General features: G+C 47.2%; 2 pseudogenes; both read right to left on the bottom strand.

Moving 5' to 3' along the window:
• Positions 1-20,525: 20,525 nt before the first annotated feature.
• On the bottom strand, positions 20,526-59,563 carry LOC144769549 (sacsin-like; annotated as a pseudogene).
• A 6,453-nt stretch (positions 59,564-66,016) lies between these two features.
• LOC144767492 (rho GDP-dissociation inhibitor 1-like) lies at positions 66,017-68,319 on the bottom strand (annotated as a pseudogene).
• Positions 68,320-72,089: the final 3,770 nt, after the last annotated feature.

Genomic DNA, 72,089 nt, shown 5'->3' with positions numbered 1-72,089 from the left:
ACATGGCCATATGCAATTCAGTCTGACCCTGTGCCTCATGGGAACAGTCCAGCCCGAACTGCCAAGCCATGTCTTCCCTGTACCGGAAGCAAGCATCCTAGGACCCAGTTTCTGGCATTTCAGCCGTCATCAGCCAGGCTTGCTTGAATACAGTGGCAAAGTGAGCAAGGGACTCACGTCTGAGCATAGCCTGCCAACTTATGACGTGGGTCCCGTGCTCACTAAGCCACTGGAGTCAAGCTATCTTGGCTGAAGACGGCTGATAGCCAGAAACTGGTCCTAGGATGCTTGATTCCGGTCCAGGGGAGACATGGCTTGGCAGTTCGGGCTGGACTGTTCCCATGAGGCACAGGGTCAAGACTCATTTGCATATGGCCATGTCTGAACTGGGGTGGCTTGGTGAGAAAAATAACGATGGATTAAACCCAGATCTGTGACTGGGGGTGAATGTTTTGCCATTGTAAAACATTCCGTCCATCATCTTGTGTGTTTTGCTGTTCACCCTATGTGGGAAGGGTATGCCCAGATGTGGGTCCCGTGCTCACTAAGCCACTGGAGTCAAGCTATCCTGGCTGAAGACGGCTGATAGCCAGAAACCGGTCCTAGGATGCTTGATTCCAGTCCAGGGAAGACATGGCTTGGCAGTTCGGGCTGGACTGATCCCATGAGGCACAGGGTCAAGACTGATTTGCTTATGGCCATGTCTGAACTGGGGTGGCCTGGTTAGCAAAATAACGATGGATTAAACCCAGATCTGTGACTGGGGGTGAATGATTTGCCATTGTGCAACATTCCGTCCATCATCTTGTGTATTTTGCAGTTCACCCTATGTGGGAAGGGTATGCCCAGACATGGGTCCCGTGCTCACTAAGCCACTGGAGTCAAGTTATCCTGGCTGAAGACGGCTGATAGCCAGAAACCGGTCCTAGGATGCTTGATTCCGGTCCAGGGAAGACATGACTTGGCAGTTCGGGCTGGACTGTTCCCATGAGGCACAGGGTCAAGACTGATATGCATATGGCCATGTCTGAACTGGGGTGGCTTGGTGAGCAAAATAACGATGGATTAAACCCAGATCTGTGACTGGGGGTGAATGTTTTGCCATTGTTCAACATTCCGTCCATCATCTTGTGTATTTTGCTGTTCACCCTAGGGGGGAAGGGTATGCCCAGACGTGGGTCCCGTGCTCACTAAGCCACTGGAGTCAAGCTATCCTGGCTGAAGACGGCTGATAGCCAGAAACTGGTCCTAGGATGCTTGATTCCGGTCCAGGGAAGACATGGCTTGGCAGTTCGGGCTGGACTGTTCCCATGAGGCACAGGGTCAAGAGTGATTTGCATATGGCCATGTCTGAACTGGGGTGGCTTGGTGAGCAAAATAACGATGGATTAAACCGAGAACTGTGACTCGGGGTGAATGTTTTGCCATTGTGCAACATTCCGTACATCATCTTGTGTGTTTTGCTGTTCATCCTATGTGGGAAGGGTATGCCCAGACGTCGGTCCCGTGCTCACTAAGCCACTGGGGTCAAGCTATCCTGGCTGAAGATGGCTGATAGCCAGAAACCGGTCCTAGGATGCTTGATTCCGGTCCAGGGAAGACATGGCTTGGCAGTTCGGGCTGGACTGTTCCCATGAGGCACAGGGTCAAGACTGATTTGCATATGGCCATGTCTGAACTAGGGTGGCTTGGTGAGCAAAATAACGATGGATTAAACCCAGATCTGTGACTGGGGAGAATGTTTTGCCATTGTAAAACATTCCGTCCATCATCTTGTGTGTTTTGCTGTTCACCCTATGTGGGAAGGGTATGCCCAGACGTGGGTCCCGTGCTCACTAAGCCACTGGAGTCAAGCTATCCTGGCTGAAGACGGCTGATAGCCAGACACCGGTCCTAGGATGCTTGATTCCGGTCCAGAGAAGACATGGCTTGGCAGTTCGGGCTGGACTGTTCCCATGAGGCACAGGGTCAAGACTGATTTGCATATGGCCATGTCTGAACTGGGGTGGCCTGGTTAGCAAAATAATGATGGATTAAACCCAGATCTGTGACTGGGGGTGAATGTTTTGCCATTGTGCAACATTCCGTCCATCATCTTGTGTATTTTGCTGTTCACCATATGTGGGAAGGGTATGCCCAGACATGGGTCCCATGCTCACTAAGCCACTGGAGTCAAGTTATCCTGGCTGAAGACGGCTGATAGCCAGAAACCGGTCCTAGGATGCTTGATTCCGGTCCAGGGAAGACATGACTTGGCAGTTCGGGCTGGACTGTTCCCATGAGGCAGAGGGTCAAGACTGATTTGCTTATGGCCATGTCTGAACTGGGGTGGCCTGGTTAGCAAAATAACGATGGATTAAACCCAGATCTGTGACTGGGGGTGAATGTTTTGCCATTGTGCAACATTCCGTCCATCATCTTGTGTATTTTGCTGTTCACCCTATGTGGGAAGGGTATGCCCAGACATGGGTCCCGTGCTCACTAAGCCACTGGAGTCAAGTTATCCTGGCTGAAGATGGCTGATAGCCAGAAACAGGTCCTAGGATGCTTGATTCCGGTCCAGGGAAGACATGGCTTGGCAGTTCAGGCTGGACTGTTCCCATGAGGCACAGGGTCAAGAGTGATTTGCATATGGCCATGTCTGAACTGGGGTGGCTTGGTGAGCAAAATAACGATGGATTAAACCAAGAACTGTGACTCGGGGTGAATGTTTTGCCATTTTGCAACATTCCGTCCATCATCTTGTGTGTTTTGCTGTTCATCCTGTGTGGGAAGGGTATGCCCAGACGTCGGTCCCGTGCTCACTAAGCCACTGGGGTCAAGCTATCCTGGCTGAAGATGGCTGATAGCCAGAAACCGGTCCTAGGATGCTTGATTACGGTCCAGGGAAGACATGGCTTGGCAGTTCGGGCTGGACTGTTCCCATGAGGCACAGGGTCAAGACTGATTTGCATATGGCCATGTCTAAACTGGGGTGGCTTGGTGAGCAAAATAACGATGGATTAAACCCAGATCTGTGACTGGGGGTGAATGTTTTGCCATTGTGCAACATTCCGTCCATCATCTTGTGTGTTTTGCTGTTCACCCTATGTGGGAAGGGTATGCCCAGACGTGGGTCCCGTGCTCACTAAGCCACTGGAGTCAAGCTATCCTGGCTGAAGACGGCTGATAGCCAGAAACTGGTCCTAGGATGCTTGATTCCGGTCCAGGGAAGACATGGCTTGGCAGTTCGGGCTGGACTGTTCCCATGAGGCACAGGGTCAAGAGTGATTTGCATATGGCCATGTCTGAACTGGGGTGGCTTGGTGAGCAAAATAACGATGGATTAAACCGAGAACTGTGACTCTGGGTTAATGTTTTGCCATTGTGCAACATTCCGTCCATCATCTTGTGTGTTTTGCTGTTCATCCTATATGGGAAGGGTATGCCCAGACGTCGGTCCCGTGCTCACTAAGCCACTGGGGTCAAGCTATCCTGGCTGAAGATGGCTGATAGCCAGAAACCGGTCCTAGGATGCTTGATTCCGGTCCAGGGAAGACATGGCTTGGCAGTTCAGGCTGGACTGTTCCCATGAGGCACAGGGTCAAGACTGAGTTGCATATGGCCATGTCTAAACTGGGGTGGCTTGGTGAGCAAAATAACGATGGATTAAACCCAGATCTGTGACTGGGGGTGAATGTTTTGCCATTGTGCAACATTCCGTCCATCATCTTGTGTGTTTTGCTGTTCACCCTATGTGGGAAGGGTATGCCCAGACGTGGGTCCCGTGCTCACTAAGCCACTGGAGTCAAGCTATCCTGGCTGAAGACGGCTGATAGCCAGACACCGGTCCTAGGATGCTTGATTCCGGTCCAGAGAAGACATGGCTTGACAGTTCGGGCTGGACTGTTCCCATGAGGCACAGGGTCAAGACTGATTTGCATATGGCCATGTCGAAACTGGGGTGGCCTGGTTAGCAAAATAACGATGGATTAAACCCAGATCTGTGACTGGGGGTGAATGTTTTGCCATTGTGCAACATTCCGTCCATCATCTTGTGTATTTTGCTGTTCACCATATGTGGGAAGGGTATGCCCAGACATGGGTCCCGTGCTCACTAAGCCACTGGAGTCAAGTTATCCTGGCTGAAGACGGCTGATAGCCAGAAACCGGTCCTAGGATGCTTGATTCCAGTCCAGGGAAGACATGACTTGGCAGTTCGGGCTGGACTGTTCCCATGAGGCACTAGGTCAAGACTGATTTGCTTATGGCCATGTCTGAACTGGGGTGGCCTGGTTAGCAAAATAACGATGGATTAATCCCAGATCTGTGACTGGGGGTGAATGTTTTGCCATTGTGCAACATTCCGTCCATCATCTTGTGTATTTTGCTGTTCACCCAATGTGGGAAGGGTATGCCCAGACATGGGTCCCGTGCTCACTAAGCCACTGGAGTCAAGTTATCCTGGCTGAAGACAGCTGATAGCCAGAAACTGGTCCTAGGATGCTTGATTCCGGTCCAGGGAAGACATGGCTTGGCAGTTCGGGCTGGACTGTTCCCATGAGGCACAGGGTCAAGAGTGATTTGCATATGGCCATGTCTGAACTGGGGTGGCTTGGTGAGCAAAATAACGATGGATTAAACCGAGAACTGTGACTCGGGTGAATGTTTTGCCATTGTGCAACATTCCGTCCATCATCTTGTGTGTTTTGCTGTTCATCCTGTGTGGGAAGGGTATGCCCAGACATGGGTCCCGTGCTCACTAAGCCACTGGAGTCAAGTTATCCTGGCTGAAGACGGCTGATAGCCAGAAACCGGTCCTAGGATGCTTGATTACGGTCCTGGGAAGACATGGCTTGGCAGTTCGGGCTGGACTGTTCCCATGAGGCACAGGGTCAAGACTGATTTGCATATGGCCATGTCTGAACTGGGGTGGCTTGGTGAGCAAGATAACGATGGATTAATCCCTGATCTGTGACTGGGGTGAATGTTTTGCCATTGTGCAACATTCCGTCCATCATCTTGTGTGTTTTGCTGTTCACCCTATGTGGGAAGGGTATGCCCAGACGTGGGTCCCGTGATCACTAAGCCACTGGAGTCAAGCTATCCTGGCTGAAGACGGCTGATAGCCAGACACCGGTCCTAGGATGCTTGATTCCGGTCCAGAGAAGACATGGCTTGGCAGTTCGGGCTGGACTGTTCCCATGAGGCACAGGGTCAAGACTGATTTGCATATGGCCATGTCTGAACTGGGTTGGCCTGGTTAGCAAAATAACGATGGATTAAACCCAGATCTATGACTGGGGGTGAATGTTTTGCCATTGTGCAACATTCCGTCCATCATCTTGTGTATTTTGCTGTTCACCATATGTGGGAAGGGTATGCGCAGACATGGGTCCCGTGCTCACTAAGCCACTGGAGTCAAGTTATCCTGGCTGAAGACGGCTGATAGCCAGAAACCGGTCCTAGGATGCTTGATTCCGGTCCAGCGAAGACATGGCTTGGCAGTTCGGGCTGGACTGTTCCCATGAGGCACAGGGTCAAGGCTGATATGCATATGGCCATGTCTGAACTGGGGTGGCTTGGTGAGCAAAATAACGATGGAATGAACCCAGATCTGTGACTGGGGGTGAATATTTTGCCATTGTGCAACATTCCGTCCATCATCTTGTGTATTTTGCTGTTCACCCTATGTGGGAAGGGTATGCCCAGACGTGGGTCCCGTGCTCACTAAGCCACTGGAGTCAAGCTATCCTGGCTGAAGACGGCTGATAGCCAGACACCAGTCCTAGGATGCTTGATTCCGGTCCAGAGAAGACATGGCTTGGCAGTTCGGGCTGGACTGTTCCCATGAGGCACAGGGTCAAAACTGATTTGCATATGGCCATGTCTGAACTGGGGTGGCCTGGTTAGCAAAATAACGATGGATTAAACCCAGATCTGTGACTGGGGGTGAATGTTTTGCCATTGTGCAACATTCCGTCCATCATCTTGTGTGTTTTGCTGTTCACCCTATGTGGGAAGGGTATGCCCAGACGTGGGTCCTGTGCTCACTAAGCCACTGGAGTCAAGGTATCCTGGCTGAAGACGGCTGATAGCCAGAAACCAGTCCTAGGATGCTTGATTCCGTTCCAGGGAAGACATGGCTTGGCAGTTCGGGCTGGACTATTCCCATGAGGCACATGGTCAAGACTGATTTGCATATGGCCATGTCTGAACTGGGGTGGCTTGGTGAGCAAAATAACGATGGATTAAACCCAGATCTGTGACTGGGGGTGAATGTTTTGCCATTATGCAACATTCCATCCATCATCTTGTGTGTTTTGCTGTTCACCCTATGTGGGAAGGGTATGCCCAGACGTGGGTCCCCTGCTCACTAAATCACTGGAGTCAAACTATCCTGGCTGAAGACGGCGGATAGCCAGAAACCGGTCCTAGGATGCTTGATTTCGGTCCAATGAAGACTCGGCTTGGCAGTTCGGACTGGACTGTTCCCATGAGGCACAGGGTCAAGACTGCTTTGCATATGGCCATGTCTGAACTGGGGTGGCTTGGTGAGCAAAATAACGATGGATTAAACCCAGATCTGTGACTGGGGGTGAATGTTTTCCATTGTGCAACATTCCGTCCATCATCTTGTGTGTTTTGCTGTTCACCCTATGTGGGAAGGGTATGCCCAGACGTGGGTCCCGTGCTCACTAAGCCACTGGAGTCAAGCTATCCTGGCTGAAGACGGCTGATAGCCAGAAACCGGTCCTGGGATGCTTGATTCCGGTCCAGGGAAGACATGGCTTGGCAGTTCGGGCTGGACTGCTCCCATGAGGCACAGGGTCAAGACTGATATGCATATGGCAATGTCTGAACTGGGTCGCTTGGTGAGCAAAATAACGATGGATTAAACCCAGATCTGTGACTGGGGGTGAATGTTTTGCCATTGTGCAACATTCCGTCCATCATCTTGTGTGTTTTGCTGTTCACCCTATGTGGGAAGGGTATGCCCAGACGTGGGTCCCGTGCTCACTAAGCCACTGGAGTCAAGCTATCCTGGCTGAAGACGACTGATAGCCAGAAACCGGTCCTAGGATGCTTGATTCCGGTCCAGGGAAGACATGGCTTGGCAGTTCGGGCTGGACTGTTCCCATGAGGCACAGGGTCAAGAGTGATTTGCATACGGCCATGTCTAAACTTGGGTGGCCTGGTTAGCAAAATAACGATGAATTAAACCCAGATCTGTGACTGGGGGTGAATGTTTTGCCATTGTGCAACATTCTGTCCATCATCTTGAGTGTTTTGCTGTTCACCCTAATAGGGAAGGGTATGCCCAGACGTGGGTCCTGTGTTCACTAGGCTACTGGAGTCAAGCTATCCTGGCTGAAGACGGCTGATAGCCAGAAACCGGTCCTAGGATGCTTGATTCCAGTCCAGGGAAGACATGGCTTGGCAGTTCGGGCTGCACTGTTCCCATGAGGCACAGGGTCAAGACTGATTTGCATATGGCCATGTCTGAACTGGGGTGGCTTGGTGAGCAAAATAACGATGGATTAAACCCAGATCTGTGACTGGGGGTGAATGTTTTGCCATTATAAAACATTCCGTCCATCATCTTGTGTGTTTTGCTGTTCACCCTATGTGGGAAGGGTATGCCCAGACGTGGGTCCCGTGCTCACTAAGCCACTGGAGTCAAGCTATCCTGGCTGAAGACGGCTGACAGCCAGAAACCGGTCCTAGGAGGCTTGATTCCGGTCCAGGGAAGACATGGCTTGGCAGTTCAGGCTGGACTGTTCCCATGAGGCACAGGGTCAAGATTGATTTGCATATGGCCATGTCTGAACTGGGGTGGCTTATTGAGCAAAATGACGATGGATTAAACCCAGATCTGGGACTGGGGGTGAATGTTTTGCCATTGTGCAACACACCGTCCATCATCTTGTGTGTTTTTTTGTTGGGATGTTTGCCTGTGGCACCTTCCAATCTGACCAAGGTCCAGCGTCCGCATCTAAGGCGTACAAGGATGCGATCAAGTCAATGGGAGTGCTGGTGCAGTTCTCATCTCCATACAGGCCTGTGGGCAATTCTATTGTGGCGCAAATGAACCGTGACTTTGAGCTATCCTTGACAACTACAGTCTTAGGTACTGGCAGGAACTGGCTGGCCCATTTGTATGGTGTAAAATTTGCACTCAATAATCTCCCTTGAAGATCTCTGGGTGGGCGGACCCCATCCGAAATGCTATTTGACATTAAAAAGTTTGTGCCAGACCTTGATGGTCTAGACGTTGTGACGGCTGCCGCAACCTTTGACGTAGATAATCATTCTACTGTGTTACAGGATCTACAAAAGACCCATGACAGCTGAACATTTACCCTCTTCCAATGATTCAGCAATGCTGATTCTGGTTGACGGTTGCCTTCCCTAGATTGGAAATCTGGTACGAGGAAAGCTGGAGAACAAAAAAGAATTTGGTCCCTCTTATCGTGCACAGGTTCAGGTACTTGGATTGAAGGGTACTCGTACAGTCATTTTACCACCTTTACCTGGTTGCAAAGACAGCAGATACATCTCAGTGAACAATGTCTGGCTGATTCTGAATAGTGTAACACCTGCTGTTTCCTGCGATGCTATTTCTCTGAATCCGGTAACCTCAACCTCTACGACTAATGCCGCTACCGGTAAGGATGAGATGGCAACTACTGTTGACCTTTTGCCTGTTCTGCCTCCATCCTCTTCCACCGCTTATGTCGAGTATACATATCCCACAGATGAGCCCCAGAGGGAAGAGCCGAGCGGTCCTCAACAACATCACGCTCATACATTCCACCCACCGCTAATATCAATGGTTGCAAGCGGTTATTTTCGGGGCCATGCCAGATTCTCTTATGACTCATCCTTTTCGTCTTCCAGTTTGGCAGTTCCACCGACTAAAATAAGTGTTTTCATCTCTTGGTTCAAAAAGACTTACCTGGTCCCCCCATGGACCTACATCTGGTTGGTGCTTATCCTAATTTTCCTCTTCATGTCGATTGGATTTGTAACCGCATTCTTTTTACTCATCAATGGTCATTATTTCCCAGAACGCTCTGCTGTGAACTTGGTCGATGGTATTCTGGCCCCTCACACATCGTCCCATATCATGAAACGTGATCAGACACTTGTGAACATTTCAGCATTCCTGGTTGCAGATGGCATCATTTTGGACAAAGTAGCTTTTGAAATTCATGGTCTGACTGAGGTGCTCAGGGAGCCATACGTGTTTTGCGTTTCATTAGGAGATGTGGTAACACGGGACATACATTCTGACGATTGGGATGTGCAAGCAGTACATGCATTGTTTTCAGGTTTGAAATATTATGCTGCTTCTGATGCTGAAGATTTGTATTTAAATTCTGCCAATTATGCTGACCTCTTCTGTTAGAAACACTATGGGCATCATTTATTGCATAAAACAAACACTTTAAGACCAGTTTTATATCACACACAATGGGAACATTGTCCTACTCCCATACGGGGTAGTTAGGAAAACTCTTAGAGATAAATTCACATATTTTACAGATTATAACACGTCTAATTCAGAATCGTATTTCTTTAAACTACAATTGTCATCTCAATCTTAATGTATCTGACCCACACTAAATTGATTTATTCCAACTCTTTTAGGACTAAATTGGCCACATAGGGTTATGATCACTGGAAAGAGACCATTGATTTAAAAACAGTCTGTGGCACGAAGCATTGGAAGGTTCAGGCAACCGAGGCTCTGCATCATGCCTGCCTAATCCCAACCCACATTTTATTTTTAGATGATGCAGTGTACCAAACCACTTGCTTGGGCTTGGCAAGTGTAAACAATTTGAATATCCCATCCATTTCATCCTTGTCGGAATATGACAATTTGGGTGCTCAAATGAATTATACTATTGATGCTTTGCAGGCTTCATTTCAAAATGACACTTTTAATGTCTCTGAAATTGCTTCATCTGGTTGGTTGGTGTGGCAAACAAATTCAAATGCATGTCAATTGCGTTTGTATAATGTAACACCTGGTTACACACAGACTAGACCGGACCCTCGTTATCTACGTTCACATTCGGTCACCACATACTCGGTGGGTAAATTATGCCAACAATGATTGGAGCATTCCAACTTATCATCCGTGAAACACCACCTCACGCTGATATCATCTTAGGACCTAGGATTCCTAGGCGTAGGAGGTTTATATATGCCACGTATAATGAAATTTGAAAGCTTTTGCAGATTGACTCAGCTCTTCGTCAGCACCAAATTGATCAAGCCAATTTAGAAAAAGTCCATGCCGTGGTCGACAATAGCATCAATACACTTTCATCACACATCTATACATTGGATAATATTGTTTCTTCTGTTATTGAGATTGTTCAGGTTGATGCATCTGTGTTATATTATGGTCAAAATCAGTTACGATCAGTTATGCAGTTTGCATGGACATTACAGACCCTTAAAATGGGAAAAGTCCCTTGGTATTATTTGAATGTTTCTGCTTTTTTTCTAACATTTGATCTTACTGATAAACAGAGATTTATGTCCATGAAAGATGCCGTATACACGATGTTACATATTGAAAAATTGGAGCCCTTACCGTTCTCTCTGGCGGAAACCGATTCTGCTGTTTGGTTAATTCATGTTTGGTTAACCCATTTTCGCTGTTTCTATTTGAATGGTGCATGCAAAATTTTCCGATTGCCCATTTTGAACCTCTGGGCAGTGCATTTCTCCACAAATTATGGTCCCTACCTTTCATTTATAGATGTCAGTGGGAGGATAAAGACGTTTTCCTAACAGGGGAGGACTGCGAATCTACAGTAGGACATTTCCTGGTTTGGAAACACATTAAGTTGCATAGCGCTTGTAATGTATCCACACCTAATCTTGCTTTTTTTTTAAAGGAACTTCAGTCCCATCAATAAATTCCACTTTTACCTTGCGTACTAACAGCAGTTATCTTATTTTGACCAACCAAGACTGCTGTGGTTTACGGGCTGGAATCCCATATTTAGTAAGTGTTTCACAGCGCGTAATTTGTTGTAGCAATGTGCTTTTTCCGCCCCCGCATGGGAGTGTAGATAGTTCCAATTGGCCTTCCATCTGACTTTGAAAACAGATTTCAACAAATTAAGCAGGCTCAAAGCGCTATTGTTCCAACAAGAAGTGGCTCTCACTTCAGCTCGAGAGACCTTCGAGTTACAGGTGGCTAGACCATCGAGCGAGATTCAGTCACTTTTTAACACTAACCTCCCACTTCACTTTGGGGAGCTTATACATCAAATATTTAATGCGTATGACACTAAAGGCCTTGCACATTTTTTTTAACTTGTGACTTCTTTTCAGACGATATTTGGAATAATACCGGCTTTTAGTAATTCTATTTTTTCCAGCATCTTCGGAGGATTCCTGTTATTACCAGCGTTAGCTGGTGGAATCCTGCTTCTTCTGTTCCTGCTGCCCAATGGCTGCTAAACTTGTGGTAATGCACAGACCAGGCCAATTGCAACTGTATTGTGATCGAATGCAACAGGTTTTTGGAAGCTTGCCATTAGCAACACTTGATGTGAGTTATGGATTAACTTTTCGCTTTGCCTACTTTACTTGCATGCAACCAGTGTTCTACTGTCGACGGTGCTCCTACTACTGAACTATGGATTTATGCCTCTCCAATACGTCATGTCCAGTCCCAGATTTTAACCAGTTGATGGGTCCCTTAGAGGCTCATGACCAGGCTTGTTCTGGAGATGGCCGTTTGGCACGTGTGGCAGCACTTGGAGTATTGGCTGAATGGGATATCTGTGCGGCTGTGCAGAACCTCTTGCATCAGAGTTTCATCGAATATCACACAAGTTGCCTGATTATGCTTTGGGAAACATCAGACTACGAAGAGCATGTATTCCTTCAACCTACTCGAGTGGAAGGGATCTCTTTTTTCTACTAACGATAGTGATGATCTTTTGGAGGGAATTGCATTCTTAAGTTCACGTAATTTGATGGATTTACCACCTCCTCCATAATAACATTATCCCGGAGACAACACTCTTTAAATAGTCGTAAAAAAGATATTGATTTTTTAAAAATGTTTTTTTATTTTTATTTTTGAATTTTTCCAATTTGTTTTTTTCAAATGTTTTTGAACTCTGCTTGGCTTTTGAACTCTGTTTTGGTCGTTTGTCTATATACCATGACCTTACAGAGGGAAGGGTGTTATATGGCTCTTAGGGTCATTGTCGACATTGCTAAGTTAGCATGGATACTAAGGTGGTAGGTTGGTACACCCCGATACACTGAGGTCCTGTTTTCCTGCGCATAGTTCTGTGTAGGTGCAGAATCCCCGCAACAGAAGAGGTAGAAACAGCCATGGCTTAGTCATTGCTGCCATGGCAACCACTAGGCACTCATCAAGGGCTAAAGATAAGGACCCCAAGCCGTCCCGTCAGAGTTGCCTGGACCACTTTGCCAGAGTGGTTACCACCCAGCCGGCAGGGTCTGCTCCGCAGAAGTTGCCCAATATGGCTGCCCTCATGATGGCAATCCAAACTTCAGAGAGTGGCTAGAGAGGTGGGGTAGATGAAGTGCGCACTGAGGTCACCTTCCTAAGACAGGACATCCATTAACTAGCTGAGAGAGTTACTTCCGCAGAATCACGGATCTCGGAGCTGTAGGATACAGTGGCGACTCTTCAAAAGGAAGTTACTGAGACCTGGAAAACTGGTGGCCCTACACCCTTTGGAGTGCTCCTTCCACCAAGGTGGTGGTGGTGAAGAACGTAGGGGTATGGATGCATTCAACCCTCAGTTTTCAGGACCATACCAAGAAAATTGCTGGCACCTGTTTCGGTCTATTACGAGGACTGAAACCCCTTTTAGGTTATTTTGATCCATCTACTAGATAACTGATTGTTCAGGCGGCCATTTTGTCTAGGCTTGATTATGCCAACTCGCTTTTTTGGGGGGCAAATAAAACCGAGCTCATGCGCCTACAAAGGGTCCAAAATGCTGCGGCCAGAGCCCTGTTAGGTATTCGGCGAAGACGCCCCATTTCAGGTGCAATCCGGCACCTACATTGGCTGCCTGTAGCCAGGCGTATAGAATTTAAAGCTCTTTGCCTGGCTTTTAAAATCTTAAAACTTTCTTCCCCGTGTATTCTGACCAATGTGCTGGTACCATTCACACCTACCCGCCATTTGCGCTCTCTGGGGTCATGCCTTGCTGTTTGGCGGCCAAGCTGTGGAATTCCCTCTCCATGCACATCCGCAGCTTGGAGAATTATCTGACGTTTAGGAAGGCAATAAAAACTCATCTCTTCCCTGCGGTTTAGGCTCTCGTATTTTTTGGTCTGCCTGTAGTTAGCACCGGTATGCCTCTTTGCTGAGGCAGCTGATGCGCTATACAAGTCGGCCTAACATAACAATTACATAACCTGTGAAGCAGCTAAGCGGGTGTGGAGGTTTGACAATGATGATAATCGAACATGGCTGAACACTCTCTGCTTTGTAGACTTCACTGAGGAAGTCAAGGCCTCTGACATGGTGCAGTTTCTGGACGATTGGCTTCACCTTGTCATCCCTCTGTCCAAATTGTCTTCCTACTTTGTTATAGAAAGGGTCCATCGTGCACTGTGGGGTAGACCCCCACTGGGGCCACCCCGAGAACTGTGATTGCATGTTTTCGGAACTTATGGGACCATGATATGATCCTCACAGAAGGGTGCAAACTGGGAGAAGTGCTTTATGAAAACACGAAAATCCTAATTTTCCCAGATTATTCCAGAGAAGTACAGAAGCAGAGATGTACCTTTGACAAAGTCAATGCGAGGCTCTGAGGCCTGCAGCTCCAGTATATGCTCATGTTCCCGCCCAAGCTAAAAGTCATGTTCCAGGGAAAATCCCTCTTCTTCCTGGCACCTGAGGACACATGGGCCTGGCTGGAAGAGTGCCCTCAGGAGCGCTGAGCAGAGCAACATGACTCTCACCCATATCTCAAGATTAAGCAGTAATACAGGAGAAGGAGATGTGTTGGGGTCCTCCGGTGACGCAACATATGTCTTCGGACTCGGAAGACTGGTGCCTACACACCAAGAGGGAGGATTCCCCCTCACATGACACAGCAGGGGGTGACAGAGGGGCTGGGAGCAAGACTCTACACCCCCTGACAGCTGCAATCACCACCTTAGAAAAAGGCCCTGGGGAGACTATTGTGGGTACACCTACCATATTCTCCACGGCAGGAACTTGATACATATGTTGGACATATATATACAGAAAATTGAGGCTCTGGCAGCACACCATTGAGTCAATTATTGATCTATAGACAGTTGAGATCAGATTAATGGGATCATTCAGTATAAATCCCTGTTCTAAGAGTGGACAAGACACAACAATATCAATCTGAAGGAAAGATCCAGAAAGGTCATAATTCATGCTGTTCAGCAGTCTTTATTCATGTTGTAGAAACGGTTCTTTTAAAAACATTCCCAGCACACAATATCCGACATGTGTTTTGTCTTTTGTTAAGACTTTTTCAAGGCAATCACGTCAGAATCTACAAGCCAGAATAGTAAACAGCTCGTGTCTTTGCTTGACGAAATATGTATGAGAACCTCAGTCCGGATAGAAGTGTACCCAGCTTGGCTCACAATATCCCAAAACCTCACAAGTGAGATCCTAATATCTGTCACTGGATCTGACCGGTCCAAAATGTTTCAGAACTGCAAGTGAGCAACCCTCGGGCCACTACGGTGGGTCAGCGCCGTGCTACTAAGTGTCAGTAACACGTTTTTCTTAAAATTCGAAAAGTACACATTGTACGTAATATACGACTAGTCAGTGGACCTTCATTAGCGATCCTACTACGTGCAATCAGTCACCTTATGCACAATTAAATTTGTTGACAGTCTCCTCTTTACAGGTTCCCTTTACCCCGACCCATACGACAAACACTGCTAATACACAAATTATGGCTACTCTGCAAAAATTGTATGATACCGTCGATAAAATGTGAAGACTGCTTGCCTGGTTGGGGAGGAAAGAACTAGAAGCACGATGGGTATAGTATAGCGTTCTACCTAAAGGGTTGACCGCGGACTAGGACACCCATATTAATGCCACTTTTGCCAGTTACTATGCAGATCTTTATGAGACCGATGGCTACAACCTCTACCCTCAAAAGAATCTTGTCTTGTCTAGATAGCAACCCCTGTTCTCCATGAGGATGCTCGTGAAGCGTTGGATGCTGGGATCTGTTGGACTTGGCCCTTCTGGCAGGTTCACCCCTAAACTTTTTGCTTTGATATGTGATCTGGTGTTAGTGATTTCTGGCTTCTGCGCACTTTAACACTGTGTCCCAGTGTAAAGTGCGTGCGTGTGGTGAGATTGGCCTGCCCTCCCATAGGAATGCATGGGGAATGTAAGTGTCCATGGTAGTTCCTGATGCGTGGGGAGTGCAGGGTCGAGTTTGGTATGTGCGAACTCGTGAGAGTAAATGCTGCGCGATGATGTGTGCGGCTTTACTGTGTCTAGTGTGGAAGTGCCACTTCTAGAAGTTGGCATGTCTGTGTAATAAATGTGAAGTGACTGTCTGGCTTGTGATTGGCTGGTGAGCCTGGCTCCAGGAGTCAGGATGGGTCTGCCCCGGTGGTGAGTGAAGAGATCTGCATGTTGATGTGAGGGAGGAGTGCACCCAGGACCTGAATAGGGCTGGACCTTCCCGCTACAATGCTGGCTCCACCCCCTGTGGTGCGTCTGATGTCCCTAGCCTGCCTTTTGAATAGGGAGAGGGGCTGAGCACAACAGAGTGCTCCAAAACCAGCTGCGTCTGGTTTTTCCTTAACCCTGCAGCCTGAGACAAAGGATGTATGTGTATAAAAAGGGGCTGTGACCCCATGTAAAATGTTCTTCCTGATCCTAACTTGAGGGGGGCCTGCTGCTGCTGCTGGGCGCCAGGAGGACCGCCACTGCGGACTGCCTCCCTGCCTGGAGGGGCCTGTGAGCTGGCCCCCGGGCCCATCCTTTGTCCCCCTGCCTTCCTAGGGACTCTTACTGGACTTTCCAAGGACTTTTGGGGACCCTAGCGCTCGGGAGCGCTTTATTTGTCCTTGCAGCGCTTGACGGGCTCAAGGAGGCTCTCTGCAGCGTCGCGCTGCTGATGGAGAAAGAGGGACCCCCCCTGGCTTCATTTTTGGCGCAGGTGCCTACCCTGCACATTTGCCCGCATTGGTAGCCGTCCTCGCGGGTGCCTACCCCGCCAGGAATTTGCGTGCCGTGTTTTGTTGCAGACAGACGGGAGCCGACCCCGTAGTGGTGTCCTTCGCTGGTGCCCACCCCGCACATCCGCCATTTCTGAGGTTTGTCTTTGGTTACGGGGGACCACCCCGGCTTGCATCTTTAAGAGGGTGCCTACCCCTCGTTTGCCCGGAAAACTTCACCGCCGCCGGCCCGGGGGATCCCAGGCAGAGTGCTGTGCCCGCCTCCTAACCGTGCTGGGATTGGTCCCCGGCCTCCGGGACTCCCGCCGCGTCATCCCTGGGCCGCGCAGGGATTGATCCAGCCCGAGGGCTTCCCCGCGCGAACCCAGGAAGCAGGGAGAGCCCCGGAACGCAGCCAGGAGGTGCAGCCGCCAGAGAGGCCCTGGTGAGCCCTGCCCGCGGCACCAGCGAGACCGCCGATTCCCCCGGGAAGCAGCCTGAGAAGGAGACAAGGCCTCCAGCAGCCGGCGGACAGACCGGTGAGTGGAGTTCCGAGTCCCTGGAGTGGGACTCGACTGTGTGGGCCCATTTTTCTCTGAGTCCCCCGAGCGGGACTCCAACGGGATTTGGGGCATTTTTAGTGGTAGTGCGGCCCCGGCTGGCAGCGGGCCGCTCCCCCAGCGAGGTTTTATTGTGCATCGAGCCCAGTTGTTTTATTCCTAGAGCCTGTAAGGCACCCACGTTGTTCTTGGGCACTGTTGTTTCTTTGGAAGCCCAGAGGAGGCTCAGAAGGCACGCTGGTGCCTATATAAAGTTCCACAGCTGCCCAGCACTTATTGGGCAGCTGCTACGTTTAGGCCCTGAACCTTTGCGCATTCTTCTTTGGCTGCCTGCGCAGCCAGCCTAGACATTCTGGACATTGGGCCTGTGAGCCCCTGAGAGGCCAAGTTGGCCTGGGGTCAGTTATTTGATTTTTGGCGTAGATGTGATTACCTGCCTAATGTGATTTCTGCATAATATGCAATGCTTTTTGCCTATACCTCTAAATGTGTTCATGCTTAGGAGGTTGTTTTACCTAGTATAGTTATGCTAGTGAGTTCATGGTTCCCTGCATGATATATGCCTAAGGTGTTTAGGATTGCGTAGTGTGTACTTACCTTTTACCAGTGGTTACTGGTTGTGTGCTACATTTGCTATTTGGTACGACAATTATTCTATGTTCTAAATGCTATTTCTACAAAGTGCTAGTTCTACCAAGTGCTTATTCCTGACAGTGGTCCATGTGGCCCTGTCCTGTGTATATAATCCCCTGTAAATTCCGCCCGTGGCAGTGGCACAGTGTAAATTGTGTGTTTATTATCTAATGTGTTTGGTATAATACAAAGGATATTTTTATATATAACCTTGTGTGGAGTTTTCTTTGTGGTGGGCCTTGGGTGTTGTTGCTGGGTGTGCGTTCAAACGCTTTACATATTGCCTCTGGGATCAGCTTTACTGCTCGTGTCCCGTTGCCAAGGGGGTGAGCAGGGGTTATCTTTGGAGTGTAACTTCCTTGCCCTAACTAGAGTGGTGGTTTCTGCCTGACTTGGGTGCAATCCTTAGCCAACCAGAGATCCCATTTCTAACAGGATCTTGTTAGAAGAAGTCTGTGAAGCAATAGCCAAACTTAGGCCTAACAAAACACCAGGCCCCAATGGAACGCCAGTGCAGTCCTATAAAAAATACCAGGACACTTTGGGTCCACATCTCTTGGCCATGTTCTTGGAAGCATACCAAGCGGAAGCTCTCCCTCCCGATCTCATGCGAGCAACTATTGCAGTGATACCCGTGGAGGGTAAGGCCAGGCAAGAATGTAGCTCCTATCGTCTGATCTTGTTGCTGAACATGGAGTTAAAAATTCTGGCCACAATCCTGGCCACCAGGCTTGTACAGTATACTACGTGGCCAATAAAGAGGGATCAATCCTGCTTTATGCCATGGTAGTCTACCAGACATAACCTACTTCAGGCACACAACTGGTTAAACGCAATCAAAGAACGACCGGACCTGCATGTTCTGTTGGCACTCAATGCTGAGAACGCATTTGACTCCATCCACTGGCCCTTCCTAAAACTCACTTTGGTGAAATTTGGGTTTTGTCCCTGCTACATAAAATGGGTCCATCTGCTCTAACAGGCCCCAATGGCTAGGGTGAGGTTCAACGATGTGGAGTCCTCTGTATTCCAGATGGGGAGAGAGGCATGAGGCAGGTTTGTCCCCTCCCTCCTCCTCCTCTTTGCCCTCACCATAGTCGCTTGCATGCAGGGTCAGTGATCACCCAGCGATCCGTGAATTCCGTATCTCTGATGTATCTACCTCTAAAGAGAAAATCTCATTGTACTTGAAGGACGTCCTTCTGTATATTACTGATCCCCTCGGTCTCTCCCTGTACTTTTTCAATTGCTAGACGAATATGGAGGATACTCCGGATATAGAGTTAATGGAGACAGATCAGGACTCTACCTTCCTCAGTTGAAGGTTTCCGTCCCCCTTCTTCACACCGACTGACACACACAACAGTGAGTTTCAAATATGTAGGGATTTTTCTCACTCTACAGAGGGACCTATGTTTCAAGTGCAACATGAGAAGGATCATGGACTCATGCCATGATGAGATGGAGAGAAGGCGGAGTCTGCCTCTCTGCTCTGCAAAATGATGCCAAAACTATTGTATGTCCTTCAACATATATACTATCCACTCCCGCGGGAAGCACTATCGAAACATGAAGGGGACCTAAGGACACTGCTTTGGGGGAGGAAGCACCCTAGAGTGGCCCTGTCGACCCTCCAGTTCAACCAGTATAATGGGGGCCTACTATTAGCGATCTCACCTCATTGATGTGCATGATTTGATCTATGCCCATCCCACCTTTAGACTGGGATGGGCCCAATGGCCAATGAAGTCTTGCCTTTTTTTTCTTTTATACGGTGGCCGTGGGACGCGATGGAAAGGCTCCTTCCAGCAACTCAAGTGGCTATCATGGTTTGGATCAAGGCCACTACTTCTATGGGATGGCTGGGCAAGTCCTCGTGGGAGACTCCATTATGGGAGGGCAAGGGACTACCTGAATTTGCCATATTGAAAGGCTTTCGTACCTGGGACCTGATAGGGATATCCAAAATGGGGGACCTCATGGAACATGGTGACATTATTCCGTTCTGTTCCCTCCAAAGCGACTATGACATGAGCAATACTCAGTACCTTAAATATGCGCAAGTGCTGCATGCCTGGAAGGTGGAGGGGCTACCGGGCAGGGCATCCCGGACTTCGCACCACTGGAAGGGAGGCTATTAATTGGAGCCCTGAGGAAGGGGGCAATCTTCTCTATAAACAAGACCCTTATCAACAATCAGCCTGACAACCTCAAAGGCCTGAGGGCGAAATGGGTGCGAGACATGGGAGACATGGACGATTTAGATTGGGAGGCTGCCCTTATGCATCCTAGTGAGGTTGCTAATAAGACACGCCTCCGACTTGTTCAAGATAATGCACTGTGTATACTACGATAGGCGTCAGCACCAAATGATGAGAAGGGATCCGGAGCCAAATTATCTGAGAAGTGGTGAAGTCGAAGGCTCCTTCTTCCACACTATTTGGAGTTGTCCCCGCATACAAGACTATTGGAGGGCTGTTGCTGGGGATCTTAATGTCATATTCGGGATATCCCTTCCATTTGATCCCAAATTCTCCATATTGGGCTTTCCCAATGATGTCAACCTGCCCAGGGCTCAACTACTGTTCTGTGGCCTTGGCCTGGTTGTTGCGAGGAGGAATGTGACCCACCACTGGGGATCCCTGGTCTGTCCCACATTACAGGAGTGGAAACGGGGACTTGATATGTACATGATGGCAGAGAAAGTTAAGTACTCCAGTAGCGGCTGCCCACGAAAGTTCCAGAAAGTATGGGGCAAATAGATTTCCTACTACTCCCTTGAAGAGGTATTAAATGTCGACACTGTGGTTTGACAGGTGGAAGTATCTGTCACCAGGCTTGAACCCACTGTTTTGTCTGTGATTTGATGTGCTTTTTCTAACGCTTTGTTATTGCTGAGCCTTGTCTGGGTCCAGGGAGAGGGTGGGGGAGTTGGGGGTTACACAACAATTTTGTTTTAAACTATGATAAAGCTGCATCCTGGTGGGTGTCAGCCCACTTGAGGTTCTGCTTGAAAACCCAATAAATATATATATATTTTTATATAATAATTTAGCCTCGACTTTTATGAGAAATAAACGCTCAGTCCACAAATAAAGCCACACAAATGTTGTTCAGTTGACCAGTTTATGTTCCTTGCTATATAGCTCATTAAGGGTATTGCCTGTCACGGTACGGCTTAAACAAAACGTCTTCAGGCAATGAAAATAGTACCCGACTAGGTTCCGCCAGAATACTGTCTTCCATTAAAATCACTGGTGAGCTAGCAAGAGGAGTAAGATCAAATGGAAGATGTCTTTCGAGAAAAGAATAGGTTTTTTCTAGAACTTGATATCGTATTTGGCCAAGTTCAACATTTTTGAATGGTGCTTGACACACATTTTTTATGTTCTCCAGTACTGACACCAGGGATGGGTCGAAAAGGAAACCAAATGACTTCAGTAGCTTTTCTTGACTCTCAGTGAAGAAGGGAATTCTGCTGTCCTCTGGTGACTCATATTTTGTTTCCAGTAAAGCCACAGACGTCCACACTAGCATTTCATCCTAGTCATATGACTTCACAATTGAATCTTTAAGAGGAATCAGATGGGTATTATTTGCATATGCTGGGGGTATTTTTTGCAAGTCAGTAATAATGTTAACCGCAGATACAAATTTGATAGTAGAGAATTTCTCAATGAAGTCCTTTGTGAGGTTGTCCACTTTCAATTTAACCATGTGTGAAAATAATACTTTTATCTTGGGCTCCAGTGATTTCACTGAGATACCTTGTTGTGCTTCTCGTTCAACCTCAGTTGCAAATGCAATGAAGTCATGGTCAGGAACTTCATGCCTCATACCAATCCCAAGCAGGATTCTCTTAATTCTGCTAAATGTTTATCCTACTTGGGTGAAGAATTCTTCTGGGTAAACCTTGTGTGCAGCTGAAAAGTATTAAATATTGAACAGTCAGGGTCATAATAGTAAGATGCCTGCTGAAGAGTCTCTTCTCCATCTCTAATGAAGTGGACCGACCTAAGCTAAGAGAACCTTATGTCCTCTTGAGCTTCAAATGCTTCAGTATATTGATGCCTTATGTTTAGTAGGAGATTTAGAATTTTTTGAAGATGTTCTTCACACATGTTTGGAAGCAGGGGAAGTAGAAAAAATACAAGAAATAAAAATCATCAAATGTTTGAATGTTCATGTCCTCATCCAACTCTTTATGGAGGTAGCAATCGCATAAAAAAAACAGTCTGTGAATCTATCTGGTAGACATCATTCAGTTCCTCTGAGAGCTTTGTATGAAGCATGTACGTCTTCTGGTAGACATTCAGGGGCTGATTCTTTCCATCTATTGACTCAAATAAGGGTAGACACTGAAGTTGGTTAAAAAAACTTGTTTTATTTTTTATTTTAGGTAACTCATCTACAAGTAATCTCAGTATCATTTTGATCTCCCAGCTACTTAACTTTTTCGAGTAGAGGAGGTTGCTTCTGGACCACAGCGTCTCCAGTATAGAGAAGCAGTTGTTAGTCTGCAGTAAGTAAGGCTTGATACTGTGATATCGTATATCAAAGGGAATCATGGATGTATTTAGCTTAGGAAAACCTAACTTGGAAAGGCATTTTGGCCAGATCATCATTCAATTCATAGAACATATTCTTAAGGCTGCCAAGAGGCAATAGAAATATGCAATTTTTATATTCAAAGGACACTGCTACAATTGCCCAGCCACTAAAAAGGGCGACCAGTTCTTGAAACATTACTTGGGTGCTTTCAACATTTTCATACCTTGGTTTAATCTTGGTCTCAAAGAACGTCCAGACATCCTTCATCCAGACTACACCACCTTCAGGTAATTCATGGTAAACAATGTCATTCTTTGCTGACACTTTGAAACTTTGCCTTAGATAGCCTTTGATATACCTCGCTGATTCTTGAATTGTGAAATCTTTCAAGAAGTGTCCTTTCAGAAGTGATCGAGCATGCTCAACATCAACAACATCATGGCTAATTAAAATGTGCTTCTCTGCCGGAAATAAGAATGGAAATAGAGAATGGAACTTGGGCTCAGCCTTACAGAACCTTCTTAGTTTTCCATCAAGAGTCACAAGAAGAGGAAGACCATTGAAACAATCACCCATCTTTTTCTTTTCAACTTTAAGACAAAAGTTCAAGAGAGAGCGACAGCAGGATTCACTTTGAAGGAGGTTATTTGCAGACTGTTTTAGGGTGAAGAGCTATAACCTGTACCTTTGCCTTTGTAAACTCCTCAAAGATGCTCCGAAGACTCTCAATGGGAAGTGCCAATTTCACTTTTATGTTCAGAAGAGCCCATTCCAACTCTGCATTTAGCTTTTCCAAAAGAAAGGGGGGTTCTTCTGTTATAACTTGATTGACACCTGACCATTCAACAATCACAATATCTTTGGTAAATGTGTGAATATGAATAGTTTCCTTCTTATAGACAGGAATAGGAGTACTTCGCTTTTCAAAGATTGTATGGTAGACGTGATGAACCATCTTCTGCAACAGTGGGGGAGTCTTCTCAGATATGCAGGAGAAAAACGGAACAATTTTGCATTAAGAAAATATTCACATGCAGTAAAGTTTTCAAACCTAATATGTCCTGCTATGTTTTTGGAAAATGATTCACACACATGTTCCAGGAGGTCACTATACAGTGGGGCAAGAATATGCGTTCTTTTTCAATCTGGCTATATGAGTGTTTTACAAAAACTTTTGCTGTGAGATTCACCACTAAACCCCCTGTATTACTGATCACTACTGCTCTAACCAGGGGAATACCTCCGGGTGGAGGAAGCATAACTACTAACCCTATGATGATGCTGTCACTTTGCTAAGGAGTAAGGCGGAGAATCAAGATTTTGTTGTTATAGATACAAAGGGCAGGGCCTTGCAATGGGTTCAACTCTTCCCCAAAGGTACGTAATGCAGGATGTGTCCGCATGTCCCATACAAAGTGGATCTCTGTGGCACCAATATCTTTTTTGGAGGAATATTCACTGATTATGTTCCTGATAAGATCTTCTTTGGCCCCAAAGTCTGAAACCCAATGGGATAACTCAGATATTTTCAGGTTCTGCAGAGTTTTGTGAATTTTTGTTAGTACCTTGAACCGCAATGCCACAGACCGAGGGATCAACTCATGACAGAAGAGCATATCATTTTCAATAGCTAACCAAGGAGTATCATTGTAGTGAAGCTTGTCTACAGGACGCACGATTCCATCTTGATCTGGAAGGAGCATGCACTGAATTTGATAGCAACTAACAGCAGTTTCATCTATTGTACTTTCAAATATCACACTGATGAGTTTCATTGTTAAGTGAAATTCATTTTTAGGTAACCAATTTCCTTGATGCTCTCTGGCAATGCTCTGAAGGACAGCAATGTAGTCTTCAACTGTAAAACCGACTTGGAGATCTAGACACTTCCACAATATATCAAATTCTTGAAATTTCTTTGGCAACTGATACAGATAGGGTGCTGCCTCAAAGGATATACTGACTGCAACTGAAGTCAAGTGTACAAACTGATGATCTATAAGAACGAAGGGAAAGTCAAAAGCTCTAGTTTTAATCTCATTTATTATCCCAGGCTCTTCCCTTATGGCCAAAAAAAAATCTCTGTAAGTTCTTGCTTGGACAATACATTGGACATTCTATTAGCTTTTTCTAGTTGCAACATCACTGTGTGAATTGATGGAGGACTGTTCATTCCAAGAAACTCCATGATCTCTTTACAGAATTTAAAATCCTTCCCAACGTGTTCTTTATTAAGGACTGGCTCGCTAAGGTTAACCAAACTGAAGTGCTTGTATTTGAAAATCTCCTCTGGCTTCTTGAGTGCAATTTCAGCCACATTCTGCATATTGTTGCAAGGAGGAAGACTAGCAGGAAGAAAGGCAATGTTCTTAAACACAACTTGGTCAGAGTTACTAGAGGTTTGTGCTACTGCCTGCCGCTAAGTCCGCGGTGAGTCAATTGCTGTAGTTTTTGTTTTCCTTAATTTTGATGCACTTGGGGATCGAGCAAGGTTTTTACTGAGCCCCTTTTCCCTAATTTAGATTAAAGCATGGAGTCGGACAGGACTTTCGTAATTCTTTCCTAAGATCAAGACACGGGGAGTTTTTTAAATACACAAACCTTCCGGTAATTATCTCCTGCCATTGGCCGATTTTCTTTCTTAGGCCGTCTCCAATATACAGAATGTAGTTCTAAAATCAGTTGTTACAAGAATAATTTTTTTAACTTGCTAGTATGGTCCACTCTGCTCGGGGGAGCTGTTTATGTCAAGTCCATCGACAGGTCATGTTTTTTTGTCTGCGTGGTAATAGAACTTCCTTTTCTCCGCGTGTAACAGTCATGACGGTCTCTTTGGTCTTTAAATAATTGGTTTACCTCTGGTCACACATTGCTACTTATTTGCTGTAGTCAAGGACAATGGTTTTGACTTAAACCTTTACTAAATGTGAGCGTGATGTGATGTCTTCTGGTGTATGGTATTTATTCCAGTTTTAACCCGGCTGGGTAGTATGGATGTTCTCCTGTAATAGCACGGTATATTATATTAAGGCAATGACATATGTGGGATTTACCTGATGCAAGCCCACTTTTTGAATTTATCCTAATTTCATTTAGGCTTTAGCTCTCTCGATGTCCGGAGCCCCAGGGCCCAATAATCCCCTTTTTGTACGTTGCCACACAACCCACAGTGGCTTTTCTGGTAACTATCTGATTTTAATTTGTTCCTTTATGAATCAAATAACAGGTACTGACCTTTAGCTCACTTCGATGTTTTTTAATTATAGGTGCCCTCCCCCACCCCTTCCAATTCCCCATCTCCCCAGTCCTGATGAAGACCCCGCAGTAAGGTGCAAGCCAACCTACACCACCAGGGGTCGAAACGTCGACTTATCATTAGTCTGTCCTACCCAAGTGCAACAGAACATTTTTGTCTGTGTTGAAATAATTGGGATAGGAGTGTGTGTGTATATGTATAGAAGTGATTGATGGCAATATTAATATGCCCATGTGTTGTCAACTCACAAATGTACTTTTGTGACCACATGTATCTTCTGTAAACTTTTTCCATACTACCTCAACCCTCACTAAATCACCTACCCCACCTCCCCTTTTCCCTTCTCACCCACGCCTCACTTTGGGCAATTATGCGTTCACAAATTAAAAAATGTATGCATAATTAGTTTATGACTGAGGATGTGAATAAATAACATCACTCAAGAATTAGAGTGTAATTAGTTTGATTCTGTTTATTTTGACATTTTTCTCTGTGTTAAAGAAAATTCGCAACTGGGACCCATTTATATGTAACATTCAACTACCCAGGTCCCAGTACCGTTGGGTCAACCCCTATTTTGTAACGTAACGCAAGGTCCCAGAGCAGCTCCAGTATATGGTGTATGTGGCTGCATGCCTTTTGTCTATCATGCTTCCAGACTGCTGATAGGTTTAGGGCTTGTTCTATCAATTGCATCATGAAGAGGCTGTCTCTTAACAATTCAAGAAGTTCAAGGCGGGACAACCGTTCAAGTTTCAGATAGCTGTCAGGTGTTCCCTGAGGAAAGTGTCCATCTTCCTTCCCAAACAGGGAGGCTACTTTACCCTCTGGGTGAACTACATTGTCAATGATCTGTAAGGTTCAATAAAGGTTCAATGGAATGCAGGGGACATACATTAGCAATCTATCTAGTTCCTTACTGTTCATATCAATGGCATGAGGAACGAGGGCATCCCTTGCTTCTAAGGCTTCATCATCTAAGTTGTTGAATATAATCTCTCTGTAAAACCTTTCCCAGTTGTAGGCATTTCTAAGCAAGGCTTCACCACAACCACTTGCAATGAAACCAGCTTTGACCCACTCTGGCAGCGGGATAGCCACAAGTGGTTTAGGTAGTATTTCAGAGAATACCCGTGTTGCAATCTCACCAATGTACATGTTTTCAACAATATCCGAGTGTAAGTAACATGCATGCTCAATCGTGCACCATTCATTCCCATTGCTAAACACTGCAAGAAACCCATCATCAAGACCATGGGCTACTGCTCTATAGAAAGCTTCAACAGCTCCAACAAATAAGGATTTCATTTTTCTAATATCAGGCCAATATGTGTGGTAGTTGTAGCCTTCTAATAAACCATCCTGACACATGTTCTGGAGCTGGGCTAGAGCTCTTGCCCAAGCCACCAGAACTGCGTCACAAAGAAGCTTCCTGTTCCACTCGCCCTTTTCAGTTGTGTCCCATAGGCTTTTCCTGGTGCACATGACAGCAAATGCTCCATTCAGGTGAAATGGGAGACCCGAGAAAATTGGAAGAGGCAGAAAATAGAAAACCTGCCTAATAAAGTCATCCAAATCAGGTCTCCATTTCCCAGTGTCAATGTTCCTTTTTAATGGAGGCTACCCCGGACACTGGGAGCGAAAACACGATTTTATTCTGCTTGTTATATATTTTTGATAGAGCAAGCTTCGCATCGCGACTTGCTCGAGTCATGAACCTCGCCCGGGTGTAATCAATTAATAAAATTTGTACGTCTTACTAATCTTTATTTTTATATTCGAACGAAGTAGAGGAAGCTTGCGTATGTGTATTTCTAATACAACTAATCCGTGTTCCTAAACATGGCCGCCGATTGGAAAATTGCTTCTGCGCATGCGTCAGTCACACTCACGTGACCTGACGTAGTTATAAGTTTGGTGGGAAAGGGTGCGCATGCGTAATACACAGCTTTCGTGAATAACGTGGTGATGCTCTTGTGACAGTGTATATGTTGCTAACATTTAAACTGCATAGTATATTTTTATAATGATAAGTTTAAAGTACAAAAACTAATGATGTGTTTACATACATTTATTTCTATGTTTTAATTTGTTTTCGCTTACTTTTCATGTATCCTCGACTCGGAGGGGTGCTGGGCTGGGGAGTCCATCTTGGAGGGTATTTCTGCGCAGAATCACTAGAAGCTGCCATGACATTGAACTCAGGCCAAAGAAGGTTGATGCCAGAGCCACCCTGGGAAAGGGCACCTTCACCCAGCAGAAGCATCATGATTATGTTCTATTGTATCGAAATGTATTCTTTTCATTGTATTCTGTGCGACTTTCTCATGGGAACCCCAATCTCGCTAGGCGGTACCCAGAGATGCAAAGTAGGCCTCCAAATAGTCTGTTCTGATTGGTGTGTTACCCAAACCCTACCTTAGGACCAATCCAAATTGAGGGATTCTGACACTTTGCAACATTGGGGGGTGGTACACCGTCCCAAAACAGTATATCTACCCTGGGTTCACCTAGGGAAATTGTCTGACTTGTCTGGTTTAGCTGACCTGTCACTGACCCAACGCACTCAATAGGTGACTGAAGATACAGAGTACTGCGGAGCACTCTGTCCGAAATTGACCATAGACTAAGGTTTTACTAAACCTTAAAGTGCTGGCGGAGCACTTTGCTGGGAGTTCGCTGACCCAATCGGGGTCTTGATCGATAGCTGCAGAGAGGGTGGAGCGCAGGCGTTGCTTCCGAACTGCGGGTGCCGGTCCTGTCCTGAGGGTTCCTGTCCTGAGGGTCCTGTCCTGATCCTAATCTGGTCTTCCTGTCCTGTTCTGGGTGTCCATTCTGCACCTGCTGTCCATTGAGGGGTATCCTTCCTTGAGGGTTTCCTGTCCTTAACTGACCCGTGGCCAGGGTTTGGTTTCCACACCAGTCTAGGTAAATATCACTCTGAAAACTCTGAATCTTGCACCTTTCTGAATTTCTGTCTTTTGCTTCAATAAAGACATACCTTTGCATATGTTAATTTTCCATGCTTTTCCGCAACCATCGAATCATAAAGTCAATTGCATTTGTTTCATAACGTGTTCCTATGTTACCCTACCTGTTAGAAATTATATTTTGCATTGCAGTTTGTCATTTCCTGATATGGTCTAGAACCTCCTTACTTAAACTGTCTAAAGAACTTTTGCCTTGAATATATAGCGTGTCTCTTTTCATAGACTCTCCTATAGTTATATAAATGTCCCGAACTCCTGTCTCATTCCCTTGAAATAATTCTAGAATACTAGTCCTAATCAAAGCCTATCCCATCTTTAGTGATTCATCCTAAACGTTCCAAATTCCTGATCCTTCATTTTTGAATGTGTCCTGGTTCCATTAGTGTATAAATGGTTGCACTGACTTATTTGCTATTCAGCTATGTACTTTCTGTTATTCTGATTCTTGATTGCTTAATTACTGTGAATTTGATATTTTCTGAATTTTACTAAATTAGATAAAGACTTTAAAACTTCCAGTTGTCCGTGGTCATTTTACAAAGAGTATTGAATGTTATTTGCTGGGTTTGTATTTTGCTGCCTTTCCTTTTACAGCTAGCTCCCTGATCCATTGTGGTCATAGGTACCCGCATCGGTGGATGGTAAGTCGGGTACGCTGAAGAATAACGAAAGGAACTCACAAATATTTGATAGCAGACCGTGAGGTCATCCGATCAATGTATATGGTGATTTGAAATATATGGGCCCGAAGCCGGAAGTGGCAAAATTATTGGTCGGGTGATCCGCACGCTCTATCATTTTAAAGACTCCCCAATGCCGAAGCTAGAGGGCAGTAGGTAATGTTTTTCATAAATCCTTGACCTTTGTATCCTTGTGACCCTGATGATTGTCGATTCAGTGACATCCACAACCTTGTTTTGGGCAGTACAGCTTAGATAGCCTTCTGTTCGTTCTGAAGTAATAAAACGTCAGTAATGCTCAACTTCTGAGTCTCCTCCCTGCATAGTTCCAGCTGCAAAATAAAATCATCAGGCGAAGATAATTCAGGAGGAAGAAATCCAAGACTTATGTGCGGCACTCCTTTTAAGAAGATTATGAGGTTTTGGGAAGAATCTTGAAATATATCCACAAGTACTTTAATCTCTCGTTCATCGAAACTTTGATCACAAATCTTTGATTTTTTTGCATCTTCCTCTGTCCTGAAAGGCAAACGAATAAGTGTTCCGTTGTAGTGGGGCATTTCCTTCAGATAACAGCCAAACACATTCTCAAATGGGTGAAACTGATCACCAAATAACTGAAGTACATGAGGGTGCTTCAGGAGGTTTAGTTTGATACCCAGATTAGCTTCACTTTGAATGTGTTTCGAGAGATGATTTCAATCAATCAATCAATCAAAAAAGTCTTTATTGCGATTATCATCTTAAAAGACAGAGAGTCAAGAAATAACATTAACTATTACCAAATATGTACCTTGACATGACATAAAACAAGCTTACAAATTTCTCAGTAGATTTAAAAAATAAATACCTATATCTACATGTTAAAAACAGATCCTAAAACTTGATTAAATATATCCCATGCATAAGACTTTATATACATCGTAAAAATCCATAAAAAGAGCATAATTCTACATAATTCATTCAATAACACAGGGGCAAATATCTTGGATGTTAAGGCTCCCCATTTTTCATCCGTAGAACCCATGCCCAGCTCAGGAACTTTGCTACACCTATTATAGCGATCTCATTGGAGCCAGATTTCCACAACCTCTTAGCAACCATCGCAGAGCCAGTACCTAAGGACCGGCATACCGGTTTTAACCACAGGCTACGGGGTTTGTTGTACACCGGACAGACAAATAAAAGGTGGTCAATGTCTTCTATGTGATCCGGGCAAAAACGGCACTTATCATCAATTCCTGATTGCCACTTACATGTAAACTTCCTGACTGGCAAATGGCAATGTCCCAACTCTGAATTGGTGATAAAGCTTGCAATCTAGTGGTTTTGATATGAGGTCCCAATAGCTTTCCAGGCGAGGTTCGTCTTTTAGCTCTAGAAAATCTCTGGATAGGGTTGGGGTAATAGCAGAGGAGAACTTCCTTGTTTTGACTAACTCCCAATAAGCTGCTCGATAGGATTCTTTGGAAGGAAATTCTGCCGATTCGGGGCACTCCCAAAGTTCCCTCATCCCCATATCAATTAACAGTGACTTTATACCAGTCAACCATGGGATCCTATGCATGCGATCCAATCCTCTAACTTCGGACAAAGCCCTAGCAAAGAGGTGGAGCTCTGGAGTAATCCAGAGACACCTCCAGAAAGCCAGTGGCCTATAACGGGCAATGTCCTCAATACTTTGACAGCCTAGGTCAGACAACAGTGGGATACGGGGGGAAGATTGAGGCAAGCCCACAACTGATCTCATGAATTTATTTTGGGCTGTGGACAGTTGGGTCAGGTTACAGGATACCCAGATTTCAGTACCATATAGAATAGCGGGAATAATTTTAGTCGTGTAAATTTTGACCACTGGAGCTATGGGCTTGGTTTGTGATAGCCTAAGTTCCTTGGTCAATGCTCCCACTAATTGGATGTGCTTCAATGCCAGGATCTTAGCTTGGGGATCCCAACTCAGCTTATCGCCAAAAGTGACACCCAAATAGGTAAAGACATTAGTCTGCTCCAAAGGTTTCCCACCCATAAAAACACGTGCTTTAACGGGCTTAGACCCATGGAGCACCATGAATTTAGTCTTTCCTATGTTGACCATGAGCTCATGTTCGCGGCAAAACTCCTCAAAACGAGACAATGCTAGCTGTAACCCCTGTCTCGTCTTGTATAATATCAGTGTGTCGTCCGCGAACATGAGCAGGGGCACCTTTTGGCCAGCGAGTATAGGCGCGTCCGTTGGTTGGTCAACAAAGTACTGCACCACCCCATTGATAAATAGAGAAAACAGGGTTGGTGCCAGCACACATCCTTGCCGGACGCCCTTTCCTACCTCAAATTTCTCTGTAACCTCTCCCGGTTTCCCCCAACGAACCTGAGCATACGTTGATTCGTGGAGTCTAACCACGAGGGAGACTAGTTCTTTAGGCATCCCCAATCACAACAGGACCTCCCATAATTTTATTCTTGGCACTAGGTCAAAGGCGGATTTTAAATCCACAAAGGCAGCGAAGAGCATTCCCCTACCCAATAAGACCTCTTTCCAGTATAATAGGACAAATCTAAAGGCCTGATCCAGTGTCCCCATGTGCCACCGAAACCCCGCCTGTAGAGGAGATAGAATGTCATTTTCAAGCATCCAGCCCTGGATCCTACCCAATATTACACGTGCAGTTATCCTTTGAATTGCGTCAATTAAACTGATGGGCCTATAATTGGCCGGAGCGGAGCGATCACCCTTCTTATAAATAGGGATGATATCTGCTCCGAACCATGAAACAGGAATTGGGGCTCCACCCGCTATTGAGTCCGAACCATGAAACAGGAATTGGGGCTCCACCCGCTATTGAGTTAATCAGATTAGTAATATAGGGTACCCATAAATCTAGATCCTGTTTAAATAAATTGGCTGGAATGCAGTGCCTTACCACTTGGGATAGACTTAAGTACCGTCTCTACCTCTTTTGTGTTGAATGATAAGGGGACGTCAATTTGGATTTGGGGAGCAAACCCTATCCTCTCAGAGGCCAGTGAAAATTGTGTCTCAAAGAAGGCAACCCATTGCTGCGGTTCGACGTTGTTAGTCGGGATAATTGACCGCTGCCCATTCCCCCATTTGATGAGTTCCCAGAATTTAGTCATATTCCTGCCTCTGCATGCCGACAACAGAAAATGCCAGCGTTCCTCGTCCCATTCTTTCTTTGCATATCTGATAGCCGATTTATAAGATACTCTACACTGCTTAATAACACCGTGGATCCTAGATTTAATAGCTGCCACCAGTGCTTTGTGGGCTAACCTACATGTGTTATTATACCACGAATTGGGTTTAGTCTTACTAGTCTTCTTAGCAGTTCGAGCGTTTATAAAAAACCTTTTTAGCCCGCAGAAAAGATCACCATGGATTCCCCCTAGTTTACCGTTTAGAACCTCCTGAGAGCCACATCGGAAAAGTTCCCTTAGAGAACCTGACACTAGAGCCCTAATCTCTGCCACATTCCCTTCATCCATCACTACCTTGGACCACCATACCCTTCTTAAGTCATTTGCAATGGTTACTATATTGGGGCAGGTGACACCTTCCATCAATAAGGGACCACAAAAACTACTATCGTGAAGTTTGAGGACCAGGGGATTATGATCGCTTTCTGGGCGACATTGTACTTCCATGTCTAAAACTATTATACAATTCTTCACATTCACAAGGATGTAGTCAATGCGGCTTTTGGAACTGCCATTATCAAAAGTCGCTGCACCCTTGGCGTCGGATTTAGTTCTACCGTTTACCGCCCTTAGGCCTCGCTCCAAGCATAACCCTTTCATCTGAAGTGCAGCCTCTGTCCACCTTCTAATAGGCTCCAGATCCAATTGTGGGATCCCCCAGAGTGCGTCAATCTCTTCACTAAGCCTACCATCCTCTGCATCTAGTCATTCCAAGCAGGTGTTGAAATCGCCTACGATAATTAGGTCATCGTTAGTTGCCACTAGGGACAAATGGCTCTCTAAAGCCATTATAACCTGAGAGCCCCTCCCACCAGGTTGACCCCTGGCATAGACGTTATAGACAATTAGATCGAGACCACTCACTGATCTGACCCTTATTGCCAAGATATCTGGGCTATCGATGCAGACCTCCTCCACACTTATCCCCTCAGATGAAATAATCATGGGAGCTCTTAGCGTTGCCGGGCCACCACACCTGGTGTGTGCCTCAACAATTTTTGTGCAAGAGTACAGGACGGGGGGATCTGATGACATTACAGGACCTATCGGAACAAACATCTCCGTTTTGGCTGCCATAGGGCGCCCCTCTTTCGAGGAATCTGTATCTGCCCTCGTCTTAACCCCTCTGGCTGGTCCCGACTGTTCAACCACCCCCAGTCAGTCAATATCTTCGAGTGAGGATAAAACCTCATAACGATTATTGGGCTGTATGGGGTTGGAATTCCAGATGTCAAAATCCTGGGGTACACGGTAGTCCCTGTTTCGCTGTCTCATGGGCTGTTTGTAGAAGAAACCAAGGGGAAGCAATCTAATCGTATGTACAGTAAAAGGAGAATGTTCTGCTAACTCAAAAATGTGGTGGACCAAGGCAGGTGACCTGAAGCTTAAAACCACACAGTCACCTGGCATGGATTTGGTTGAGTGTCCGACCCATTTTATGCGTCTAACCATTTTAAATTAACAAAAAAGGGCCTCCCCAATACCAGTTCTCTTACTCAAGTAATGTAATACCTTATTTCTAAGAGTTGACCAGTGCTCGTTTGACCCTGGGATGAGAGGAGGGATGTTCGCTAAAATAACTGTATATGGGGTTGCTTCTGGTTGGAGGTGAAGGAAACTGCTCTTATCTTGCCCATCGTCCTTACTAAGTTCCATCGGCCTCCTATTTCCCGCAAGCCCTGCAGGTTGCTGCTGGGGGACAGGCTTGGGATTACCAACGCCAATGTATGTTTGACCTTTAGGCTTCTCTACTGCTTGCACTTTTTCCAATATTATCTGTGCATTTACCAATGTACCCTCTTGTTCCTTATGAATTTCCCCCACTCTAATTGGGGCAAACCCTCCTGTTACCCGGGGATTTGCCTGAGTAGGAATCTCTTGGGTGGGGCGTCTTCTATCTTTTTAAGCCTAGCATCAATAGAGTTTAATTTTTCCATTAGAGGGTTGATAAGGACAGCTAGTTGTTCTTTTAATAGGGCACAAAAATCAGGTTGGTTGGACAGAGGATTGGCCTTTGCAGAGGAGGTAATATCTACAATGGTACTACTTGGCTTACCGAATACAAAGGCCCCACTTGTTCTACTAGTTTCTAGCGGTGGCTGTTGTTTGTTTACAACATGTTCCTTCCTTTTTTTATTTGGAGGTTCCATGTCAGTACGAGCAAGGGCCTTTTTTCCTCTAGTTGTTACCATGACCAGGCTCCCCACACTATTCTGTGACTGAGAGGAAACCAAGTTAGGACTACTAGGCGGCAAACATAATGGCCTTGAAGGAGACCCGTCATTTGTGTGAACAGTGTCAGAGTTAGAATGGACGGCTGGCAACTGTGCACTAGGCAAAGACCCCCCCCCTTGAAAAAATTGGTCCAAGTGACAGTCTACGCTCAGTTGCCTCAATTTCGTGGATTAAAACAGATTTGGCTCTTGTTAAGAAGGCATTAAGAGTCCCCACCACCCTATCTCCCACAATCCTTTTACTCATAATAATCAAAAAAATGTGTTAGCCCCCAGCAGCCGATGCTGCAGTCCAGTATTAAGTTATCGCTTACTGTCTTTAGTTGAAAAATGTCAATGGTGTGGCCCTGCCTGGCCTCTTCAGGCCCGCGGGAACTCCAGCCTACTTTAGTGCGCTACTTGGCGCGAAATCAGTGAGGGGGCGGCATCCTGCCGCAATGGGCCCTGGGAGATGTAGTCTCCCCACTCAGCGGCCGTGCACAAGGATAGTTCAGGCAACGGCGGCGGGGGAGACTAGAAGGCAAGCGTAGCGCGTCCTCGCGCCCCTTACAACCCCAGTGTGCCTCAGTTGTCCACTAGTACTGGCAAGAAAGTTCGAGCCCAGGTGAGTTTGTAGAAACAATTCGTAGCATCCAGTCTCTTGCGGAGGCTTTGCAGCTCCTGTGGTTCCCCAGAGAAAAGCGCTCCCCGGAGATAAAACACTCTTGCGGCTCTCACACAGTGCGCTGAACCGCAGTGAGCTCCGGCGACCGTCGTCACTTCTGGCGTCTATCACCGGGCTCAAACCGCTGTTTGGTGCACACACCCACACACACCGCTCTGCTCTGATCCTCAGCACCAACACTGAAGTCTGGATGCCTCACCTCTGGTGAGGGGGGGCCAGGCTGGGCGCCTTATTCTCTGTCTGCACTGTCTGCCAAGCTGCAGGGCTCAGTCCGGGGCTCAGTCAGCTGTTTGGTGCTCGCACCCGCTTTTGCTTGCTTTGCTCCTTGGCTATGCTCTGCACCAGCGCACCAGGGCTCTCCCGCAACCTCCTGCAGCCTCTGTGGCCTCCGGGGCTCTCCCTCGGCGCCAACGCACCAACACAGCACCAACGCAGCACCAAGCTGCTTCACAGCTTCACGGCTTCGGTTCTGCTTCAAGTTTGTGATTTCCTGACTTCTCAAACCCCCACGTTGGGGGGGTGGGGTGGGGGGGGCAGACCAACAGACAGATATTGTGTGAAAAAGGCCGCATTATTGAAACAGGTGCACATTTATACATTAAAACCTCGGCCAACGCCTTACAAAATTAGTCCTCACTAAATAGGCCATTTCCTTAACCCCCAATCACCACCCTGCCCCTAAAACGTCATCAAACCCGCCCCCGCCCATACACAATATTAAAAATGCAAACAATGCAAAAAAAACGCATAATCATTTCAACTTATCCAATCCCCCAAACCATAACACAAACTCCCCCGTTTGCCCTCCAACAACTCTTGGTATCCCAACCTATGGAACCGCCCCAACAAATCATCCTGCTCAATCTCCCCTGACAAAGCCCAGCTCAACAAATGCCAACTACAATCATGCCAAGCCTGGCAAAAACCACCAATTTCCACCACCCAGAAAGCGGGGGGAAAAACAAGACCCCCCTTTCTGCCCCCCAAACCAGTGACAAACTTAACAGCAACGAAGGGAAAAAACCTATCCAGCAAATTCCAGAATCTTCAAACAAGGAGACAAAACCTCTCTCAACTCTAAAAGATACAAATCCATTCCAATCCTAGAAAGGTGAACACCATCGCCACGAAGGAACTCAACAGTATCATACCGAATATCAGTATGAGACACTCGACCAAAACCCAAACCTCTACAAAATCTTGAAACCTCAAGGTTAACTTTCTTACGCGCCTTATCGATCGCCTTGGGCTTGTTCGCGCCTCTCCAAGACCTCCGCGGAACCAACTCTGTCCACAGGACATGGCAACCTGACCACTGCTGTTTCAAAAGAGAAAGATCTTTCTTCATTGCTCTCAAAAGAACTACACCATTAACCCCGCACAAATAATTTTCTCCCAAATGGATAACCAACACATCTGGGCAGATACCCCCCCGCCAACCAAGAATTTAAAGCAGGGATTAACTCCTTCCACAGCATGCTCCCCTTGCCTTTCCACAATACATTGAACAAACGATCATTAAAAACCAGCATAGAACCAAAATAGCTATTGCATGCTTGAACATGGGCTCGTTTCACAAAGGAATGCCCCACAACCCATATAGTCATAGCCGCTGAACGGGAGCCAGCCACGGAACCTGAAAGAGAAAAGCAGTATCAGATTTTAAGAAAAAGAGGATGACGCAAGCGCCTCCCCCGCTTCATCTCTCACATAGCGCTGAAAACAATTAGACGACCAATGCCCTAAGCGCATAATGTCCTGCCTAGACCAGCCTCTGTTATGAGCTTCTGTCGCTGCCCCAATCCTAAAAGAATAAGTACCATATTTTTTATCGTCCAGGCCGATACTCCGCAAAGCTTTTCGCAGCACCATACGCAATTGATATTCTGTGACCTTAGATCCATCTGCATGCTGAAATACACAAGCTTCCAGGTCCCCCCCAGAAACCACCCACCAACGCCGAGCCCACTGTAAAGGACATGTCCAAGAAGGAGAGGACGCTTCCAACCAAATACCTTTCCCTTTGCCTCTTTGGTCAGTTTTCGAGTGAGATAACCATAAATGCACACCTCTTTCGGACAAATGAACATCCCCCCACCCCACAACTTGGAACCCAACAATTCAGAAACTCTAAAAGCACCAAAAAACATCTAAACCATGAGCGTTGCAAAAAGACATGCTTCAAAATCATCCCTACAAATACAGGGCAATGCCTCTAATACCCGGGCCAAATTCTGCCATGACAAGGGACTCCTAACCGACTGCTCCCCTCCCCTCTCCCGAGACCACCCTTCCAACATTCTCTTCCCTACCTCCCCAGCAGAGGGAGAGTAACCCCAAAGCAGCTTGCCCATGAACGAAATGCCAGCTAACTTTCCTGCTATGGTACCTCTGGATAAGCCTTTATCCATTAAATCAAGGATAAACTGAACAACATCGTCCGACCGACTCCAGCCAGGATCCCGTTTGCAGGCCCCAGACGACAAGAATTCTTTCCAAGCCAGTTCATATGCCGCCCAAGTAGACGCAGACAGCGAACCTACCACCAACTGTATGACCCTTTGTCGCCTACATTCCAAATGTGCTCCGGCATGGGGGTCGGTGTCCTGTCTGCCTCCGAAGCTAGCCCATGGAATCTCTCCCACTGCGAACGAGACAAAGCATCCGCAATGTCATTGTCCACATCAGGAATGTGGAAGGCCCTAAAGCTGATGTCATACCTAAGGCAGCCCAACACAAAGACTCATAACAGTTTCAAGATCTGCATATCCCTGGCTGATTGTCTATTGATGATTTCTACGACAGCCAAGTTGTCAATCCGAAAAAAGCACTTTCTTGTGAGCCAACTCATGCCCCCACAGCGTCAATGCTACCACCACTGGAAACAATTCTAAAAAGGCAATGCTCCTGCCCCCATTTTTCCAACGATCAGGCCACTTCTGAGCACACCACTTGCCCTGCCAATACAAACCAAAACCATCACTGCCCGCTGCATCAGAGAAAATTTGTACGTCCCACACCCAGTCCTCCTCCTTGTACAAAGGAACTCCATTGAAAGAATGTAGAAAAGCCACCCACATACGCAGATCCTCCTTGACCCCTACTGATAGACGTACATGGTGGTGAGGCAAGTGAGGGCCGGATAGAGCCCTACCCAGGCGCCTACAGAAAGTTCTACCAGCTCTGACCACCCTACATGCAAAATTAAGATGGCCCAACAGAACCTGCACTTCTTTGACTGTGACCTTTGTTTTTGCCAACATTGATTCCAAGAGCTCCAGCATTTTGTCCTTCTTCTCCACTGGCAAGCGGGCCTGCATTGCCCGTGAATCAATCTCAATACCCAAAAAGGACATGGTCGCGCAAGGACCCATTGTCTTTTCTGGTGCCAATGGTACTCCCGAAAGGTCCATAAGCTTCTGGAATGTAACCAAAGCTGCCTGACATTCAGATGAATCTGGGGACCCAGCGAAAAAGAAGTTGTCTAAATAGTGTGTCACTAACTGATGTCCAGAGTGTTGTGTGAAGAATCATTGTAGAAAAGTGCTAAAGGTTTCGAAAAGGGCGCAGGACATCGAACAACCCATTGGCAATGCCTTGTCCACGTACCACTTTCCATGGAAATGAATCCCCAGAAGATTCCAATCTTCAGGATGGACTGGAAGCAATTGAAATGCAGATTTTATATCGCATTTTGCCATTTCTGCAAAAGGGCCCGCAGCCACTACCAGTGACATAGCCGCATCCACTGAAGAATAAGACACAGAAGCTGCTTCCTCATCGATAAAATCATTAACTGAGGACCCCTCCGGCCATGACAAATGTTGAATTAATCTGTATTGCCCTGCTTCTTTCTTGGGAACCACACCAATGGGTGAAATGATCAAATCATCCAAAGGCCAATCGTCAAAAGGACCTGCCATTCTTCCTTCCCTCACTACTTTATTCAGTTTATCCTGTACCACTGTTCTGTGTTCATCAGTCGATTTCAAATTCTTGGACCAGCGCCGCAGCCGCGGCCCTGAATAACCAAGACGGAATCCTTCTTGAAAACCTGTCAACAACAACTGTCGTGCCCCAGCATTCCCGTACCCCTTCAAAGCCTCTGCCAGCTGGTTCAATCTAACTGGAGTACGAGCCTTTGGGCACAACCCCTGCATTAGTTTTCCCTCCCCTATTGGACTGAGGATGTTGTGAGGGAGCTGAGGTGCTAGTGCTCTGTTGTGTCCACTGCTGGCCGCCCGAAGTCCGAGGCCCCCAACCCTTAACCAAGGGATGCCTTCTGCCACACTGTGAACATTCATGGCGAAATCTGCAGTATTCCCTAGTGCACAAACCTTGTTGAAGTCCCAACATGCTCCCATCCCAGACTGTGTCGATGCTGTGCTTCCCACCCCGCCCCGGGTGGGTTTTCCCTGAAAGGGTCGGTAAACTAACGGTAAGCCACTAGCAGTAAAAATTGTCTTATCACCGGCCGATGCACCCATCGTATGCTGCCATAAATCCGTATCCAATTCCCCCCACTTCGCCTCAGAATCCCAGGCCATTCATGCTGTAAACTCCTCATCGTATTGGGCCCACGCAAAACCACTACCTGTTATCTGTGCTTTTCTGATAACATCCATATACTTAAATATAGCTATGCAGCGCTCAGGAAACTTTTCACAATACACGCTAGCGTAAATCAGAAATGCAGCCGTCCAGTTTTCAATCGTTAGGGGAACTTTTGGGCGCTTGGCCAACTCATTTTCCTCCTCTTTTGAACCCTCCTTAGAACAAACTTCTCTATGTAGCAATTTCAATATTTCCACATACTCACCCTTCCAAATCCTCTCTTTTGTAGATAACATCCAATGAGCTCCTAGAGGCTTGGTGACACCCATGTAGGGTAACCTTTTAATTTTTAGCTCCTTACTATGTAGTGTCTTTAACCGTCTCAACAGCCTCAGTGTTCATGCCACTCCCAACCTTGGCACCCAGACGTCCCTCCCCGTCACCTGTACCTACCCCTTGATCCTTAACGTAACGTCCTATATACAATTTGCCGTCAATTCCTTCAGCCACCGCCCCGCCCCCACAGACACCATTTTTGGTTTGGCCCATGGTTCAGAAAGCTCACCTGGGTGTAACAAGGGGGCTTGACCCGGCCCCGATCTCCATGCCATCTGTCCCACATTGTCCACCATCCGAGGAACCCTCACTGAGGGGCCGCGCTCTCGACCTGGTCCAGACACTGCTTGCTTTGGTCGCACCACCACCAGTGCCTGCAAAAGACTATGAGAAACATGAAATTGCCCCCCCCCCTGTCACATCATCACGTAATTCGCCTTCCTCTGGGCTTTCATCATCATAATCCAAAGCCAAAGACTCCTCCATCTGGGGAGGGCCGGACACCATCAACTTCTTATGCGTCTCATAACCTTACGGACCAGCATGGGCCTTACCAACCCTTTTCTGTACACTAGGCGGGGGAGCCGACTGTACCCGCCGGTACTCCCCCAAACGTTGACCACTCTTATGTAGATTAACATCTGTCAAGTCCATCCGTTGCTGCTGAAGTGACGTTGGGGCCAGCGAGGTCGCGCCAGACCTCCATTTGCTGACCGCGCCGGGATCCCCGAATGGTACGGAATGTGCAGCGCTAGGCTCCACCCTCCCTTCTCCTCGGCGCCATTGGGCCGCACTTCGCCCTACCGAGTCCGCCGTTCCATATCGCTCCCTATCCTGCAACGAAAAAGGCTGGACTGATTACTCTGGAAAAAAAGTCCTATTTTGCAAGAAGAATAGAGGCAGCGACTAACTCGTGTAAAGAAATCTTTCTGGTCGTGAAAGAATTTACCTCTTCTTCTTTGTGTATGCCGAAGAGCTCGCTCTCTGAAAGTTGGGTTTCGGAGCTAGCCGACTTTTTTGCCAATAAAATTATAACCATCCAGGCCTCCTTTTCATCTCAGGGCGCGGTGGTTGTTAAGGATGTGGAGACACCTCCACTGATTCCTGCTGAGGAGATTCCGACTCTTTCATGTTTTCCTCCCCTCCCTTTACAAGCTTCCCTTGACCTTCTCATGAAACTTAAGTCCGGTTCTCCTTTGGATCCTTGTCTGGCTAAATTTTGCGCCAAAATCGCTCAAGTCATTAACCCTTTAGTTAATCCACTGCTGAACCTTTCCCTGAGCTCAGGGGTGGTTCCTCAGGCCTGGAAACAAGCCCTCATTTTGCCACTCCTGAAGAAGCCCAATTTGGACCCCTTGGCCCATGCCAACTATAGGCCAATCTCCCTTTTGCCGGCTTTTGCGAAGATTGCGGAGAAACACCCTCATCAAACCCTGTCTAACTTTCTGGAGACTAATAACATCCTGCACCAGTCACAGTCGGGTTTCCGGTCCAATATGAGTACAGAGACGGCGTTGCTGGAAGTCACAGAGTCCATTAAAGAAATCTTGGACTCTGGAGGCAAAGCAATGCTGGTAATGCTTGATTTGTCGGCGGCTTTTTACACCGTCCCCCACGGCCGTCTCCTTCTAAGACTTCGGGAGATCGGTCTGACGGGGACGGTGTACAGTTGGTTTGAGTCTTTTCTAGCGGACCTCCAACAGACGGTCTGGGTTCTACCTTTCTCTGCCGCGGTGCCGTCACTGGAGGTCGGAGTTCCCCAGGGCTCGATTTTGAGCCCGACTCTTTTTAACATCTATATGGCCCCTCTGGTGGCACTGGCAGAGTCACGTGGAGCCCGGATCGTGTCATATGCTGACGACACTCAGCTCCTTTTCGCATGTGACAGAAACTCGGACTTCGATGGGGAGAGCATTCGCGGGTGTCTCGAGGATGTATTCCAATGGTTTCAGCGGAACAGCCTCAAGTGCAACTCCGATAAGTCGGAGGTGCTTTTCTTCGGGTGTCCGTCGGACCCGAATTGGAAGTCCTGGTGGCCGGAGGCCATGTTTCCCCCTTCTGCAGCCTCAGTAGTAGCCAAGAATCTGGGAGTGCAGGTTGATGCGGATCTGTCATTGAAACCGCAGGTGCTCGGCCTAGTGGGCAAATGCTTTGGCCTCCTAAAAATGCTCAGGAAATTCCTGCCCCTTCTGTCTCTGGATCACAGAAGAATCACAGTGCAGGCACTGATTGGTTCCCGGTTGGATTATGCCAACGTGCTTTACCTTGGCCTTCCGGACTTCCTCCTAACTCGTTTCCAAATTGTTCAAAACTCGGCAGCGCGGGCCATCTTTGGCCTCCATAGGAGATCAAGTGCGAGTGATCTTTTAAAAACGTTGCACTGACTGCCTATCAGAAAGCGCATCATCTTTAAAGCGCTTACTCTGGCTTTCAAGGCACTTCACGGAACTGGTGCCCAGTACATCAGTAAATGTTTGGAGTTCTATCAGCCTTCGAGGGCACTCAGGTCAGCTTCTCTCGCCCTGGCCTCTGTTCCAAATATCAGGCGGGCCCGGTGTGGCGGCCGTTCTTTCCAACGCTTGGCGCCACTGCTGTGGAATGCCCTTCCTCTGTCTTTGAGGACTAATGTCAACCTTCTGGCATTTAGGAAGAACCTCAAATCTTGGCTATTTGTCCAGTAGTTTCTTCTCTGTCTGGCTCCTCCGCTCTGTACCGCTTTGGGTTTTTTCTAGCGCCGGGACACTCCTCGGAGTAGCTGAGCGCTATATAAAATAAAGTTTAACGTAACATAACATAACTGATGTGCCGGGTCCCTTACTACCAACAACTCCAAACTCCTCAATCCCACTTGCCACACATCCAACAGACCGCAGACCCTTCCTCTGCCCGCCACGCTGAAAAACTGAACCCCTCGCTTGGACAGAAACACTACGAGGAGGGGGGGGGGATGTACCCACCTCCTCACCTCTGCTTCAATCCAACATTGCCTGCACCATTGTTGACGCTGGACCCAACACCTGACTAAGCATGGGCGTAAAATCCGTTACGCTCGCGGATTTTTCGGATTTTCGGAAAATCCGCAATCCGCGAACTCTCGCGGATGTGGCGAGAATACGCAAATCCGCGCGAAGCGGATTTTTTGCTTGTGTTCGCACTGCTCGCGGTCCGCGGCGCGGGCAGCAACAATCTCGCACTCGCGAAAGTACAAAAATTACAAGGGGAGGGGTAAAGGAAGTGGCCCAGTCTCCAACTTCCTGTTCCTGTCCAGCAAGCTCCTCCCATAGGGGTGGGGTGAAGGAAGTGCCCCAGTCTCCAACTTCCTGTTCCTGTCCAGCAAGCTCCTCCCATTGCTTAGTCCATTTCCTGGCCACTTTGATTTCGATCTTGACTGGGAAGGATTACTTTTTGTGGTTGCTGCTGGATATTTGGATTTGAGGCCTTTTGGATTACTTTTGGATTCGAAATTTGATTTCACAAAGAACTAAGTTGATGTTGTTTGTTTGTAGTGATTTTTGTGTGTGTTTCTTTTTTTTTCGACTTTTTTGGGGGGAAAATCTGCAAGTTCGCGAGCTGAGGATGTTTTTGCTTGTGTTCGCACTGCTCGTGTCCCGCGCAGCAACAATTTCGCACTCGCGAAATTGTAAAAATTACAATTCTGCACATGAATTGAAAACCACCAGGCTTAGCTATGGGTGCATGCATGATACAACTGTTTTGTTGAATTTTTTTTTAACATGATTCTGGCCAGGGCATGGATGGCATTGGATTGTGGTGATTTTTGTGTGTTTTACGACTTTTTGGGGTGGTGTTGGGGGCTTGCTATGTGGGTGGGGGCCATTTTATTGCCTGGTCCCGTGTGGGTGGAGGTCTAGGGGCCATTTTTAAGCCAGTTTGTGTGCTTTGTGCCATAGGCCTGCACCCAGTGTGCTCTGATGTCATCCATTATGCCCAGGGGGCCCAGAATCGGTCTGTTCGCGGATTTTGCTGGTTTTTCGCCACGTTCGCGCCGTGAAGCAACAATCTCGCACTCGCGAAATTGTAAAAATTGCACTTTTGCACCGGAAAACCACCAGCAGGCAGCATAATCCTTCTGAAACTTGATGGATGGCATTGGATTGTGGTGATTTGATTTGTGTTGCGTTTTTTGACTTTTTGGAGTAGGGGTTGGGGGCTGGCTATGTTGGTGGTGGCCATTTTGAGGCATGGTCCTGGCCATGTGGATGGGGGTCAAGCGGCCATTTTGAAGGCAGGCAGTGAGCTTTGAGACATAGGCCTGCACCCATTGTGCCTTGCTTTCACCCATTGTGCCCAGGCGGAGTCAGGGGTACATGAAAGTACAACCCTCTGTGTGTGTGCTCTCTTGGATCAATGTTAAATTCCTGTTTCCCAAAAATTTAGCAAATCCTAATTTTGAAATTTCCATATCGTGTGGTGTGCACGTGTGTATTCATAAATGCCTACTTGCAAACTGTTTATTGAAGCGCTACATATGCAACATATATTTACTGATGTTCCTCTGTCTTCGTTTGCTTTTAGGTGCACAAAACTCTGCATCATCGTTGAGCATCAGTGCCAGGAAGAAGTCCTGCTGCGGCCTGTTGTTCCGACATCTGAAGAAGATGGCTCCAAAAAGAGGTGCCCGTAGGTCCTCTTGCAAGAAAGATGTCTCTACTAAGGAGAAGAAGACGCAAGTGGCACCAAGGAGACTGGTGGCACCACCACTAAATTTTTGTTGGGAAAAACAACAAAAAAAACCAAACAAAGGCCCACCATGAGTGCTGCACAGGTAGCCTGTTTAGTTGTTGAATCACCAACGACCAGTGATGTTGGTTCATCGCAAGAAAGTAGCAGCACACCATCAACACAGGTTGTAACTCATCTCACAAGTACTATTCAACAACCAAAGCTGCAACAACAACTGCATCGGCTACTAGTACAAGCAGAAGTACATGCGCAAGGAGCTGTCCGAGAAGGAGCTGTCCGAGAAGGAGCTGTCCGAGAAGGAGCTGTCTGAGAAGGAGCTGGCTGTGAAGGAGCTGGCCGAGAAGGAGCTGGCCGAGAAGGAGAAGGCCGAGAAGGAGAAGGCCGAGAAGGAGAAGGCCGAGAAGGAGAAGGCCGAGAAGGAGAAGGCCGAGAAGGAGAAGACCGAGAAGGAGAGGTCCATGGAGACTTGCAAGTAGAGGTCAGTGAAGATGCCCATGTAGCGGCGCATGGAGCGGTGCAAGTGCCCACAATGGTTGTTCTTCCAGAAGTAGGGGCACAGGAGGAAATTGACTTTGGAGCCGGGGTATCATGTCAGGAAGACGAAGCCACTCCTCCTGATGATTCATTTTCTCCCAGCTCCCCAGCAAGGAAAAGATCAAGGAGGGTGTGTAGAAGTTCCTCTTCAAGCCCCGCTCCATCAGATGATGATCTGGATCTAGATTGGCAACCATCTCCGAAGTCTGAGAGGGAGGCACACCATGAGCTGCGAAAGGTATCAAATGTTAAAAGGAAGAACCCCGGAAAGCTCATACTTATGGATCCGAACGTCGGACTTGATGAAGTGGTGCATTCTGATGTTGTTGAACAGGATGACAGCAATGACCTAGTCATCACACATGTCAGTCCAGCCACACCGGCCATGCAGCAGACAGACATTTATACCCTATCCCGACGTCATGCTGAGCGTGACCTGGCCACTGGTAGCACCACCAACGCAGTCAAGTAGTACAACAAGTTCAACAAAACCTACAGCTCCCATATTTTCTCCCCAGAGGGGGACTCCATCCAGCTCGACTCCCTCAAGTAAGGTTGCTGCAATAATTGCACAACCCAGTAGATGTCTGCAAGGCTCATCCACCACTGCTTCATCTGGCATTGGCAGTATCACCTCGTGCGGCAAAACCAGAAGTTTCCAGTCCCCAGTTTGGAACTTTTTTAGTGTCCATGAAAAGTATGATAACATAGCCGTTTGTTGCATTTGTAAGACTAGAGTTAGCCGTGGTAAGACTGGTACCAACTATGGAACCGGAGGCCAGATAGGTCATCTTGAAAGAAAGCACGCTGTCGAATGGTTTCCGCACCTAGCAAACGTCAAGGGAAAGCGATCCCAAAGGGCAAGTGGCCAAAATATACCCATACTAGGTGTTTCATCTGAAGATGACGGGGAGGCAGAAGAAGCGTCAGACATGTGTCCGGTTGCACCCAGTACCCCTGGCACCACACCCTCCGGAACACATAGGAGGCACACTGAGAGTCTGGGAGACACACCAATGCGGAAAATGTCAACACTGATCAGAAGTGGGTCGAAGAAGGCATCAGCATCATCCTGTAAATTTGTCCAGCACACCATTTCAGCCATGTTCTCCTCAGATGTGCAATTTCAACGCAACCACCCAACTGTACGCCTGTATAACACTAAGCTGGCTAAAATGCTAGCGGTGGACCTTCTCCCTTTTTCGTTTGTCGAAGGTGTGGGTTTCCTTGAACTCGTGGCAACATTGGCCCCTAAATGGAAGGTTCCTAGCCGGTTCTATTTTGCCAGGGTTGCTGTTCCAGCACTACATAAAGAGGTGCTTGAGTTGGTGGGGGCAGCTTTGCAGAAGAGTGCTGTTCACACTATACACCTGACAACAGACATGTGGACCAGTTGCCAAGCCCTTGATTACATGTGCATCACTGCACACTGGGTCTCTTTTTCAGGGGTTACAAAACAGATAAATGCAGGTGGTGACTTGGTCGAGATTTTTAAGGGTGCTCGTAAACATGCAACATTAGCCATGTTTGGCATGGAGAAAAGTCATACTGCAGTCAACATTTTGGCTGACTTTAACAAAAAGGTCTCGCAATGGCTGCCCCCAAGAAATTGCAAGGTTGGTTATGTTTCTACTGATAATGGCAGCAATGTAGTTAGGGCCATGGAGGACGGTTTCTATTTCAGAGTGCCGTGTTTGGCGCACTGTATGAACCTTGTCGTGCAAAATTTCTTGAAAAAAGAACTTGCAGTCGACAAAACACTGACCATCTGCAGACGAATATGCACACATTTCAACCATTCTTTTAAGGCCCGGAAGGAGCTGAGGCGCAAGCAAAATGAACGTAGAATGCCAGTGAAAGCACTTATCCAGGAGGTGGCAACACGTTGGAACTCAACCTTCTACATGCTTGAGCGTCTGCATGAGCTGTTTCCAGTAGTCAATGAGTATTTCGACAACCTGGGTGGTGATACGACAGAAATGATGCTAGCGGTGGACCAATGGCAGCTAGTTAAAAGCCTGACAGACATGCTTCGTCCTTTTGAGGTCTTCACGGGTGACGTCAGCAGGGAGGACTGTTCTTTGAGCAAAGCTATCCCATTGTTGCTGAAGCTCGAGCACCAAGTCAAGGTGGTGGCTTCACAATTAAAGGACGCTGGAAAGAACGAAGCACATGAGTTGGCGCAGAGATTATTACAACGCCTAGTTAGCAATAAACGGCTTGTAAATATCAAGAAACAACAGCACTACATTTGTGCTACTATTCTGGATCCACGTTACAAAAAGCCATTGTTTGGCAAAGTAATAATTCCTTTTGAAACATCGGATGTTACAGAGTACAAAGGTTGGCTAGCTCAGTCAGCCATTCATTTTGAAAGAGAGCGGAAGGAAACTGTAGGAGAAGACAGTACTACTAGTGAATCAGCAGGCCATCAGGCGTCCCAAAAAAGCACTTCTGCATCCGTGCCTCTGGCAGAAGTGAGTGACTTTCCCTCTGAGCCGTTAACCACACCAGCAACCGTATCATCTGCACCAGGCCCAGGCGATATGTCTGAAGCGGGTTGGCTAACTCAGCTAGGGTTTCCTTGTCCTAGAAAGGACACAGAAGTGCAAAGTACAGGAATCCGGGAGGACATTCTTTCAATGGTGCAGGCCTATCTGGATGACTCAACAGAGGTCAATATTACTGAGGACCCATTGGCGTATTGGCATGGGAAAAGAAAAATATGGCGAGAGCTCACCAACCTGGCTATCAATTACTTGTCTTGCCCACTCGCAAGCGTGTCCTCAGAACGTGTTTTTAGTTCTGCTGGTGGCATTGTGACTTCCAAAAGGTCCCGCCTCTTGCCCGCAAATGTGGAGCGGCTCACCTTGATAAAGATGAACCAGCACTTCATTCCACCAGATTACAGAGTACGAGAATCCACGCAGGAAGAAGAGGACACCGACCTACCTGAGGAAAGTTCTCCTCAGTTACCAGAAGTAACCCCGACTGATGATTTAGCAGAGTATGAGGACGAGTTCTGCTTCCCTGACAGCGAGTTCTGAAAATGAGTCAATCATTCATTAACTGTAAATTTAGTCCTCCTTATTCACTTTTATTCCTGTGTGTCTGTCTTTCTTTGTTTAGCAAGTGCTTCATCACATTCCCAACAAAACTGTAATCAACCAATAAAACAACAAGCCCATCAACAGAACTGTCTTGATTTTGATGCCGCAGCATTCCTCAGGTTCACAACAGTTAGTTGACAAGAACTCAGTCCTGGTCGTCTATCCTGAGTCCTCCTCCTCCAGACTCACCCTATCCATTACCCATAATGCTGATGCCTGGATTCTGCACAATGAAGAAACTTACGTTGACGAGTCCCCTAACGCTTTAGGACTCTGTGAATTCCAGGTGGAGCCAGCCCTCAAACACAAATTACAGGTAAGATAAGCGTTTGGATGGGAGGTAGTATAATGGAGTATTCGGAGAGGCGAGAGAGTGACAGTGGTACTAGTAGTAAAGTCCTAGGGCTCTTGAATTAACAAACTCTGTGACAGGCATTTACTTTGGAAAACATTTGGCCTATTACACGTGAACGTTTAGGCGTTATTATTGCTCGCTTGCCTGTCTCAGGGGTGCTGTCTGTGGGGCTTCTAGGTTTTTGGGTTGTGTGAGCACCGCTGCCACATTTCTAATGTTGATTGCTTTTGTTTTGCAGAAAATCCACGCCGGGAAACTCCAGTTGGGGCCCTGCTGCAGAACGCCTTAGGACACTGTGAATTCCAGGTGGATCCAGCCCTCAAACACAAATTACAGGTAAGATAAGCATTTGGATGGGAGGTAGTATAATGGAGTATTCGGAGAGGCGAGAGAGTGACAGTGGTACTAGTAGTAAAGTCCTAGGGCTCTTGAATTAACAAACTCTGTGACAGGCATTTACTTTGGATAACATTTGGCCTATTACACGTGAACCAACACGATGACAGTGTTCAGTAAAACATACTTACTGCAAAACCACCACCCACCAGGCTCAAAAGTAGTAAAAAACAGGTATGCTCAGATAAAGTTTGAAAAAGTATATTTATATCCCTAACAAAATAATCTCCCGCAAGACCCTCCCTAACCCCAAATAAATAGTCCATCAAAAGTCCCCAAAAAACCCAACTCCCAATTCCCACCCCCCAAAAGTCTCTAAAAAAGGGGCAAGGGACACTCTATGGATGCAGGTTGTTCACTTTGGCCTCCAGGGCATCATGCCTTAGGGCCAGGGCATCGTACTCTTCCCGGAGCATGGCGTGATCTAAGCGGAGGCCCTCCATCACCTTTTTGTACTCTTCCCATTTCTTGACCTCCGCCTCCAGGTTGGACACTCTGCGGAGTGCACGGCGCAAGCGAGCCTTTACAGTACTGTGAGGAGGTGCAGCCTTTGCTGCTCGGCGGTGGCGTCTTCCAGCACGGCTCTGGTTGGCTGGAGCACTGCGCTTACCGGCAGAACGTGGGGTCACGGAGGAGGATGCAGAAGATGTTACATTTGATGCACTTGAGTGCGTGTCGTCCCCCTCCATTTCCACCAGCCGGCGATATTGCGCAACAGTGGCATCCAGCCTCCGTTGCCGAGCCAGTACAGCCAGCATACTCCTGCTCGGTTTTGCAGTTTTAGTATTACCAACTATATGAAGAAAGAAAGACATAATCTGTAATGAATGCTCTTTAAAAATATGATTAACACAAAATGATTCAGCAGGAAGTTGTGTCACAGTACAACTAGCAACTAGCCAGCGCAGTACAAATCTATTCAGGCCAGTATCATGGGCGTCTGCATGGAGGGACAAGGTGGGGCGCTTATGGTTTGGTGCTCTTTCATATGAAAGAGATCTGGCAGAAGTGAGTGACTTTTCTTCTGAGCCGTTAACCACACCAGCAACCGTATCATCTGCACCAGGCGATATGTCTGTTTCCCTCTCTCTCTCTCTCTCTCTCTCTCTGTCTCCCTCTTTCTGTCTCCCTGTGTCTCCCTCTACCTCGCTGTCTCTCTCTCTCTGTCTCCCTCCCTCACCCTCCCTCTGGTTCCCTCCCTCTCTCTCTCTCTCCTTCTGTCTTCCTCTCTCTCTGTCTCTGCCTCTATCTGTCTGTCGGTCCCAGCCTGCTGTAATTACCATATTGTAATTTGTCACTGGGCCAGCACTGGATACACATCATATGCTATCTAAGAGTCAGATAGTACCATGATCCAGCTTACCTGTACTCGCCACCACCACTGCCTGCTTCCTCACAGTCTGATTGTCCTCTGGCGCCGCATCCTCCACAGAGTAGTCCTCAGACTCGGAGTCGATCACGATCACGTCCGAGCTGGCCCCGCCACCAGATGTTCCACCTACAAAGTAGATTTAAGACTGTTAGATTACACCACTCACTCGTATTTGGTCTATGAATGAAAAAATGTGAAAACATCAGAAAAATTTATTGACTGTCTACTCTAGTCTAAAGTAAAAATGTCCCTCCTTCCAGGGAAGGCTGTTGTCTTGCTTCACTTTTTTGTCACAATTGTTGAATGCTTGCTTAATTTTAACACACACCATTTTTCTCTGAACAGACAGAAACGGGACTTCTAAGGACAAGAGCAACATCAACTTCAAACCAGGTGAAAGCTCGGCTCGACCACAAGAAATGTGTTCCATTACTCATCAACTCAGCACCAAGCACTTTTCCATTTCCAACTAACTTTATTTTAATATATGTGTTTACTTAAACTTTTAATAAAGCTTTTAAAATTGAATAGACTCTGTGGTTTTTGCTCCCCCAGACTAGAGTGACTGAGCGAAAGGTTTTGCAATTTTTGCAAGGAGGAGTCCGTGCCGCTGACACTACCAGGTTTATACAGTGTGCCAAACACGCCACTCTGAAATATTATTACTCTGGTCTTTGGTGTCCATAGTTCGGTTTGTGGAGAATTGTCCCTGCAACAGTAGGATTATTGATTTTGCTCCTATCTAAACACTATTTCGAAAATTTTAAATTAGGAACGCTTGGACAACAATAGGTCCTCTATATTTAAATGAAAACTTACTGGGGCCAGCAAAGGAGCACTCGCCGCCCTGGCCTGCATCCTCCTCCTTTGAAGCCACTGCATCCGCTGTTTCTGTCCGCTTGCCCCTGGGCGGACCTGACGTACAACATGAAAGAAAGAACAGAAAAAATTGATGATTGCTGCTTGTCGATGTCCTTGTCAACCAAATCAAACATTTTGAAAGAACAAGAACCAACTATTTCAGCCAAAAAGAGGGCTACAAAGGAAGGACTGCACCTGAGCCTCTACTCTAGGGGCAGATTTACAAGCCCCTTGCAGCTCTTTTGCTCCGTTCTTGCGTCACTTTTGTGATGCAGCGCCACAACAAGAGAGGCGCCATGTTGTGGTGTATATTAACAGCGTGACGCATATGGGAGATGCATCCCATTCTAAAGCCCTGCGCCATAAGGGAGCGTTCCAGCGCAAGGGAGGGCGTTCCTGCGCAGGAACGCATGCTAAAAGTGGCTATGGGGAATAGATAAAATTTCAATCAGTCATTTAGGACAATGATGCGTCACTGAAACCCTGCGCCTGCATGAAGCAGACTTACGGCTTGACGCAGCATTGCTGGAGCTGTGCCAACGCAACTCCATCAATGAGCCGCCTTTACGGCACCGATGCGTAACGCTTCGGTGACGTTTTGGCACCATGGCGTGCCGCATTGAAAATACCGCGCACCATGGGTGGTGCTGGCGTGCCTCACACTTTGCAGGGATGCGCAGGTAATTGCTAATCTGACACTTAGGGGCATACTTACGAGTTCTGAGCTGGACACCTCCAGATGTGCACCAGAACAAATGCGTAACGCAAAACTAACCTTGCGTCATGGCAGATGCGCCGCAATTACAATGCGGCAAACCCTGGCGCAAGGGTAGGCAGATGCGTGACGCATCTCGTGACGAAAGAGGGGCGCATCTCTAGAGTCGCGTCGCAGGCGCGATGCAACTCTAGCAATGCTCAGGGCTGCCCAATACTCAACATACCGCATCAGTCCTTACGCCTGTTTCAAGCAAGCAGGCATAAAGAATTGACGTAGCAGTGTCGCGGAAGTGCCTGCGTTAAATCTTGTAGATTTCACGCAGGCACTTTTGCGAGGCGCACATCTGCCTGACCGCCACCCCCCCCCCCCCCCCTGCGTGGGAATGCACCCATTGTGGCGCAGGCCCAGGTCTTAACGTGGCGCATCTCCTTAAAAGCATCACGTTGTACATGACTCGCAGGGATGCGCCACGTTTACGTCGCTGTGCGTCAGGTAGGGCAGCGTAAACGTGGCGCAAGGGGCTTGTAAATCTGCCCCTTTGTGTCTACCATTACGCAGTTCTGTAAAGTACACTCATACATTACTCAGCCCAAATAAATGAACACAAAATAGAAAACAAATAAGCAGTGGCACCGCCACAGAGAAGGAGAGCAGTGCACCTGAAATGCACAGAAGATTTTGAAATATTAATTTACCTCTCCTATCAATGTAATCAGCAGCATTATTGCTCTTTGTAAAAAAGTTAAAGCAAACATTTGCAATATTATATAACACACAGAGCAGGAGAAAAAACAGAGTAGTGAGTGATGAAAAAATTGCTACTACTATTCACCAAGCCCGGGGACCTCCACTCCCAGCAGGTCGAGCAGGTCGTGCTCCCGGTCCAGGATATCGGTCCAGCGGTGGGTCACCTGATTATAGGTGCGCTGGACCCCCGTGATGTTAAAAAGGGCCCGGCACACCTGCCCCCACCGCTTCCGTCGCTCCTGGCTGTTGGTATAACCGGCAGCGATCCTGCCGCCTGCCGCGATGGTCCTGGGGAGACGGCGCTGCACATAATAAACCAGTGAGCCCACCTCCTCAGGGCTGAAGATCTCCCTGGGCACCACCATTCCCGCCCTCAAGCGGCCACACGGGAGCCGGGCACGGGCTGCGGTGCCCGTCTTGGGCAGCTTGACAGCTGTCTTCACCATGTTCTGGGCAGGTAAGGAGATAAAATGAAAAAGAATAAGAGTAGAGAAGAAGGAAATAAAAGTTTAAAAAAGTAGTTGAAAAGTAAACAAAAGTAGACTAAAACACAAAAATATAGACCTAGAAAACAAGAGGGATAGAAAAAAAGTTTAATAGATCAAAAAAAAAAAAAAACAAGCAAAGGATGGCAGAGATATACAGAGGATAGAAACACCATGCCCAGACACATAGGAATGAATGAAAAACAAGATGGCCGCCCGAACACGTGCGTGTAAGTAAGTTCGCACGCGATTTCTCTCGCGAACTCGTGCGAACTTGTATTCGCAAGGCGCTCATCGCGCGAGATTACACATAGCGGGCGGAAACGGAAATACGTCACGCAAACAAAATGGCGGCGCCCGTACTCAACCTTGGGGTAACTCGCACGAGTTCGCGGCTTACACGATCGATTTCGCACGACGCCGCGCCTCGCGAATAGGGCGAAATTACCGAAAAACGAGTTTTGCAAAAGCAAAAGCAACGAGCAGGTGCAAAAGTTCGAGCTCATCATTTGTAACCATTTACCTGTAGTGCTTCCTGAAGGGGCCCTCCAGAATCCGGTTGCCTACTTGCAACTATTGTGTGACCCTGCTCTGACAGTCACAGAATAGTTACAAGTATGCCATTGCATCCTGTTAAAAAAAAATTACAATGCAACAAAAAGGAAAGGGAGCAGACAAGCAGGTGCCAGCCTTCATTAATGTCAGTTGAGGCAGGGCAGGTGTTGCGGTTTGCATAACTTAAAGCACTTAGCAGGTGTGCTTTGCTTTGCCTCAATAATGTACACTCACTGGTCAATCAGAGGGTGTTGTGATGACACCGAGGGTGGCATGGGTGTGCCAGCCAGAGGGTGGCATGGGTGAACCAGAGTGCCAGTGTTGACAGAGGATGGCAGTGCTTTGCTTTGCCCCAATAATGTACACTGGTGAACCAGAGGGTGCTGTGATGACACAGAGGGTGACATGGGTGAGCCAGAGGGTGGCATGGGTGACCAAAGAGAGTGCCAGTGGTGACAAAGGTGGCAGTGATGAAGAAAGCCTTGCAAACAGGCTGGGCACGTAGAAACAACAAGTTCGCAAAACTGGCGACCCGACAAGTAAGTTCGCAATTTGCGAAATTGTACAAAACCCTCGCGAACTTGCAGAAACCCGTGCGAACACACCCCCCCCCCCAAAAATCCGCAAATCCGCGAGGATTCGCGGATTTTGCGTATTGTCGCAATCTGCAAATATGCAAATCCGCAAATTCGCGGATTGTGAATCCGCAAAATACGCCCATGCTTACACCTGACCACTCCTCTCCCCTGTCTCATGCCGGGCTGAATCGTCATCCCCCCTTTTTCTGCCCCGACCCCCTGTCTTCAAACCTGGAAAATCCAAATTACCGCCAAAACTGCTGAATGTACCAAAACCCATGCCACTCTTGCCAACACTAGCCTCAAGAACCCCTTCCGCCCATGAGGGAAAAACGGCAAGCCCCTCCCATGACCTAGCCATCACACCATACTTCTTAGCCCCTACCTGAGAAGGCAAACCAGTAACAACCCTGAAATAATTCCTCGAAATGGCCCTGCCAGATGAAGAAATGAGAGGGGAGGGGGCAAAAAGCCAAAATCCGGACCCTGAGACTCCAAGGCGTGACCCCCACCACCCAACCTGTGCCCACTAACCCTCACCCACTGAGCCACTATGGACAGAAACAACCTTGCCTCTAATAGAAACTGGAGGGGAAAACAAAAGTGGGCTGACAGGCACAAAATGCCCACCAACTACACCTTCCCCCATCTCCTGCATAACGTCATCCGCAATGCCTGCCTCCTGCTCTAAACGAGAAGGGTGAACCGGCGTCTGAAAGCCAGCCCCCCCCCTCTTCACCCACAAACACACTGACAGACTGAGCCTCGCGAAGGGGAGGGACAATAACCACATCCTGTCCCTTCCCGGCTATTAATTCTGCCTGAGGCGGCACATTCTCTGTCACCGTCGCGCTGTGCACCGTCACCGCCTCCCCTCCCAACTCTGGCTCTTGAACAACGAGCGCGAAGGCAGAAGCAGAGGCTCAGAGCGCTTCTTACCTCCGCATTTCACGCCCTGCTTTCCCCATCGCGCGGGGGTTGACACGGCTCTGACAGGAGCCGCCGGCTGAAGAGAAGACGCCGGCGGCACCTCCCCCTCAAACGCAGCGTGAAAAGAATGCTGCACTGTCTCCTCAACTTGGCCCATACCACCCCGCTGCCCGCAAACAACCGAACGCTGTACTTTAACCCCCCAGGGCCGCCTTCCTAGTGTGAGAGCGGCCCCGGTCACTTACCGCTTTGTGCCTCGGACGTTTAGGCATCACGCAGGCCGCCACCACCGCCGCCACACCAGCTGAGGCCTGTCGCTGAGGACGCGACGGCCCAGCTACATCGGCAAGTTCCAAATCAGGACGCCCTGCCTCACTCAGAAGCCTAATGGCTTCAAGCACTCTGTAGTCCTCAGACGCCATTATAAAACTGACGCAGATACAATTCGAAGAAATTCCTACACAATCACCTCCCGGCCACCAGGTCACCAAGCCTAAAATGGTGGCCGGGAGGCGGAGACGCAAGCCTTTATGCATTTGGTAGGGAAAAGAAGCCCAATCTATAAAAAACCCGCAGGTAGGGCTGCTAACCAACAACACCCGCCCCTCCCAAACCGCCCGGGGGGGACGACCTCCCTACGGTCAGCTGCCCCCTCCCCAAACCCCCTTCTCAGGTGCCGCACTGCTGCGCTACCGCTGCAGCCGCCGCTGCTGCTCTCCTGCCTTCCCGCTCTCACTGCTCTTGCTGCGGGCCACCTTTCACACATTGCTGCGGCCACCTTTCACACATTAGATGATTTGCATTGAGGTCAAACATAAGTGTTCTGCTGCCACTGAGTATTGATGGCACATCAGTTACATGACACACTGTATCGAAACCAAGCCCAAATTTTCCAATCTTCTCAACCTGGAGCTCTTTAGTAGCTGCTCCAACCCGTGTGATATTACGGAAGTCTTCATTACTTGCTGTTATTATATGACCACAACGCAGGCCCATGGCAAGATGCCATTTCTGGGTCTATTACACTGTTTCGAAATAAAAGATGTTGTCTCATGTCCAGTAAGAAGTTGCTGATAGTGGCACCTGCATCGTCGGCATTCTGTATCATCTCCTTGAAGAAATCGACCTCTTCATTGTATTCCTGGAGGATGCTCTTAATTCTGAGCGTGATTGGTTCGGACGGTCCCCAGGGTTCAAAATACTCTGGCTTCAGTATCTTGGTGCTGAGTAATGGGACTTCAAAAAAGGGGGCTGTGGTCAATGTGATATCTTCATGAACAATGTTACAGCCCAGATCATGTTCAAGGTCGTTCAGATGTTCCTTCAGCATATCACAGAATAAGACAGTAGTCAAGGGCCTTAAGGTAAACACTCCTCTCCCTGAATGCACTGGAACAGGAAGGTCGTCTGTACTGTGAAGACCTCTTCTCTTCATCCAGTCCAAAACAGATATAACTAGTTTTCAAATTCAACATTGGTACCACAACCAGAACTCCTGACCTGTATGTCCTTCATAATTTTCTGAAGCATAGTAGTCATCTCACCGTCGGTCATGGTCTCACGAACTCCACACTGCTGGAAGAGTCTTTTGTAGACCAGGAAATCACAGGGCAGCTTCTTGATCTGGGAGCTCAAATCTAAGTCTTCTGGATAGGACATAAGGATCTCAGATGGGGCAGAAAGCCAGCACCATTCCAAATCCTCATACTGTCCCAACACGTTCCAGAACTGACCTAGGTTGTCTTGCACATGGCTGTAAATATTGTGCAATTTCATGACCAATGAGTAGTAATCTACTGTCTGGTAATGAAGGCTAAGGGCTGTGAGGTTTTCTATTACTCTCTTGGGAGGTGGTGATTCATTCAAGGCAAGACTAGTACTTGCTTGTTCATTGAATTCATCAGTGATGGGCATAGAGAACTCCACAAGAGAAGAGTGTCTCTTATTTCTCATGTCTACAGGTTTGGAAAATGTTACCTTAGCATTAGAAGAAATCCACGGTACCCACGCCATGCTACACAAGGACTGCATATTTTTGATATCAGAGCTAGAGAGCACCTGGGTATCATTACAGACTTTGACAAGTGCTCTTGCCTTCCTCTCTAGAACCCAAAGATCTTTTATACCCTGGTTTCTGTTTAGCTCATCTGCAATCTCCCAGGGAGATGTCTTGAATAGTATCTTTCAGCTCAAGAACTCTCAGAGACTTCAATGTTAGTGATTCCTGAAAGCTGCTAGGAGGAAACCTACAGGACTCAAAAAAATTCTGAAATGTTACAATTTCGGTGTCAAAAAGAGCAGATGGCTTGACCATCTCCCCATTACAAGGTATGAAGGGCAGGCTTTCACAAATTTTCCTGAGCTCATTACTCTGACTGAACAGTACATCACCATTCCTCAGGATCCACAGCATGATGCCTTCTGCTTTACTTGTGTGATGGATATGCTGTAGCCACATCAGCAGCACTGAAAAAGGGAACCCTCATCTGCTGCAGTAGCCTCCGATCATTTTCACTTCTGCAGGTAAGTAGTGTTTCTGGTACCACAAGACCACTGGGAATAGCTGGGACAGTGCATTTATCTACAGCTTGGGCATTACTTGCTGGAACCAGGTCCGACCCCGTGGACTGCAGGGAGCGCATCTTGCTAAAGATGGGCAACTGAGACATGACTTTGCACTCTTCAATGCTCAAACTGGTTGCCAGTGAGAGTAAGTCACTGAACATTAGCTTCTGTTCCACTGTCATTGCTGTCAGTTTTCGGATTACTGTGGCCACACCTATTTTTGAACAGGCCTTTAGGATATTGTTGGATGTGGGTGCAAGAACATAGTCCGAAAGATTCTTGTGCCAAACCTGCGGGTCCCATTGGCGTATTCCTGTGCAGCCAATGGTTTCTAATATCTTAACCATATTTTCTGTCAGGCGGTGTCCTTCTTGGTTTAGGAAGAGAAGATAAGATTTCTGCCTCAGCCTTACCAGCTGGAGAGTCTGGGCCCCATGGTCCACTGGGCTCATGGGCACATGGGGATATCCTTCAAATGGTGATAAGACATCAACATCCTGCTGAAGGAAGTTCCAAAATACATGTAGCCATTCTCTAGGAGGCTGAAGCGATTCATCTAAGTGCCAGGACACCTCTTCAGAGCCACTCATCCAGCTTGCTGGTAAGGCCTTGAGTAAGTTCTTTTTGATCACCTTCTTATCCAGGCTCACAAGATTTCTGTAGATCGCTGCAGAAGACAAAAGATAGTTTGTAAGCAAACAGTTCTACCTAACATCATCGAGGACATTAAGTGATTCTATGAGCTAGAACAGTTCACAAGTGTAGAAACCCATGATTTTAAAGCTCGAAAGCATGCACAGCTTAGTTGGGGGAAGGAAGGAATTTAACAAAGGAGGTCACAATACCTGGTGATGAAATTTCACTTTTCTGCCTGCCCTTACCTGCCTTGTTGGGGGCATTTGTGTTGGGGGCTTCTGTGCTGTCCTAGCCCTGTCTAATTGCCACCAGTTCCGCCGCGAGTGAGGACCGAGGACTTCAGTATCCAGTGCGCCCGAGGTCGTGCACACCAAGAACGTAAGAGCAAAGCGCCCGGAGGCGCTTAAAAGAACGCGGCGCCTCCCGCAGGGCGGGACGCGCACGGTCACGCCCGGGCGAAGGGCGGGCCCGTCCCGCGCCCGTCGAAGTCCGGAGGAGGCTGGGCTGGGCCACCCCTCTTCCAACGAACATTGAACGCTTCTATTATTTGGTTAGTGACTTTCAAGTGTCACTATATTTTTTGTATTAGTGCCATATTGAAGTGGTTGTTGTTGATGTTGTTTTTGTCCCCCCCCACCATGAGTAAAGGCAGTCGACAGGGGGTGGGTGGACAGGGCGTTGCAGGTACACTAGATGCATTTTTGACGAGGGCCGCGTCTGTCCTCAATCACTAAATCATACTCGCAGAGAACCCCGTCGCATTTCCTCTGAAGCACTCATAGTGGACTCCCTGGTAAACTCCAATCCAGCCCCAGAGTGCTCGGATCATCAGAGTACCTTGACACCTATAGCTTCACCGGTTGATTCCCCAACCCCTGTCAGTGTGTCCATTCTTTTCCCGTCACCCCCAGTTAAAATTCTTACCCGTAACCAACATTTATCACAGGCAAAGGGAAAGGGAAAGACTGCCGCTCCTGCCCCTGTATCAAAAAAAAGGAAAGCGGGTGGGATACCATTTACTATTCACCATCCTAATAAGGTGGCAAAGACTAGAGGTGCGGCGCGAGGGAAATTACAGGGAAGTGTAGAATCTCGCACATCTAACGCATCTGAGAACACTGTGCAGGACTGTGGGGTGTCTAGTGATTTTGCAGTTCTCATATTGGCGAAAATTGAAGACAAACTATCAACAATGCCCAAACCAATATTAACGCAGTTGTCCAAAATAGAGCAGAGATTGGACAAAATTGAGAGAGGTTTATCCTTACCCAAACCCATCCCTCCCAACCAAGTAATTAGGGGTTCTAGAGCTCTTAGTGATACTGTACTGTCTGCAGCAATCCCATCAGCCACTGATCCAGGCCCCGGTCCAAAAACAGGTGTGCTAGCATCGTCCAAGGATTGTTGCATCTCATCTCCCAGTTTTTCAAATGTTGTCCCCCCGGGGGGAAAGAATAGTGGAACCAATTAAAGGAAATGCCTGGGGTGGTTTGGCTGACTTTAATGACCATTTTAATTTATTGCCAGAAGCCACACCCTATACTGTAATACTAACAAATGTTCCCTGATTATTAACAGATAAGGAGGAACACTGGGCATCGTTAAGAAACAAGACACTGTTTTATTTAAACAACAAAACTGGGCTGGACAGCCATTTATTTCAGGAGTTCAAAATGATTCGCAGGATCCCTTGGATTGGAAGGTCACCTAAAGCTTGTAGAGGTGACTGTGTGGTGTTGAACTTTGGTTCTCCCCAATTAGCGAAAACTATTCTTGACAGGGCAGGGTCTAGGCTTTTCAGCGAGGTCGATATTAGCATCCTACCCCTCGGTTTTTTTATAGGAAAAATCCAATTTTGCCGCCTGCAATGGGTGACTCTCAAGCCTCTCGTGCCGGCAAGGGCCCTTACGAATACAATGTACCCACCAATAACACCTTTAATCTACTCTCAGGTTTGGAAAATATAGATTGACTGGGCAATCCTGTAGGCTCCGCTATGACACCTTTACCAGTAGTTTCTGTGAGTAGGGGCCCTTTGGTAATGTCACTTATCCAGAATGATCAACTTCATACAAGTGACACCCGAGGTCAAGCTCATAGCAGCAACCCAGATCAGCCCAATTCATGTATGGCACCAGATTGTGGTATGCCTCCTATTGTGAACTACATCCCACAGGTGGTGGACTTCTCTCTGCATAAGAGTAATCCAAGCCCCCATGAAAATATCACTGATACTATGACCCAATCTGTAGGCCTAAAGATTGGTTCTTGGAACATAGCGGGACTGGTAAACAAAACAGTTTCAAGTGAATGGTCCTCTTTCATTGAGGAGTTTGATATTTTGTCTTTCCAAGAGACCTGGGCGGTAGATCAGGTATTTCGTCCTGGCTATATTAATTTTCGCAAAAATGCGGAACAGGGAGAACGGGGTCGCCCCAAAGGAGGTTTAACAACCTGGGTCAGGCAAAGTTTAAACTGTAAGCTGGAAGAGATATATATTGATTCTCAGGATATCCTTATCATTAGGGTAAGCAAGTGTATATTTCCCGACTTTCTTTTAATTAATGTCTACTCTAGGGGCCAGCAAGGAGGGAAGGCCTCTAATACTATAGTGTTGCTTGACAATTTTTTAACCAACCACGGAGGTGAAAATCACATAATAATGGCCGGTGATTTTAATAGTACTTTTGAACCCCTGGATTTTCACGACATGTTTTTAACTGTAGAGGAGGACGACAAGTGGTCAATCCCCCCACTTGACCTTCAGCCAATTAAGAGATGGTCCGGCGCAGCACTTCAACTAAAAGTTCTGTGCTTGGAAAATGGTATGAGAGCCAACGGCCGTTCCATATCAGACAAAAAGGGGTTGCCCACGTATGTTAGTGACCTGCGTAATAGTCGTATAGACTATTTTCTCCTATCTAAGGAGCTCTGGATTTTTTTGATAGATATGAAGGTTCTTTCACGTCTGGAAAGTTACCACAATCCTTTGCTCCTTTCTATCTAACTGAGGAACCTTAACTTTGGTGAAATCTTGGAACCACAGGTAGATTCTATAGAAGCATTTTCAACAAACGACACTCGCCGGCTTAAATGGTCCAATTTGTCAAGCAAGGTCGACCAACTGAATCAGATGAGCACCATGTTAGCTGAAGCTATACCCACTCTACAGGACAACAAAATGCATGGTTCCCTCCCTGTTATTGCCGCACTGATCCACGAAAATCTTTTTAACAGTCTCAAAAGTTTTTTTATTGCTAGATCCAAACAATCGTATACTCCCACTGCCCAGAAGGCTGCTCTTTGGTACAACTCTGCTTGTCGTACTGCTTATACATTGTTAGCTGCTGCCATAAAAAGTAAGGATGGTGCTATGATAAGAGAGAAAAGGATGGCCTATAAGGTTGTTCAATCTCAGGCCAAGAGGGACTGGGATGAAGACCACTGGAGGGATCTGCCTAAGTCTTGTATGGGCAGAGATATGACCGCGTTCTGACACTTAGTGGAGTGGGGGAATGGGGACCAGAGTAATATTCCAACTAATTACATGGCGCCCGGTCAATGGGTTCTCCACTTTAAGGGCCAGTTTGCATGTAGTCCGACAGATCAAGAGAATTTTGTGATGCCATCCTCTGTTCCTGCAATATACTTTACTAAAAAGGAAGTAGAAAATGCTCTCCTCCTGGTTCCGAGAGGTAGAGCTCCGGGGCTTGATTGTATCCCCGCTGATTTATTTCTTCAAGATGTTGATTCTTGGGCATTGTATATACAATTGTTATTAAATGCTATTGCCAAAGGAGCATCTCTGCCCAGCACGTGGGCAGGAGCGGTAATTTTACCTGTTTTTAAAAAAGGAGATCGATCAAACCCTGGCAATTACAGGCCCATAAGCCTGATTGACTGTATTCAAAAAGTTATTGCCAGGGTGGTGTTAGGCAGAATCCAGGAATGGATGGAGGATTTTAACATCCTCTCTAACCTACAAGCAGGGTTTCAGCAATCAATCAGCACTGTGGATCAGGTTTTAGAATTAATTTTTGTATATTGGCGAATTGTTACCCTGCTGCCTTTGTTGACTTGAAGTCAGCGTTCGACTTGGTTCCGCGTCCATAGTTGTGGTCTACTCTTCTGAAACTGGGCTTGCCACTTGAGCTTTTGGCTCTTGTGGTTAAACTACATACTGGTAACTATGCCCAAGTCAGGTGGGACTCGGCAGGTCGGACTACTGAAAAATTCCCGGTGGAGAAGGGGGTGAGACAGGGATGTGTCCTTGCACCCACCCTCTTTTCTATTTACATAAACGGGGGCAGGGGAGCAAACACAGCCAGGGGGCAGGGGAGCAAACACAGCCAGGGGGCAGGGGAGCAAACACAGCCAGGGGGCAGGGGAGCAAACACAGCCAGGGGGCAGGGGAGCAAGCACAGCCAGGGGGCAGGGGAGCAAGCACAGTCAGGGGGCAGGGGAGCAAGCACAGCCCTCTGGAGCGCCTCGGTACGGCTATCGGCAACTATCCTACCAACTCCCACGCATCTCGCCTGAGACGCGAGCCTGCCTGTCCTGAGGTGTGACGGTGCCTGGCACAGGCTCCGTGGTTCCCTTGTCTTTCCCGCCCGGCTCCCCTCCCGTCCCACCCATGTGACTGGTGTTGGTTGGCATGAGGCCCAGGGTCCCACAATGTGTGAGCCCCAGTTCCTGCCGAGCTCGGCCGTGCTTTCCTGATGCTGTTTTGCCGGGTCCGCGCGCAGAGAGATGTGCATCCGTCGAGTGAGCCATGGAGAGGGACATAGTTCATACCTGGAGCAACACAGTCTCACAGGGCTCAGAAAATCACCAAATGTCCACTTCTCGCCTTATACCAAGGGCAGGGGTATGTCTCCTGGCAAAAGATCACAGAAAGCAAAAGTTCAAAGAAACTCCCTCCTAACAGAACATAGTCACAGAACACACTGAAAAAACGTACAGTATCGTAACCAAAAGTTCGGGCGGCCCCTCAATTTATATACCTGCAAAACGGGTCCCCGTCACGCCACACAGATCTTCGGGAATTCAATCTGTTCACGTCCACATAACACGTAGAAAGCACACCTCCGGACGTACAAAAGGATGTTCGCAGTGACGTCACCTACGTCCATCCGGCGGCATAGAGGGCGGACTAAAGTTAGTGGCGTTCTATAACTAGAACGACCAAGTCACCCAATGCAAATATGATGATGGACGAAACCTCCGGACCTTCAAATGTGCCCCAAAATTCCTCCCAAGCAAAATTAATAAATAATCGAACCATCAAATAAAAATAAAAAAAGAATCAAAACCCCAACAAATCATAAAGGCTGCCTCCAATGCGAATCCACCCAGATAATTGAGCAGATCAAAGTAGCGATCCAAGTGGCAGACAGAATCGCATCGATCAGAACGGGGGACCCGCGGAGATCAAACAAAGACCTCAACACAATCATAAGTTAACAAGCAGGTCACAGTAACCACATGGCCATAATACACGCCACAGTTAAGACAAAATCGCATCGATCAGAATGGGGGACCCGCGGAGATCAAACAAAGACCTCAACACAATCATAAGTTAACAAGCAGGTCACAGTAACCACATGGCCATAATACACGCCACAGTTAACCTTACGCGGTCAAATTAAAATTACAAGGACCGAGAAACCCAACGTTCCTCATCAGTCGAGCAACCATATAAGATAACAAGTAAAACAAGACCAAGATGATCCTCACCGGCAGCCGAGAAAAAAAATGGCGGCCGCAAGCTTCCGACCATTTTCGGATTCGGGGGGCATGTATTTGTTGTTTTGAGTGACGGGTGACGTCACTGGCGAAAGAACAGCAAAATGTACGCCCCCGAATCTGAAAGAGACGGAGCTTCATTCGAGGGACGCCTCTCTCCTCCAATGGCTGGCCTCCGTTTAGGAAGCCAGCCAATGGAGGAGAGACGAGGAGAGAGGCGGGTTAAGCTGCCACACTAAGACACATTAACCCCTTTGACGCTAATGACAAAGCCAGCTTGTCATGGGCGTTACCTGCGCTACGCGGATGACGAGCTGGCTTTGTCAGAAACAGCGCGATTTTTAAAAATCAGCGCACAGCGGGAAAACGCGGTAGCGCGGTAGCGGTTAATTGTCCGGACTTCCGGCTGGCAAGCCAGCCTACGGTCCCTCGACCTAAAAACACAGTCCTCAAGCTCAGCTGTAAAACAGACTAGGAGTTCACACCAAGGCAACATTGGTGTGAGGCACCAGGACAAGGTTATCCCACAATTTCTCAGAAAGGATTACGCCAATGATCCCTACAAGCCACCATGTCAGATATGGACTTAATAAGCATTGGTAGTCTAAATACTGCCCCCCTCAAAAGAGAAGAGGCACCATGATTCATTTTCAGGACAAAACAGTAAAGCCATCAAACAATTAACTATGCCCCCTCCATCTTGTTAACTTACGATTCAATTAACATAGAGCACCCAGCACCCAGATTCCTCATCTCAACTATACAGTCTACAACGAAGAGGCCCTTTTTAATAAAAGTGGAGCTTTACAGGCCCTGTAGGAATTGCCATTTTGAGATGCGTCTTTCAGCCACCACTAAGACAGTTTTGCAGATAGTACTGGCCAATTGTGAATACTGGACATTTAGAAAAAGTAATGCAGACAATTTCATTTTTTTTGCACAATTCCCTTCCCAGGAGCACAGAATTAAGGCAACACGGTAACACAAACAGCAATGGATGAACAGACAGTATCACTAGAAACACTGCAGAGATTACGTAATGTGCAAGAGTAAAAAAAAAATACGAATCAGATGAAGAGGCAGCTCCTCAGAACACAATATTCTGATAAGTATTCAATATTGAAGGACTGGAGGCGATTTGAGAGAAAAAAAGGCCGCTGTGCACTCTTCTCAATCCTTCCCATTAACAATCAGTGGGAAGCTAAGCAAAATACAAAAAGGTTTAGGACTAAAACACCTCAAAACCAGATGAATTCCTAGGGGATTCAGCATATCCCTCAAACAGCATATGGACAAAGCCACAGCAGAATCAGTAGCGGGGGTCGGAGGGGTGGACATAGTTTAAGGTTGGGGGAGGGAAGGTTCCGCCAGTAGATCATTTTTTTAAGTATTAGGTATCTGGAAGAAAAAAATCTACTGCTTTCATCTGTAGAAAGGGGAAGCAAGGAAAAGAATCTGAGCGCCAAGGGCTTGGGAGAGGCACTAGCAAGGATGACAACGTAGAGCTTGGAAAATAGATGGGAAAATCAGACCGTGGTAAGGGTAGAACTTGGAGAGGAAGGAATACATTTGTACTTTGCAGGAACTGGATTCAGAGTGATGGACGTCGGCACTCGTAAGCAGTTTGGTTCAGAGGATAGGCATTACTTGTCAGTTGAGCTTGGTACAGCATTAGGAAGAGTGAAAACGGTGAGGTGGGGGGGCGGGCGGGCTTAAAATAACATACGCCATTAACACTTGTGAGGAATGTCAACACTTGGGATGGTCTGGAATAGAGTCCGAGGATATCGGCACTAAATGGGATGGGGGTCTAGATGGGGAAAATCAGGACCTGTTCGGGAGGGGTTCCTGGAGGACTGACACATTTCTTGCACTCTCTCGCCCCTTGTTGGCAGCTGGAAAATTCAGTTTTTCCATTCCTTGCAGATGTTCAGGTTCCACTCCCAGGAAAGATGGTATGTTTTGTCGTCATCTGTAAAACAGGATTTGATGTTGTAGCTGCTCCGGGCCAACATGTCCTTCGGTGCTTCTTCTATGGGGGCCAGGTACTCGTACTCTTCCAGGCGTGGCCCGTAACTGCCAACCATGTTTGTGGTCTTGTCCACTTTAATCCCTTTCCTATAGGTCTGCTGCAGAAACTGCAAACCGGATACAATCTCCTTTTGCACCTTAAAGCAGATTTGTATCTTGTATTCTCTACACCCTCCTTCAGCAAGAATGACTGTTTCTTAAAGCTCTCTAGGTCTCCTGTAAGGTCAAGTTCCAATGGACCTGGAGCTTCACTGCATACAAGGACGAGTCTTGTCACCAACACATTAGGGGCGTTCGGATCTATTGTGTCTGGCACAGGACCCAGAAGAGCCTCTTTGTATTTGCGTAGGCATAGCTGCCAAGGTTTCAGATTGCTATGTGTGACATTTTCATAATTCCAGTGAAATTATGAGTGACATTTCAACGACTGTGAGTGACACTTTCTCGCAAGCAAAATCAAGCATTGAAGACGGGGCAAACATATAAATATCAGCAATTGCACCCATTTGAGATTAAGCAACGAGACTCTCTCAGAAGATGTTAAAACTGTTGGAAATAACCAGAAACTGAAGCACCTAGTGCTCTTCTAAGGTGACCGTACTGATGGACCCAGATCTGCACCACTCATTGACAGTGTGTGCTGCGCCACTGCAAACAAAAGAAGGGTTCTGTAAATTTCAGCAAAGGGAGTTATTGTAGTAGGGTCAGATTATCTATTGCGAAACCAGCGTAATGTGCCTGCCACTTGCTCACCTCAAGTACAGACTAACACAATTACTGCTACAGAGGGGGATAAAGATAAACAGAAACGAAGGCGATAAGGACTGTTCCAGATTGGGTCTCATCACTTGAAAGCACACACATCATCGGTAGCTGGGGTATTGAATGTATCTGAGGTGCAGACTCCACTACCGAAATTTTGAGCAAGTGTTCCTCTGTAATTTATTCTGCTCTCACAAACATTACATTTTCTTAAGAGCACTGATAGTTTTACGAGTTCACATGTTATACATTTTTTAAGTTGCACTTACTTATTTGGATTTGAAGCAGGCTGGTACATGATCTCACGGCTGAACACAGCAGCCCAGCCCGAGTCACTGACCCCTAATACGGCGGGATCATGAATATGTCACACTACACATTCTGCACAGAGCAGCGGGCCGAAAGTGCACTGGCAAAAAGTATTCTCTGGAATGCTTCAGGGCGGCAGCAGGCTCACAACGGCGGGTCAGCAGCAGCTAGCACTGGAGGGGTCGAGTGAGCTTCAGAGAGGCCGAGGTGGTGGTGCGAGCGGTGGCATGCTCATCACCTCAGCTGCCTCAGACCTTTAATAATAATAATCTGATGCCTCTTGTCATGGCTGATTCATCGAGTGAACGTCAGTGCGCATTATTAAGGGGGCACCAAAATAATGAATGCGGAGTGGCAGGCTGTGGCAAACTAAAGAAATAAACTGCTGCGCAGCTCGCCTTGCCGCGGTCTCCGAGAGTTATGGATACAGTGTTGGTTGCAATCACATGACCTCACCATGTCACGTGATTGCCGTGAGTACCCCCGCCCCCCCCCAGCCGGCCGTAGAAGCTGGGATAATTATGAACACTCATTGCTACAGCCAGAGCAGAAATGAGCCACCAGATCGGCACGGGTGCGACGCTCCTGACCTGCCATTAATGAGTAGACTTGGAACAGTACAGTGTCTATTACAATCGCACAAACTGCCAGAGCAGCATGCGATCCAGGCTGCGTGCTCTTCGGGAGTGCACTGTTTGGCCAGGGCATCGACTCCCTTTACACCAGTGGTGGTGTCAAGGAGGCAAGACAAATGCGGGACTTTGCATTTTCGTGCGGTGATGCGGATCACTGCACAAAAATGCGTTACTATCACGCCTGATGCGTGATACTTGACAGGGCTGCGTAGGCTCTCATCGTCCTAGTCGAGCTCCTGAATCTCTTGAATGCTTTTTTGAGCAGGTGGTCGGTAGTTAACACCAGAATGTTCGTCATCCTCGTTCTCGGCTGCAATCTGTGCAAGCTGCTCTGTGGTGGGCTCGTGTTCTGCCATCTCTGAATGTATTTCTCAGGTTCCCACTCGCGTACTCGCTGCCTCCCCCAGGAATGGCGAATGAAAGCCGCACCCGGTCCCGCCCGCAGCGCGCGCCTACATTTAACTTGTCTATTGCACATTCCAACACTATATGTTTTGAGTCTCCAAGTATGTTATGTTATATTATAGACCAATTGTAAAGGGCAACGTACACTCGAGGGTTTCTTGGTGCTACCCAGTAAGGAATAGCACTGAGTTAAAAATGTATCTAATTATCAAAAGCCTCTTTAAAATGTCGGGTCTTTAAAGACTTTCTGAATGGGCCCAATTCAGTGAATCTCTATTGGGGGAGCATTCTATTCCTATGGCGCTAAAGTAAAAAATCTGCCTCCCTCCTCCCCAATCCCCCCACCCTGGTCCATTTTTTCCCAAATCTGGGCACCACCAAGAAATTGGCAGCGGCAGAGTGGAGAGTTCTCCAAGGAACATCTCTGATTAGTCGACCTATTAAAATATCTGGGGCTAATCCCATTAATGCTTTGAAAAATAGGCCGTGATTTTTAATTTTAATATGCTGTCTAATCGGTAGCCAATGGTAGTGCTATATTGCTCCCTCTGCACGAGAATAATGTGAGTGTTTAGCATGTGTGTGTGTGTGTGGAGGGTTCGGAAGAGGAGGAGGAGGTATGATAAGCATGGTTGTGTGGCAAGCTACCTCCCAACATCTACTTTTAATAAAGAGCTCCCCTATTTTTAGGTTGAGCCTAGGCAGTGCGCATGCACTGTCTTGGAAATATGCTGTATTCACTCTATGGGCTTTCATCACACCCATCGCTTTTCATTGGTTCTTTCCTGAGTATTTTTAAATTCTTTTATTTTCATTGGTGAAGCTTGCTATTTGTCCCGCCTTTAGTTTTTTTTCTTCATTTTAATGGCTACTGTCCCTTTTACATGTCCCCCCTTTGTTTTATTTATGGTTTGTTCGGCGCACTCTTATTGTTGTCTTTAAATTGGTCCTGTGTCTGTCCCCGGCCGCTCTTCTTCCCATCGCGGCACCCACATTGTTTATTGTAAGCCTCTGGTGGCTCGGTCCGTGGTGCGCAGTGAACTATGAGCTCCTGCTATCGCATGTTTTCCTATTGTTGCTATCCTGGGCTTTCACCCTCTGCCCTTATCTTTGGCTGTGAGCCATCAGGTGGTGTTCCTCACAGTGCTCCTCACATCTGATGCATCCTCCTCCTCCGCGTGCCTGCAGAGGTACATAATCTGCCCGTGCCGATCCCTTACTCCCACAATCGTACTTTTTCCATTTTCTTGGCAAGCCCTGTGTTTCCAGTGTGCTCATGTTTGCCCGAAAGTTTCGGGCAAACATGAGCACACCGGGAGGAAACTGCCGATAAAGCGGCGATAATGGCCTTGATAATATGCTCTATGAATTCCAATCGAAGCCCATGTTAGATGTGAACACATCTAACATGGGCTTCGATTGGAATTCATAGAGCATATTATCAAGGCCATTATCGCCGCTTTATCGGCAGTTTCCTGCCGATAAAAGCTGCGATAATGTATCGCCTGTCCTTGATAATATGCCCCACAGCGTTTTTCTTGCAGCATACAACAACACAAGCATGATAGCATACTTCTTTTATGTCTCCAGTTTCATGCTCTGTTCGTAAGGGCTCATTGTTCATAGTATCAGTAGCCATGCCTGTTTTCTCCTTCCGTTCTGTCCTGGGATGTGGCAGTGCTGGCATCATTTGAGACGCGTTGGAAGTGGTGGTATTGCAGCAACGGGCCATCCTTTCAGAAGTATGCCCTCCACGTCAGTAATAAGGGATTTGCGGCTTTGCAAATCAGTGCATGTGTTTGAAAGCTGTGCTCTCAGCCACGTGGATGGCAGGTTATCCTATCATATAATGTGTTGCAGTTGGATCTCCTCACTGGTCAGGGTTTGTATGAAGCCACTCGAAAATGTTCCCATTGTTCTTTCATGTGACCCACGGATAGTGTGTTGTATTCCCAATAACCTACCCAAACAGAAATGTCTTATTAAAAATGTTGATATGGGATTGTTTTATTTATTTGTGTTGTAGTCAAAATGTATTTTCCGAGCGATGCAACCACCTGCACCTGTAAATATTCAAAGCTTCTGTCAGAAAGATATTAAAAGAGGAGAAACCGAAAACGCAGTCATAAAGTGCTTTTAACAGTTTTTAAATAATATAAACAGCTTATGTGCTCAACAATGTCCTCTGCCTCCATTAACACTGTTTCCTTTGGATGGAGCATAGATTATGGCAGCTACTGCTTGTTTCAAAAATAATACTGTTTCAAGTAAGAGTTGCATAAAAAGAGAACCTTGTGTGAGGTCCTTGCAAAATGAAGTGTTGAAACTCTGCCTTATTTCTGTATTTTGCCTCCTTTTGTACTTCTCTCTGGCTCAATTTGCAATTATAATTAGCATCCCTTGGGGTTGAAGAATTAAAAACATTTTATTTTTGCGATGGGCATAATTTAAAGCAAGATGCTTGTATATATCCCCTCTGGCTATTTCAGGGGCGGCACGCACAAATATAAGAAATTGTGGAAGAAAGATCCCATTGTGCCAACACTTCCAGAGCAAAATAAAAAAAAGAACTGAAATCTCGCCTGCCAGGTTCTATGCCGGGTGGCGGTGTGAACATCAGCGTCTGCTGTTCACACATCATTTTTAGGTCTCGGCTGTCGAAAGCAGTGTGCATGCACTGCTCTCGGCATCCGAGAGCTTCTTGGAATCGACACAGATTCCGAAGCTCTCGGAGGCAGAGTTGAAGCCCGCCCATCTTTTCAATTGGCTAGCGTGAGCTTCCATGCAAAACGCTGGCTTTTGATTGTAAAGGAGGCTTCTTAGTCCCTCCTTGTTGCCGCCTTGTCTCCTTTTGGCCACACCCACCGGGATTTGATCTTTTACCGGCGGGCAACACTCTCTCCTTTATTTGTCCCCACGCACTTTTTTCTTCTCACTCAGACTCACAAGCGCCGCCAGGGCCGGCTTCAAGGCCCCCTTGACTTGCTAGCCTGACTGCACAGCGCCTGGCTTCAGCTGTGGGAGCTGTGTGGGGTATCTGTGGGGTGAGTGCAGCATGGAGAGCCTGCCTCCCTGACCAGCAGCATAACCTGAGCAGCAGAGTCCTCCAGAGCACGGACTCACAAGCACCCCGAGGGCAGGCTTCAAGGCCCGCTTCTGAGCGCATCGCGTGGTGTGTTTTCCTGAGTTAATAAACGTGAACTAGAAACGTACTGTAAATAGTAATGTGTGTTTTTATCACTGTAAAGCTTAGCGCTGGATGAAGTGTCGCAAAAACAATGGGGGGGGGGGTGGCAACAATTGTGCAGAGGGGAGAGACCGTGTGAAGGCATTTGCCTCGCAGCCTTGCTAAAATACAGGGGTCGCATGGACAGCGCGACAGATGCAGACAATAAACCGCATTTATAGATTCGTTTTTGTTAGTCAAACATAGCAAAAACAAGGGCCATTTGGAGTGAAAGTGCTTTATATATAAGACCTAAAACAGTAGTAACATAGTAGAAAGCGAAAAAGGGCATAATAGACTCTTGGGTTGATTTCACGGGGTATGATAAGAATACTAACTTGTGTTGAAGGGCAGTCAAACCAATATGCGCCTTGTTTACTGTATTTCGGAGCGCGGCGCCCGCTTAAGGCACATCGCGCTCCGTGTATTTACTTATTTTATTTGAGGACTTGTGGCTGCGCGGTGGGGGAGGTGGGGCGAGTGTCGCTTGTTAGTACTGATTTGTGCTTTACCACTCTGATGTGTGCTGTATCCTGTCTCTGACTTGTGCTTTACCCCTCGGTGTGTGCCCTAA

The sequence above is a fragment of the Lissotriton helveticus genome, chromosome 7 (assembly GCF_964261635.1).
Source record: "Lissotriton helveticus chromosome 7, aLisHel1.1, whole genome shotgun sequence".
In the NCBI taxonomy this organism is placed as follows: Eukaryota; Metazoa; Chordata; class Amphibia; order Caudata; family Salamandridae; genus Lissotriton; species Lissotriton helveticus.
Note: the sequence above shows the minus strand (reverse complement) of the source record. Positions and strands in the feature narration are given on the sequence as shown.